The 72,089-nt window shown below is 46.5% G+C and overlaps 1 protein-coding gene across 1 annotated transcript; it reads left to right on the plus strand.

The window, feature by feature from the left end:
* The first annotated feature begins 25,270 nt into the window (after positions 1–25,270).
* On the plus strand, positions 25,271–54,434 carry LOC127056480 (uncharacterized). Its single transcript, XM_050964365.1, has 11 exons — positions 25,271–25,366; positions 27,680–27,734; positions 35,974–36,318; positions 38,396–38,665; positions 39,343–39,459; positions 40,721–40,822; positions 42,089–42,211; positions 42,939–43,034; positions 49,648–49,740; positions 51,325–51,389; positions 53,346–54,434. The coding sequence occupies exons 2-11, from the start codon at positions 27,680–27,682 to the stop codon at positions 53,385–53,387; spliced, it is 1,308 nt and encodes a 435-aa protein (XP_050820322.1). The 5' UTR covers positions 25,271–25,366; the 3' UTR covers positions 53,388–54,434.
* The last annotated feature ends 17,655 nt before the right edge of the window (positions 54,435–72,089 follow it).

Below are 72,089 nucleotides of genomic sequence, written 5' to 3' on the forward strand. Positions count from 1 at the left end.
TGATGAGATCCCAAGGGTGCATGATTGGTTGCTGACGCATAGCTGTGCCATCACCATCAAGGCCCAGCTGACTAATTAGAATGTGCCTTTGGACAAGAGGTGTCCACAGCCAGACTAAATGTGTGGTCACATTACGAACAGAGCCTGTCATCTCTGAGGACTATGAACTCTTTCAGTAAAGAGCTGGGAATAAATAGGACTTAGTCTAGAAGAGAACCCAAAGCTCCAGCATCTCCCAGTCCTGCCAGGCTGCCCCAGCTTGACTGTCAAGAGGTGGTGAGGTCTTTTTTTATTGAGTTTCTTCAGCTTTCCCATTACCTTTGGATTCATTCTTTAGGTATCTCACCTGCATTGCAAGATAGTCTGAGAATTTCTGCGGTTGCATTGGTGTTTGCTGCTGTCTCAGCAGGGGGCTTAATTGGCCCATTTTGTCAACCAGAGAAACTAAGAATTAGTAAGTATTCGATCTCTTTGCCTGTCGATTTCAGACTGTATGTCCAGAGAAAGCAAAGTCAAGTCTGGTGCTTATTCTGTGCATCAGCATCATTTTATTATTTATTATTGTTTGAAAATATGCCATTTAAAATTTGGAAAAAAATCTGCTTTTCTTAAAAAAAATAAGTCTCCAAAAAATGAAAAATGTTTACAGCAGAAAATCAAAATTGTTTCAATTCTCAAGTTTGCAGTATTTTGATTTTTTTCAATGAAAATCCAAAGAATTTCCAAACATTTTTAAGGAAATACTTTTTTTTTTCTTTGAAACTTTTTTGTGGGAAAATAATTATTTCCCAGCCAGCTATTTTAATTATATTCTTATTTAGTTGCAGTAATAGTACTGTGGGGTTCACTGTATATAAAAACACATTAAGAGGCAGTCCCTTCCCGAAAGATCGTGTATAGTAGAAGAGGTGGTTCAGCTAATACCTGGCTGTTGGCCTTACTCTGTAACAAATCTTTCCAAACTCTCTCTAATAGAAATGATGCATCAAAATGATAAATACGTTATTGAATTTAAAAAAAAACAGATAGCACATATTTAACTCAAAGAGAAGATTTGTTACATTTCAACTTTTAATTTAGAATCTTTTGTGAAAGTCCCTGTGATTATCTGTAGGAATAAGTAGCTCCCGAGTCTTCCAAATCCTCCTTTCTAGTTGGAAAATCTGGAGCCATCTCAGGCAGCGACAAGAGTAATACAGCCTAGAGCCATCTCTGTTTGGTAGGAGTCACAAAGCAACAAGACATCCACTAAAATCCCCTTTCTCAGAGCCAGTTCTCAGCTCACACCCACACAGGTCTGGAGACTCCGTCTGCCAGACAGTTATTCCTCCTCCCGCTGCCATGAGAGGTTGGCTTTCACTCCACAGAACATGTTCATTCCCCTGGGCAATCTCCCTCTAATGTGAGCTGCTCGATGCCTGCCAGGTTTCTTCCCATACAGCTTAGCAGAGGGTGGGATGGTGAGGGTAACAAGTGCACAGTAAATAGCCTAGACACAGAGAGGGGGTGTTATCCCCACTTACCAATGGGGAACAGAGCCCATTTCCCAGTCAGTCTCCAGCACAGGGGTTCAGATGGAGCAGCAGCCAGAATTGTTCTGTCTAAGGTACTTCTCTGGCCCCAAGCACACCGCTATACACAGACCTCTTTGACCGCCCAAAAGCACGCTTCTCATTGCAGGGCCCACTTGTCCTGCCCAGATTTCTCTGTGTCATCAAAAACTGTCTGCAGCTGACATCAGAAACCAGTGTCTTATAACTGACCTGACCACCTGCGGGCCTGGCTTTGATTTGCCACGCTGCTCATGGGCCCTTCTGAACAGACCAGGGTTAATGTGGAGCCAGGCTTCACACCTGGGGTCAACGAGAGGACCCCACCTGTGGCTATGGCCAAAGACAGACAATCTCACATCACTGACGACTGCCCTCTGGCCAGAGTTGATGATGGTCTGAGGGCTCTGCACTTGACTGATGAGGCTGCTGTAAACTGGCTTAGCAAGCTCCGCTTCCCATAAGAAGAGCTGCAGGGAGTTGAACGCAGGTCTCCTAAGTCTGCCCACATCCATCTTGTTCTCTGCCCATCTTCCTCCCACTGCCTGTTCTGTCCCAGGATGAATTCACCCTGTAGGGCACAGGTGCTCCTGCAGGGCTGTGCTGTGCTGTTTGCACCACTCCGAGCCTGTGTGAGTAAATCTGATCACTCTTATGCTCCTGCAGTAGGATACAATACCATGGTCATGAGACTGTAGTTGAATGGGACACTTAACAAGATAAAAGTCATGTAGTTAAATAAATGCCCTTACTCGTGTTGTTAGTAGCCCCTTAGATGATTAATGTCTGATGGGATACATCTGATAGTAGAAGATTTAGTTGCTTAGTCTGAATGTGTCAGTAGTGACTCCACCAAGCTTCCTACAGTTCTGAGCACTGCTAACTCTGGTGGATTTGCTATTCTCCTAGGGGGAGAGCTATGGAGATGGCTCAGTGCCTACACTCATGGGCTGGTGTGTGTCTCTTCTATCCTGGCATATGCAGCTGCTCTGCTCTGGATGCAAGAAGAAGGTGGAAATTATTATTTATTTTTGTATATTATATGTGTATGTATAGGGACCCTGTTGTGCTAGGTGCTGTACAAACACAGAACAAAAAGACAGCCCCTGCCCCAAAGAGGTTGTAATCTATGTAAATTATACTGGCTCTGAGAGGAACTAGGGATTTTCAGGTTTCAGAGTATAAGGAAATGAATGAAGTGGAATGAATGAGTCTTAAGAGGGGAAAGAAACCCACAGCCAAACAAAGGAGCAAGTTCAACACTGACCAGTACAGAGGGAGATCATCCTATGAATGCCAGACCAGGCAGGCTGGGGAGGTGTAGGTGTGATTGTGATGTGTAACTCCCACCAGGAGAGTGTGCTTCTCTGTGCCTATCTAGAGGCTTGTCCATAAGTGCAGTTTATGAGCATGATATTTCTTCCCACCAGAGGACCGGGTCCTTAAGCTCAAGTTGTAAAGGCTCATGCTCAGACCTCGATTAAAACATCACTGATGAGCCAAGCAGGGTCAGTTATAGGTGACCACAAAGGCCATGTTCAGCCTTCTTATCCATCCAGTTCTGGGCTTTTCTGATGGTCAAACACTAGATGGGTGAGGTCATATCTTTCATTGGACCAACTTCTGTTGGTGAGAAGTTGGTCCAATGAGAGATATGACCTCACCCACTTTGTATTTCTAATATTGTGGGACCGACATGGCTACAGCTACACTGCATATGGTCAAACACACGTCAATTGACTGTGACAGGTTATTTTAGACCTAATGTGCCCTTAGCTGATCAATGGCTTTTGTTGGTAAAATCTACTGGCCAACAAGAAGAAGCAGGGATATAAATTCCCCACCACACTAGAAGGCCCAAGCAGAGCAGGTGCCTCATTCGGTGCTCCTCTGGCTTTCTGTGCCTTTAACACCTATCCCTGAACGGTATCAGAGGGGTAGCCATGTTATTCTGGATCTGTAAAAGCAGCAAAGAATCCTGTGGCACCTTATAGACTAACAGACATTTTGGAGCATGAGCTTTCATGGGTGAATACCCACTTCCTCAGATGCATGTAGTGGAAATTTCCAGGGGCAGGTATATATATGCAGGCAAGCTAGAGATAATGAGGTAGTTCAATCAGGGAGGATGAGGCCCTGTTCTAGCAGTTGAGGTGTGAAAACCAAGGGAGGAGAAACTGGTTTTGTAATTGGCAAGCCATTCACAGTCTTTGTTTAATTCTGAGCTGATGGTGTCAAATTTGCAGATGAACTGAAACTCAGCAGTTTCTCTTTGAAGTCTGGTCCTGAAGTTTTCAACCTCCCTGGCCACACTATAGCAGACCTTAAGGTGGCCATCCTGCAGCAAAAAAAACTTCAGGACCAGACTTCAAAGAGAAACTGCTGAGCTTCAGTTCATCTGCAAATTTGACACCATCAGCTCAGAATTAAACAAGGACTGTGAATGGCTTGCCAATTACAAAACTAGTTTCTCCTCCCTTGGTTTTCACACCTCAACTGCTAGAACAGGGCCTCATCCTCCCTGATTGAACTACCTCATTATCTCTAGTTTGCCTGCATATATATACCTGCTCCTGGAAATTTCCACTACATGCATCTGAGGAAGTGGGTATTCACCCACGAAAGCTCATGCCCCAAAACGTCTGTTAGTCTATAAGGTGCCACAGGATTCTTTGCTAGCCCTGAATGATGATCTCTATTAGACATTCTACATTACTAAGCCAGAGGAACCACTTCTAACACTTTTCATTCTGGTTCAATTCACTCTTTCTCCTAGGCCCCTCTGCTGCCTTTGTATTTCCTGAAATTCTCCTTACATATGTAATACTGGTGACATGCCTGCTAACAGCTGTAATGACAGTCCGACCTCAAAAGCTCAATGGGTTTACAAGCAAAGCATGTAAGTCATTTTATTTGAGTAAACTTTCAGAGGACTTTTGGTGAGATTATTATGTTGCCAGACGGAACTGCAGCCAAACTCTTCCCTGTACCTTATTAAACAGGTGCTGGGGTTCCATACAGAGGTCCTTAGTTACATCAGACACCTGTTGTTCTAGGTACAGTGCAGAGACACAGGGAGATTATTGCTGGGTTAGGATGCTCTTCTGGAATCCTCAGGCTTTGCGCTGCCTCACTGATTCTTACATGCCCCCCTAGGCCCTGTTCCTCCCTCCTGGCATGCTGGATGCAGGAGTCCAATAGGAAAAATAAGTGGCAGTACTCTACCCTGTTCCACCCTTAAACCAAGAGCTACCCAGTCATGACAGCAAAATGAGAGATCACTCCTAGAAGCTGATGGAGCTCCTCACAACAGGATCGTCCTCCTTTCTTCTGTGCTTTAATCAGCACTAAAATTGTGATCAATCTGACATTTAAACCACTAGCATCCAGTTTCTAGGTTAGCAACCCATTTAGCTGAATGAGGGAAGGGTTTTCTTTCAGGTTGTCCACAGACATCTAGATCAGGCACCTATAGGGCCCCTAAGTTATAGCATCTGAGCACCTCTCAGACTTTTAGATCTTTATCCTTGCACCAACTCTCACAGGCAGGGACGTACCATTATCCCCATTTTACAAAGGGGAAACAGAGGCACAGAGGTTCAGAACATAACAACAACCATACTGGGTCAGACCAAAGGTCCATAGAGCCCAGTATTCTGTCTTCTAACAGTGGCCAATGCCAAGTGCTTCAGAGGGAATAAGAACAGGCAACCATCAAGTGATCCATCCCCTGTCACCCATTCCCAGCATCTTGCAATCAGAGGCTAGTAGCCATTGATGGACCCATCCTCATGAATTTATCTAGTTCTTTTTTGAATCCTATTATAGTCTTGGCCTTCACATCATCCTCTAGCAAAGAGTTCCACAGATTACTGTGCATAGTGTGAAGAAATACTTCCTTTGGTTTGCTTTAAACCTGCTGCCTATTAATTTCATTTGGTGACCCCTCGGTCTTATGTTATGAGAAGGAGTAAATAACACTTCCTTATTTACCTTCTCCACACACATCATGATTTTATAGCCCCAAAAGAATTTAGGTGCCTAACTCCCACTGAAATCAGTGAGCATTAGCCTGAGACACTAAAGCCTGGTCTACACTACGGTGGTAGATCAACATATGTCGCGTTAAGTTGAATTTATAATGTGCATGTCTACACTACTGAGCCCTTTCCACCGGTTGATTCACAGCAGTCCCCACAGTAGATTTATCCACTCCAAACTGGTTCTCGTCTTACCAGTAGCAAGTTTCCACAGGGCTATCACCATTTGCTTCTCAACTGTCAGAGCAGGTCTCATTTTGGTATTTCTGCACTTCAAGATTGGGGAAAGCAATTAGCAAAGTTCAATGAAAGTGGCCCTATGCATTCGACAGTTATGTGGCCACTGCTCCTTATCTCATATCCGCATAACTCTGCGATCCCACCAGTCTGTGCTTGTTTCCTGGACCCAGAAGCGGCATTCCACTGTGTCAACAAGCCTGGCTGCTGCTGCCAGCATGTGTGAATTGTTCCATTCCATGGTTTCCAGCACAGCATGGCATCACATTCTTCCATGTGGCAGCTCCTGGCCAGGTTCTGCAAATACCGCAGCATGATGCATGAGCTGTTTGCGATGCTCACAATAACAGTGTACAGCTGAGCAGGGTCCATGCTTGCCATGCTATGGCATCTACAAGAGTAACCCAGGCTTAGGCGTGAAAATGATTGTTTTCTGTTGCTTTCAGGGGCAGAGGGAGGGAGGGAGGAGGCAAGTGCATCATGAGAGGCTGACGATATGTACCCAAAACAACTCGAAAAAATGTTTTTATCCCATGAGGCATCGGGAGCCTAATCCAGAATCCAATCGGCAGCAGGAACTGTGGGATAGCTGCCCATAGTGCATCGCTCCGTGAGTTGATACTAGCCATGGTAGTGAGGATGCGCTCCGCCGATGAAATGTGCATAGTGTAAAATCGAAGGCTAAATGTCGACCTAATTTCGTAGTGTACACATACCCTAAAGCCTAGATCTTCAGTGGTATTTAAGGTGCCTGAGGCTTGGTCCACACGAGAAAGCTAGGTTGAAGGAAGCCACCTTAAGTCAACCTGTTAATGTTAGTGTCTACACTACTGGGTCTTTTACGCCGACCTAAGTCACCTCTAATATTGACTTCTGTAATCCACCTCTGTGAGAGGCATAACATTTCATTCAATTTTCATGGGTCGACTGTGAGGTAGTGTAGATGCAGCGTTGTGTAATTTGACTTAATTGGCCTCCACAAGGTGTCCCACAATGCTCATCTGTGACCACTCTGGAGATCATTCTCAACTCTGTCAGGGCCACTGAGAGGATTCAGGGGGCCTGGGGCAAAGCAATTTTGGGGGCCCCTTTCATAAAAAAAGTTGCAATACTATAGAATACTATATTCTCATGGGAGCCCCTGCAGGGCCCAGGGCCTGGGACAAATTGCCCCACTTGCCCCTCACTCTGGGCGGCCCTGAACTCTGCTGTACTGCAGCCAGGTACACAGGAAACAGCCCCTGCCCTGCTAAAGCCCTGGGAATGTTTGATTTCCCATTTCCTGGTTGATCGGCATTGGGAGCATGCCCGTTTGAGCACAGCTGATCATGGAGACTATACGCCCCCAACGTACTCCAGCCTGGTCTGCACAGGAGGTGTTTGATCTCATCACTGTGTGGGAAGAACAGTCTGTGCAGGCAGAGCTCTGATCCAGCAGAAAAAACTCTGACATCTATGCAAAGATCGTGCGTGGAATGGGAGAGAAGGGCTACACGAGGGACACACAGCAGTGCTGTGTGAAAACGGAAGAACTTCACCAAGTGTACCAGAAGGCAAAGGAGGTGAACAGTCGTGCTGAACTCCATACATGCCGGTTCTACAATGAGCTGCATGTGATTCTCAGGGTGACCTACCAGCACTACTACAAACAACGTGGACACCTCACAGGTGTGTGAGTCTAGGGACAACAAGGAGGACGATATGGTGGATGAGGAAAAGGAGGAGGAGAATGGGAGACAGGCGAATGTCGAATCCATTCTCCCTGAGAGCCAGGAAATATTTTTAATCCTGGAGCCCTGTACATCACAATGGCCGACCATGATGCCAGGGAAGGCACCTCTGGTGAGTATATAGTTACAATCCAGTTAAACTTTAGCAGGCACACACATTCGATGGTATTGCATGTTTACTGTGAAGAAAAAGCGAGGAGCTGTGGTTCTCTGCTTACAAGAGACTGCTCCAGCTACGCAGAGGGCGGCCCCCAGAAAAGACTGCTTATGTGTACTGGGATAGCCCAGGAATCCTCCATGGATATCTCTAGGAAACTTTCACGGAAGAACTCTGCAATCCTTTGCAGAAGGTTTCTGGGCAGGGCAGTCTTATTTCTTCCACCATGGTAGGACACTTTCCCACACAACTCCTGAATTTTCTGCTGGCATCATTGCAGTACACAGCATAGCAGCATAAAGGCCAGGTCGGTACCCAGACGCTTGCAGCATCTCCTTCCTTTCCACCTCTGATACCCTCAGGAAACTGATATAACATAGTGTCACCTACGGGAAATGGGGGAAGTTCTTACTAAAAATGCTCTTACAAGGAAAAAAAAGGGCATGTAGACACTCCCCACCTCCCACATTCTGGATCACCAAATCACAGTTGCTAATGTCCCTTTACTATGCTCGGCATGGGTCAGCAAGTAGTTTAAAGTGGCTGATAGGGGACTGCGGGCCCACATGAGAGATTCGACAATTTGGGAGTGAAAATGTTCCCCCTCAAGCTCTGCCCCGTTTGTAAACAGCTTCCCGTGGTGCTGCGGGGAAGAACCATTGTTCAACTAGCTACCTCTGCTCCCGACATGGATCTGCCATAAACTTCATTAAAAGTGCAGTCACCCATGAACCGGGGAGGCCTACTGACCATGGCTGGAGCAGCCAAGCAGCACGGTGACAGTTATGGATTCTGATTATGTTATGGCTTGCACCTAGTGTAATAAGGGTGTGGGTTTTTTTTGTTATGAAAACGGCCTTGCTATGGAAACATTTTATTCCTGTACAATGGCTCCTTTTTATTTTTTCCCAGACTGACAGCTGGAATTGTATCCTTTAGCATGTCATCAACACCTGGAAGCAGACTTTTGCTGATTAGAAGGAGGAGAAAGAGAATGCGGGAGGACATGTTCACTGAGACAATGAACGCCTCTGGGGCAGCCGACACAGAGCTGAGAGCATGGAGGATTTCACTGTCCGAGAATTTAGACATGGATATGGAGAGCACAAAAGCTTCCAATGAGCAAGAGTGTGTGGTGCAGGATGAGATGCTTCAGATTATGAGGGACCAAGCAGACATGTTGAGGCATATGGTTGAACTGCAGGAAGAGAAGCAGGAAGGTAGAGTCCCTCTGCAGACCCTGGTGGACAGACAGCCAGCATCGCATGGCACAGAATCACCCTTCCTCACATGTTCCATGGGCGAAAAGTGCATTATCCCTTTCACTTTCCTCAGAAGGAGGGTACAAGGAACAGAAGGCGCCCATTCACAGACCTTTGATGGTCTGGAATATGATGTTATGTTACATAGCTGAAAATGTCCTCCTGTTTCAACTTTACAACCCCTTTTCCCTAAGGTTACCTTTTTTTTTTTTCCTGTTCTCCCTTTTTACTAATGTTTGTTAAATAAAGTAAATGGATTCAAGAAATAAATGTTCTCTATTGAGTAGAAGCAGTGGGCTCGGGCCGGGGATTGGCTTCACAGGGACTGTGATACAAACCCCAGGTCATCGGTGAAGGTTTGGTAAAGCACAGTGCAGACAAGCAGCTCATAGTACTGTGACTCATTATTGAAACAGCTTTTCAAAGCCTTGCGGATACACAGCACCCCTTCCTGTGCTCTTCTTATTGCCCTGATGTCTGGTTGCTCAAAAATGGCTGTCACACGATCTGTCTCAACTGCTCACCTTGCAGAAAATTTTCCCCCTTTTTTCACAGATATTATGGAGCACACAGCAGGCAGCTATAACCATGGGGATGTTCTCCTCACTAAGGTCCACCCTTGTTAGTAGACTTCTCCAGTGCCCTTTCAAATGACCCAAGGCACATTCAACCACCATTCTGTACTTGCTGAGCCTACAGTTCAACCATCTGGATAGCAGTAAGGAACAGTTTGTGTATGGCTTCATGAGCCATGGGAGCAAGAGATAGGATGGGTCCCCCAAGATAACTGTAGGCATCTCAACATCGTCAATGTTCATTTTGTGGTCTGGAAAGAAAGTCCTGGATTGCAGCTTTTTTTAACAGATCTGAGTTGCTAAAGGTGCGTACGTCATGAACCTTTCCCAGCCTTCCTATTTTAATGTAAGTGAAATGTCCCCATGTCATCCACTAGCACTTGTAACACCATTGAAAAGTATCCCTTTCAAGTCATGTGCTCTTTGGCAAAGTGGTCTGGTACCAAGATGGGGATATACATGTCATCTATCATGCCATCTATTGCCCCACCGCAATTAGGGAACCCCATCGCGGCAAAACCATCCTCTGTGCCCTGCACATTTCCCAGACTCACTACCCTTTGTAGTAGAAGTTGATTAATGGTCCTGCACACTTGGAGCACAGCAGCTCCCACGGTTGATTTACCTACTCCAAATTGATTCCCCACTTATGGGTGACTGTCTGCTGTTGCAAGCTTCCAAATAGTGATCATCACTTGCTTCTCCACTGTCAGATCAGCTCTCATGTTTGTGTTGCTGAACTGCAGGGCCGAGGAAAACTTTGCATAAAGTTCCTGGAAGGTGGCCTTCTGCATTTGAAAGTTCTGCAGCCACTGCTCATCATCCCATACCTGCAAAATGATGTGGTCTCAAGTCTGTGCATATTTCACGGCACCAGAAATGGTGCTCAACAGAGTGCAGCTGCTCTGTGACTGCCGGCAGCAACTTTCAATTGTTTTTTTTTCAATGGCTTGCCGCTGGGCTGCTTGCAGGACATTGCTATGTTTTGCGCAGTGGACCCTACTTCAGCTCTGGAAATACTGCAGGAGAAGGCAAGAGTGTTTGAGATGCTCACAGCAAGAGTGCACAAGTGAGCAGGCTACATGCTTCTGGAGTTATGGTGTATGTGTGGTAGCTTTAAGGCATGAAAACTGCTGGTTTGTTTGCCATTGATTTGGGGGGGGGGAGCACAGTGCATCATGGGATACTGATGCAATGTTCCCATTCTCCCCTGTGACAATGTTTTGGCCCCATGAGGCATTGCACAAACTTCCCAAAACACACTGCAGCAAGTTGCACTTTGGGATAGCTACCCATGATGCACTGCTTTGTGAATCAGTGCATGGTATGGCCACGCACAATTGACTTAGTTAATTTAGAGGCTTGAGGTCAAATTAGATAAAGTCGACTTAATTTTGTAGTGTAGACAAGCCCTTAGTGTTCAAACACAGCATTGAAATCAATAGGAGATAGGTGGCTAAATACCTTTGAGGAGCTGGGACTATGTAATTTGGCCAAGGGCCCACAGGGAATCTGTGGAAGAGCAGGGAATTGAAACAAGGTCTCCCAAACTCGTGCCCCAACCACTGGACCCTCTTTCTTTTCATTAGTACACCAGCTTGCATCAGTTCACATCTCGAAGGTCATCTGCACTAAAAAGACTAGAAGCCTTAATATACATCTATACTGCACACTCCTTACAGCAGTGTGTAGAGCACATATGTTACACAAACACACGCACGCACGAATCCAGCACAGGTGTAAAGAGCAAGGGTAGATGGTGATGCGCTGCTTAGGCAAGGAAAGAAATGCCTGAACTCTGTGGGTATGTACATGGCACAACTCTCTACATGCCCAAGAAGTGTTTCCCCCATCTACACTGCTATTTGCAGCAAAGTAGTGTACCACTGCCTCCACCCTGCCAGAGCTTTTCATTGACATGTGTAGCTACACACCCCAGCGTGGATGCCAGCCTGTTTTCACTGCAGCGAGTAGCTACACCTCCTCTGCCAGTGATGTGCAGTGTAGACAAAACATTAGATCCAGATTCACTGATATGCTTTGGCTGCTGTATCTTGCTCGAGTGATGTGAGGCAGCCATAAACCCTGCTCAAGAGTTAAGCCAGATTTATGGCTGCTTTGCATCACCAGAGCTACCCAAAGCAGCTAGACCCTATCCGTAAATCTGGACCTTAATTTTTTTTTTAAATGAGCAGTTTTGACTGTGGACCACAAGGTGGCAGCTTCCAGGAAAAGGGACAGGCTCGCCAAACTGCCATGAGCCATTCCGATTCCCTTTATGACTGAGGCCTGGTCTACACTACGCATTTAAATCGATTTTAGCAGTGTTAAACCGATTTAATGCTGCACCCGTCCACACTACGAGGCCCTTTATATCAATATAAAGGGCTCTTTAAATCGGTTTCTGTACTCCTCCCCGATGAGAAGAGTAGCGCTAAAATCGGTATTACCATATCAGATTAGGGTTAGTGTGGCAGCACATCGACGGTATTGGCCTCCAGGGGGTATCCCACAGTGCACCACTGTGACCGCTCTGGACAGCAATCTGAACTCGGATGCACTGGCCAGGTAAACAGGAAAAGCCCAGCGAACTTTTGAATTTCATTTCCTGTTTGGCCAGCGTGGAGCTCTGATCAGCACAGGTGACCATGCAGAGTGCATCAGCACAGGTAGCAATGCAGTCTCCTGAGAATAGAAAAAGAGCTCCAGCATGGACCGCACGGGAGGTACTGGATCTGATCGCTATATGGGGAGAGGATTCAGTGCTAACAGAACTCCGTTCCAAAAGACGAAATGAAAAAATATTGGAAAAAATTTCCAAGGCTATGATGGACAAAGGCCACACCAGGGACTCAGTGCAGTGCAGAGTGAAAGTTAAGGAGCTCAGACAAGCCTACCAGAAAACCAAAGAAGCAAACGGAAGATCCGGGTCTGGGCCAAAAACATGCTGCTTCTACGCTGAGCTGCATGCAATTTTAGGGGGCTGCGCCACCACTACCCCCCCCTTGTCCGTGGATTCCGAGGTGTGGGTTGTAATCTCAACCATGGCTGAGGATTCTGCGGAGGGGGAAGATGACCTTGCAGAGAGCACACAGCACTCCGTTAGCCTCAACAGCCAGGAGCTTTTTCTGACCCAGACGGAATTACCCTCTCAGCACTCCCAAGCCACTAGCCCAGACAGTGAAGCCATGGAAGCGACTTCTGGTGAGTGTACCTTTGTAAATATAAAACATGGTTTAAAAGCAAGCATTTTTTAATGATTGATTTGTCCTGAGGGCTTGGGATGCATTCGCGGCTAGTAAAGTTACTGGAAAAGTTTGTTAACATGTCTGGGGATGGAGCGGAAATCCTCCAGGGACAGCTCCATGAAGCTCTCCTGGAGGTACTCCAAAAGCCTTTGCAGAAGGTTTCTGGGCAAGGCAGCCTTGTTCCGTCCGCCATGGTAGGACACTTTACCACACCATGCATGTAGCAAGTAATCGGGTATCACTGCATGACAAAGCATAGCGGCGTATGGTCCCAGTGATTGCTGGCATTCAAGAAACATCCGTTCTTTATCTCGCTCTGTTATCCTCAGCAGAATGATATCGTTCATGGTAACCTGGTTGAAATTCAGGAATTTAATTAAGGGGACAGAGATGGCCATTTCTACTGGGCTGTTTGCCTGCTGCTTAAAAGAAATCCTTCCTTGCACATAGCCAAGCGGGGGGAGGGGAGGAAGGATAGCGCTGAGCTTTTTCGCGTTTGTCTAGCAGGAATATTCCCAGCTACCAGCCACGTGGGGGAGGAGGCAGGGGGGTGATTAGCACTGATCTTCCATGATACCAGCCATGCAGTTGGGGGAGGGGTAAAGCAATCATCCTAGAGAATGGGATGAGGAGGGTTGGCTTCTGCTGCTGCATTTTAACTGGAAAGAAGCATCAGTGAATGGGATTTGTTTGGTATTTGAGAAAGGAGGGCACTGTGTATATGAAGGCTGGAGAAGCCGAAAGACAACGGCTTACCATGGCCACATGCAAGCTGAATTCTGATGCCCGCACCAGCGTCTGTGAGATCTGTAACACCAGAGCCGCAGGCACTCAATATTAAGATGCAAAATGCGACCTTGTAGTGAAATCACATGTGCTACGTAAGGTGAATAGTGTTGTTCACTGTGAAAGAGTATAACCATTGTTCTGTAAAATGTATCTTTTTAAATACTTCTCTCCCTTTTTTCCCTCCCTCATGCAGCTGCAAATTTTTCAAGCCTCCCTACTCCATCCCGAAGGCTAGCTCAGATAAGGCGGACGAAAAAGAAGACGTGAGACGAAATGTTCTCAGAAATCATGGAAGTAACCTGCAATGAAAGAGCTCATCTGAATGAGTGGAAGGACGTGCCAGTAAAGTACAGGAAAGATGCCAGTGAACGTGAGGATAGGAGAGACGCTCGAGATGAGAAGTGGCGGCAGGAAGATCAGAGGTGTAGGCCGGAAGATCAGCGGTGGCGGGATGCAATGCTGGGGCTGCTGCGTGATCAAACTGATATCCTCCGACGGCTGGTGGAGCATCAGGAAGAGCAGCAAGGTCACAGAGTGCCGCTGCAGCCCCTGTGTAACCACCTCCATCACTCACCATGTTCCATATCTTCCTCACCCAGACGTGTAAGAACGCGTGGGGGAAGGCTTCGTGCACCCGCCCACTCCACCCCCGTGGACAGTCCAACCAAAAGGCTCTCATTACATTGAAATGTTTTTAGTGGCCTTTTCCTTCCCTCCTATCCTCCTCCCAAACCACACCCGGGATACCTTGTCAGTTCTCTCCCTCTTTTTATAATGACTTTTTAATAAAGAATACATGATTTTTAAATGATAGTGACTTTATTTCCTTAAGCAAGCTATAATTGAAGGGGGAGGGTGGGTTGCTTACAGGGAATGAGTCAATCAAGGGGGTGGTTCATGAACGGGAAACAAACACAGCAGTCACACCGTATTCTGGCCCTTGATGAAACTCATTTTCAAAGCTTCTCTGATGCGCACCACTTCCTGGTGTGCTCTTCTAGTTGCCCTGGTGTCTGGCTGTGCGTAATCAGCGGCTAGGTGATTTGCCTCAGCCTCCCACCCCGCCATAAAGGTCTCCCCCTTACTCTCACAGAGACTGTGAAGCACACAGCAAGCAGCAATAACGAAGGGGACATTGGTTTGGCTGAGGTCTGAGCGAGTGAGTAACGTTCTCCAGCGAGCCTTTAAACGGCCAAATGCACATTCTACCACCATTCTGCACTTGCTCAGCCTGTAGTTGAACAGCTCCTGACCACTGTCCAGGCTGCCTGTGTATGGCTTCATGAGCCATGGCATCAAGGGGTAGGCTGGGTCACCCAGGATAACTATAGGCATTTCAACATCCCCAACTGTTATTTTCTGGTCTGGGAAGTAATTCCCTTGCTGCAGCCGTTTAAACAGAGCAGTGCTTCTGAAGACGCGAGCATCATGAACCCTTCCTGGCCATCCCATGTGGATGCTGGTGAAACGTCCCTTGTGATCCACCAGTGCTTGCAGCACCATTGAAAAGTACCCCTTGCGGTTTACATACTGGGTGCCCTGATGCTCCAGTGCCAAGATAGGGATATAAGTTCCATCTATCGCCCCCCCCCCCACAGTTAGGGAATCCCATTGCAGCAAATCCATCCACTATGACCTGCACGTTTCCCAGAGTCACAACCTTTCATAGCAGCAGCTTAATAATTGCTTTGGCTACTTGCATCACAGCAGCCCCCACAGTAGATTTGCCCACTCCAAATTGATTCCCGACTGACTGGTAGCTGTCTGGCATTGCAAGCTTCCAGAGGGCTATTGCCACTCGCTTCTCCACTGTGAGGGCTTATCTCATCTTGGTATTCTGGCATTTCATGGCAGGGGAAAGCAAGTCACAAAGTTCCATGAAAGTGCCCTTACGCATGCGAAAGTTTCGCAGCCACTGCGAATCGTCCGACACCTGCAAAACTATGTGGTCCCACCAGTCTGTGCTTGTTTCCCAGGCCCAAAATCGGCGTTCAATGGCTAGAACCTGTCCCATTACCAGCAGGATCTCCAAAGCGCAGGGGCCCGAGGTTTGAGAGAATTCTGTGTCCATGTCCTCATCACTCTCGTCGCCGCGCTGCCCTAGTTGCCTCCTCCTCGCCTGGCTTTGCAGGTCCCGGTTCAGCACAGACTGCACGAGAATGCGCGAGGTGTTTACAGCGTCCATGATTGCAGTATTGATCTGAGCAGGGTCCATGCTTGCTGTGCTATGGCGTTTGCACAGTTCACCCAGGAAAAAAGGCACGAAATGCTTGTCTGCTGCTTTCACGGAGGGAGGGGTGAGGCTGTACCCAGAACCACCCGCAACAATGATTTTTGCCCCATCAGCCACTGGGATCTCAACCCAGAATTCCAAGGGGCAGGGAAGACTGCAGGAACTATGGGATAGCTACGGAATAGCTACCCACAGTGCAACACTCCGGAAGTCGACGCTAGCCTCAGACCATGGACGCACACTGCCAAATTAATGTGCTTAGTGTGGGCGCGTGCACTCGACTTCATACAATCTGTTTTACAAAACCGGTTTATGTAAAATCGGAATAATCCCGTAGTGTAGACGTACCCTGAGGTGTCTCAGGTAGGCAAACACTTTCTTGTTTTCTTTCCCTTTCCCAGCACACCGCACGCTGGACTTTGCTGCCCCTGGCGTGGTGATTTTAGTTGTGCTGATTGCTGTTCTCCTAATAAAGAAGATCCACCAACTCCAAAGTGAGATTAAATCCTTTGGAGACCTGTGTTTAAATACTGCATGTTTGACAATCCCTGATTTTGGGAAATGGCATCACAGATGTTGTGCTGAGGCCGAATCTCATGCCTCACATCAAATACAAGTGTCCCTGTTCTCCCTTTACACAGATACACCTTCCACCATAACTCAGAACTAGAGCTGGACAGGGAACCTCAGATCCACAAAAGTTACTCCTAACTTTTGCTGAAATCAAAATGTCTATAAAAAATAGGGAGGGGGGAAATTCAAGGGCAAATTGTGGGGGGGGGAGGGGAACATGACGACAATTTTTGACCAGTTTTTTTTTTTAGCTCATTGGAACTCTGGAAAATTGAACATTTGTAAATTTCCTTTGTAAAAGTTTTCAGCATTTCTTTTTCCCATTTTTCAGCCAGTTGTGCTCCAAAAAAATCACTGAGGCTTGGCTTAAATAAAGATTTATTAAACAGGCTGACACTCTAATTTTCTCTTGGTTTGTTTTCTAATCCACAGAAAAAGGCTGCACCGAGTCTGTTGATTTAACCATCACAGTTAGCATGGCCGTAGCATCCCTTCTTCCTCTCCTAGCAATCTTTGCGTGCTGTAAGTATCCCAGCCGTTTCACTCCACAAGCAACATGACATCCCTTGCACTAGGTTTGTCTTGTGTATGAAACATCAGCCAAGAACTAACTCATCGCTGCTTTACAGATCATATTAACCAAACATGGCAGAGAGAAGGACAGGAACCCAGAGGGCAAATCTTGCAGGTGGTAAATCTCTGTTAATTGTCTATTTCAATATCAATTGATACTGTCTAGAAACCACCCTAAAGCACAAGAAAGAATGTAAAGTGCTGAGCCTTGTTTCAAACCACAAAAATCAGAAAACACAGGGCCCAATCCATCCCTTACGCTCCTTAATTTACATTAGTGTAACTCTAATGAGTTCAGTGGAGTTGCTCCTGACTTGGGCCCCTGTCATAAACAGATAGCTAAGGGTTAATGTCTCTTTCACCTGAAGCACCTGACCAGAGGACCAATCAGGAAACCAGAATTTTTCAACTTTGGGTGGAGGGAATTTTGTGTCTGAGGTCTTTGTTTTCTGTCTGCCTGCTTTCTCTGAGCTTTGGAGAAGTAGTTCTGCTTTCTAATCTTCTGTTTCTAAGTGTAAGGACAAAGAGATCAGATAGTAAGTTATATGGTTTCTTTTCTTTGGTATTTGCATGAATATAAGTGCTGGAGTGCTTTGATTTGTATTCTTTTTGAATAAGGCTGTTTATTCATATTTCTTCTAAGCAATTGACCCTGTATTTTGTCACCTTAATACAGAGAGACCATTTGTATGTATTTTTCTTTCTTTTTTATATAAAGCTTTCTTTTTAAAACCTGTTAAAGTTTTCTTTACTGGGAAATTTCAGGGAAATTGAGTCTGTACTCACCAGGGAATTGGTGGGAGGAAGAAATCAGGGGGAGATCTGTGTGTGTTGGATTTGCTAGCCTGATTTTGCATTTCCTCTGGGTGAAGAGGAAAGTGCTTTTGTTTCCAGGACTGGAAACGGAGAGGGGGAGTCACTCTGTTTGGATTCACAGAGCTTGTGTCTGTGTATCTCTCCAGGAGCACCTGGAGGGGGGAAGGGAAAAAGGATTATTTCCCTTTGTTGTGAGACTCAAGGGATTTGGGTCTTGGGGTCCCCAGGGAAGGTTTTTCAGGGGGACCAGAGTGCCCCAAAACACTCTATATTTTTGGGTGGTGGCAGCAAGTACCAGGTCCAAGCTGGTAACTAAGCTTGGAGGTTTTCATGCTAACCCCCATATTTTGGACGCTAAGGTCCAAATCTGGGACTACAGTTATGATAGCCCCAGTTCAGCAAAGCATTATGCACATGCTTAACTTTAAGCCCGCGAGTAGTCCCATCAATTTACTTTAAGCACATGAGTGAGTCTCATTGAGGTTGATAGAATTACTCATCAGCACTCTGCACCTTATAGAACTGAGTCATTAGCCTGCCCAGTGCAGGAATTTGTCAAGCCCAATGGATTACTGAGACATTCCTAATTCAGCAATTAGCCTCCAAAATATACAGCCCCAAAACTCACATATAAAACTGGTCCTGTTTCAAAAACATTTCCAGTGTCAAGGCCAAACCATTCCTGAGTTACATATGGCAAAAAAGCATGTATCCAATTCTCATCTATCAGAAATGGCATGTCCAAATCAACTAGTGTTGGAGCACAGACTCAAAAGTCCCAGATGGCTCACAATCATTTCTGCTCCACACACTATGCTCAGTTCTGAATGCCAGATACCCCCTCACCACCCAAATCCACTGTGCCTTTTCCCATTGGACAGTGAAGCATGGCATTACTTCTTTATCTGCACTGATCCTGCTGTATGTTGACGCCGTGAACATTTCAATGAGAATTACACATAAACATCAGTGGGCACAGTTAGGATCTGGCTTAGTTAATAGAATTTCTTCATCTTTCACCTTGAAAGTGGGTGTGAGCACTAACACAAGCACTTTCTGATGGGCACATGCAGTAAGATCCAAGAGCCGTCTGTTTCTCCGGGCTCTTGATTACGGCAGACTGGAAGGGAAAGTGTGCTATAATGTAAGGAACAGACTGGGAACCTTGTTTTGTGCTTTTTATGCAGCGATATTGTAACAAGTCAGAAGTCTTTGGGGAGTTGGTTTTGGATGAAATCAACTGTTGGCAGTATGTTGTAACACTTGATTTTAATTACCTCCTTAATTACATAAATTATCATAGAGAAATAAGCTTTCTGTTCACTATTTACTTTACAAATCTAAGCACAATATAATAAAGGGGTACCAAAATCACCAGAATCACACTCTGTTCACATTGGATCTGATCTAAATGCCTCTTGGAGTCAACTGGAGTCTTTCCATTGACTTCAGTTGGTGTTGGATCAGGCCCATACAAAAGTACTGTTGGTTTCCATGTTTAGAGTGGTTTCAGAGAAGTACAACACTGTCTTCCTTTTTTCCTTTACAGAGTCTTGAACATACTTCTGCTTGCCCTCTTCAGTAGGAGTCCATTCACTTCTTTCATGAGTCCCGTGTGTCTGCTTTGTTTTCCTGTCTCATTAGACCACTCCAGTCTTACCTTACAGGCTAATAGTCCAAATGTTTCTTAATTGTTTTGGTTTCATTGTGAGGCACATAGTATCACTACTGAATAAATTACCTCAAAATAGTTAAATGTCTTTTTTTTTTTTGGCCTTCTTTTTTGGCGCGTTGATTTCGTTTTCTATTACTTTCCCTTCCTATTTTTTTTCCAACTCAAACTTGTAAGGTAGGAGAGCTCATTTTTAAAAACAAAGTAACAATATTTTAAACTATCCCTTAGATATTATTTATTGAGATTTTATGATGCCAATGCTTATACGCTTGGTGGTTTATAAAGTGTAAGGAACTCTAATCAGTACACAAATTCTAACAGAAGAGGAATCAAATTACCAGATAAGAGCCTGATCAAATTCTCATACAGTGGGGAGTGGATGGGGATGGATGAGTAGATGGGTGGGTGGATAAATGGGGGAGGACATTGAATCAGGATCTATACCCACCTCTATATGTGGCCTATTCATCTATCAAGTTATCCCAGTAAAAATGCCCATACAAGGTGGGTTAAGCAGCATGTTCCAAGTTCTGGCTGACCAAGCGGGAGATGGGTATTTCAACTTCATAGGGCGCTTCACAGAGCTTGTCCTGCATGACCTCTCCCATATAATCCCAGTGGCTCCGTTCCAGGTGATTTATCAGTCACACATGGGACAGCAAGGCAGTGGGAGAGAGACGCAGTGTCTGAGAACAGCACAGAATGGAGATCAATGGTGCCAACATCATCTTTGCCAGCTCTTTTAGTTGCTTACCACAGCCTACTAATTATCTCACTCTTATCTTGGCTCTTCTCTTTCCTGCAGTAGATGGTGAAAAACTACAAACAAATGAACTAGTTCATGCCCCCAGTGTGTTCCTTCTTGAGGCTACAATAAATCCCTATACCAGCAAACTACCGGGGTGGGAGGAATATTAGAATATGTCATTTAGAAGAAATAAGACAATTGATTCAAAATGTGTAATTTATGTAAACACAACAGCTTCCAAAATGGTACCATAGACCAGGGCCATCGGTACCCATTTGCAAAGTATGTGTGCTGCTCCAGCCCCTGTTCCGGCTCTTCCCCAGGGGCCCTGTCCCTGCTCCACCCTGCCCCACTCCTTCTCCATCTCAACCCCACCCCCACTCCCCTGAGGACTCCAGAAGCAGTTGGGCCTGCACTCACCAGTAAGTAGAGTGACCTGGCCCCAGCCTGCTCTGCTCCCCTGGCTCCCAGCCACGCCGCTTGCGAGTGCTGGGGGGCGGTTCTCCCCTCCCGCCAAGCCTGGGAGCCAGAGGAGCAGAGCAGGCTGGGGCTGGGTCATTCCACTTCCAGCAAGAAGTGGCCAGCCTCCCTCCCCCCTAACCCCCATGGAGGCCTGAGACCAGCCCCCACCCCTGAACTCCTGGAGTGGGGCCCCACACAGCCCCGCCACAGATGCTTGAGGCCAGGAGGGGCTGGGTAGGGCATCAAAATAGCTAGGGACGGCACTGCCATAGGCCTATGTGAAAAGAATTAAATGATACAGCTACACATGAGGGTGGCATATGTCATTAGGCTCTGTTTCAAATGGAGGTCAGAAAGCACTCCAATATCCTTCCATGCACACATGCTTTTCCTCCAGCAGGCTCTCCAGGGCTGGGGGAGATATGCACAGGGATTCCTTCTGCTCAAGAGGTAGGACTGTGACATTCTATACCTTGGGGGAATGTACTGTAACCCCCATAGTCCTCATTTTCATATAATTGTGATCTTACATATAAAGCATGCCTTGTAAGGTATCAGGGGAAAGATTATGATCTGCTGAAAGTCATTTATCTATCCATATATGTGTATCATTAATGCATATGAAGTTATGAGAATTGTGTTCTATGGTTGTCACTAAAACATACTGTAAATTGGGGAATCAACCAGATATTAGCTCCCCAGAGGCAACAGCAAGGAAAGTAGCCAACACCCAGGTGGGGTGTCAAACAACCCAACAGCCATTGTCCAGCAAGGGAGCCACAATGCAAAGACTCACTTGCATGAGGCCACTCCAGGGGAATTGCTCAACCTTGCTTGGAGAGATTCAGCAATACCTCCCAGACATGCCTGCACTTGTGCTCCCCAAGCACATGGACTGATGGTATAAAACAGACAGAGTGGCCACATACTGGGCCCATCTCCTTTCCCTGCCTTCGCTGCAAGCAACTAAGACACTGAGAAGAAGACAAGACTCCAACGCAGGAGACTGACCCAGGTTTAAGGAACAAACCTGTATATTAAGGATTGCAATATCCAGTGGAGTGAGAAAAACTGCTTAATCTAGATGTTGCCCGGTCTAATAGGGTTGAGAGCTTAGACTGCTTGCTTATTTCTTTTGGTAACTAACTATGACTTTTTGCCTATCACTTAATATCATATAAAATCTATCTTTGTAGTTAATAAATTTGTTTGTTTATTCTACCTGAAGCAGTGTGTTTAGTTTGAAGTGTGTCAGAGCCGCCCCTTGGGATAACAAGCCTGGTACATATCAATTTCTTTGTTAAATTGACAAACTCATATAAGCTTGCAGTGTCCAGTGGGCATAACTGGACACTGCAAGACAGAGGTTCCTAGGGTTGTGTCTGGGACTGGAGATATTGGCTAGTGTCATTCAGTTTCCCAATCCAAGGAGCAGTTTACATGCCAGAGGCTGTGCATGAACAGCCCAGGCGTGGGGGTTCTCACAGCAGAGCAGGGTAAGGCTGGCTCCCAGAGTCAAGGACTGGAGTAACCTAGCAGATCACTGGTACGGATAACACCAGGGGAACGTTACAAGGTCATTTGACAAATGGTGGCCCAATTCCCTGCTTCAGCAGAAAAAAGGATTCTGAGGTGGAAACCACCATTTGCCAAATCTGCTATAGATGATCGTTGGTGGCCTGTGCTAAAAATCCCCTGTGCTGGTGGCCCAACCTCCAGGCAAATGGTCACTGATGACCCCGTGTACTGATTTGGTGGCATATTAATTCCAACATTTTTGGTGGTGGGGTTTATTTAGGAGGGGATCAGCTAACTGGGATGAAAAGGGAAGAGGTTCAGAGGGACAGGGCAGAAGAGAAGAGGATTAAGTGTAGGTGTGGACTGAAGAGACTGTAGGGAGAGGGAAGATTGGAGCAAACAGCCCATCAGCACAGGGTAGAGAAGTTAGTTGCATGGTTTATATGAGCTAATGGTTTGCACAAGGCTACCAGGAAATAATTCACTTGAATTAAAACAATAGCTCCTCTACTGAAATATGGCATTTATTCAGAAGGTTAAAGTATGAGATGGAGAGAAAAATGCTTCCAGATAATATATCACAGGTCAACATTTAAAATGCTGTAGCACAGTGGTCCCCAACCTTTTCTGTCTGGCAGGCGCCAGACGACGAGCCACGGAGGACCACGACCGCAGACGAACGTCCGCCGAAATGCCGCCAACAAGTGGCAACGTCAATAGGCGTCGCCGCCAAAATGCCACTGACAAGCAGCATCATCCAGAGGCGGCGACGCCTCTGGATGATGCTGCTTGTCGGCGGCATTTTGGTGGATGCTTGTCCACCGGCCAGTACGCGGGCTGTCATAACATTTTTCCCAGATCTGGACCTTAGCGTCCAAAATATGGGTGTTAGCATGAAAACCTCCAAGCTTAGTTACCAGCTTGGACCTGGTAAAGCTGCCACCAGCCAGGAATCTATACAGTGCCTGGCGCACTGTGGTCTCCCCAAAACCTTCCCTGGGGGACCCCCAGACTCAGATTTCTTGAGTCTCACAACAAAGGGGAATAAACCATTTCCCTTCCCCCCTCCGGGTGTTCCCTCCCTGGGTTCCTGGAGAGATATACAGAAGCAAGCTCCGTGAATCTAAACAGAGGGACTTCACCCTCCCTATTTTCAGTCCTGGAAAACACAAGTACCGAGAGAGAGCTAATCTCTCCTCTTCCTCCCTCACCCAGAGGGTATGCAAAGTCAGGTTAGTAAATCTAACACAAAGAGATTTTCCCCCCTGACTTCTTCCTCCCACCAATTCCCTGGTGAGCTGCAGACTCAGTTCCCTGGAGTCCCCACTAAAGAAAAACTCCAAAAGGTCTTAAAAATAAAGCTTTATATAAAAAAGAAAGAAAAGGACATAAAAATGGTCTCTCTGTATTAAGGTGACAAATACAGGGTCATTTGCTTAAAAGAAAAAAATGAATAAACAGCCTTATCCAAAAAGAATACAATTTAACACATTCCAGCAACTACACACATGTAAATACAAAAGAAAACAATATAAACCTATGGTCTTCCTATCTTTGTACTTACAACTTGGAAACAGAAGATTAGAAAGCTGGAGATAGAAAAATCACTCTCATAGCCGAGAGGGCACAGACACAAGACAAAGGACAAAAAACTCACACCCAAAACTTCCCTCTACCCAGATTTGAAAAAGTCTTGTTTCCTGATTGGTCCTCTGGTCAGGTGTTTCAGGTTACTCCTTTCCAGGTGAAAGAGACATTAACCCTTAGCTATCTGTTTATGACACGGGCGCACTTAGATGCCCTGGCGGGCACCATGGCGCCTGCAGGCATCGCGTTAGGGACCCCTGCTGTAGCGCTTCAATGAAGACACTACTATGCTGATGGGAGAGCTTCTCCCATCAGCCTAATTAATCCACCTCCACAAGAGGTGGTAGCTGTGTTGATGGGAGAAGACCTCCTGCAGATACAGTCATGTCTACACGAGTCCTGTACAGATACATAACTTGTATACACATCCAATCTGCAATCCACCAATGTATCTCTAAAATGGGTGTCTGAAGATTTGTAGAGCTTTAGATGTGAAATTTGGATCCACATACATCCATGATCTGCAAATATGGTCCACAAATATCTGCATCCGTGGATATCAGCAGATATCTGCAGATTCGCAGGGCTCTAGGTATAACTAAGTTGTTCTGGGGCATGGATTTTTCACACGCCTGAGCGAGGTGGTTCTCCCAATGTATGTCTATAGTGCAGAGCTGGCTACAAATATATGCCAGTATAGGTACATCGCTTAGGGGCATGGACACCAGTAAGCCATGCAGTTACTGCCAAACTCCCAGGCCAGGTCTACACTATAAACTTAGGGCAGGGCTACACTACAAACTTGCATCAGAGCTGCTGCACCAATGCAGCTGTGTCACTGTAGTGCCTCTGGTCAAGCCGCTCTAAGCCAATGGGAGAGAGCTCTCGTTGGGTTAGTTACCCTTCCTTGGCGAGAGGCGGTAATTATTTCCACACATGAGTTAAGGTCGGTATAACTACATGACAGGGTCAGGGCTGGATTTTTCACACCTTTGAGTGATGTAGTTATACCAAAGTATGCAGTGTACCACTCGCCTTACATGGATTTAATGGCCTCGCTCGGGGTGTGAAAATCCCCCCCCCCCCCCGCCAGTGCTGAAGATATACTGGCCTGATAGGAACAATGAGGAGTCTGGTGGCTGTGGTCCACTCCCAATAACTGATGACCCTCTCTTGGTATTGACACCTCCTCATCAGTTATTGGGAGTGGACCACATCCACCCTGACTGAATTGACCTTGTCATCGCTGGTTCTCCATTTGTACCGTAACTCCTTTCTCTTCATGTGCTAGTATATCTATGCCTGTATGTGTAATTTTCACTCCACGCCTCTGAAGAAGTGGGGTTTTTACCCACCAAAGCTTATGCCCAAATAAATCTGTTAATCTTTCAGGTGCCCCCGGGCTCCTCGTTTTGATGGCTACAAAGAGAGCTACCCTTCTGAAACCCGATCTGACAGGCTGGGCTTAGAGCCCTGCCCTGGGGAGGAGCCCGACTACTCAGCAAGGCGCTGTCGGAGAGAGTAGGCTGCGGAAATGATTCACTAGTGTTTTTAGCAGCCCTGGGCCCCGCCCTAGAGCTGCTGTTAGCCGAGGTAAGTGTCCGTTGCTCTATTTACACTTTAGATTAGGATCCGCTGTTGGCGGTTTGGCACCTTCCTGCCCCGGCTGCCAACTGTTTGCTGGGCGTGTCTTTAACTTTCGGTTTCACTCTTAGTCCCGCCACCCTGTCCTGAGCTGGGACTTCGCACGCCTGATAGGATCTTTTATGCCCAGCCCCGCCGCTGGCATAGGGCCGGCGCTGGGAAGAGGGTTATTAGGAAGGTTTCTTTGGTGCTTTTCTTCTCCTGCCCCCAGCCGTGCAGGAGACCCGCGCTTCCCTCTGCAGGGCCGAGCCTCCGGCCCTTTCACACAATGATCTATCTGCCCCCGCGACCCTTCGGCGGGTTCCCGCTCACGGCACGGGGTGCACCCGATCCTTGGCAGGCGCAGGCGGCTTACGGGGGTGGCCAGCACCGGGCAGTCAGACGCAAAAATCACAGCTTCCCTTCTCCCCGCAACACAGCCAGCCGCGCAGCCTGCCAGAGCCCCCATGTTAGGGTGTGCGCAGCTTCCTGGACTCTCCGGTTGACGCGGCTCGGAGTGAGAGCCAGGCTTGGAGCAGAGGGGTGCACCAGGGAGAGTGGCTAGAAGAAGCCTTTAGCTGCAGAAGGCGCGCCAGGGGAAGGGAAATGTTTTCAGTTAAACCGGGGACAGGCCATGGAGACGTGTCTGCAAAGCATTCTCTTCCCCTGGGAGCCCGCACCTGGTTCTCTCAAGCCTCTTGGGGAATACACCGGGAAGTTATTGCTTTATATTCCTCTTTTCTCTCCCAATACTGAATGGCAACACCCTTTGCTGCCCTGCCCTCCCCCCCTCCGCCAGGAGTCACAGACTGCTATGAAGCTGGACCGGCATAAAGCATGTTCAGAAGGGTACTGAAATGTGACACTCACTACCTACTGACTGGCATCACAAGTTATAACCGAAGAACCAAAGCTGTCTTGGCATCGTTTTCATTGTTAACAGGATTCCACTGCACGTCTGAATCCAGGAGTGCAGTAGGGAATACTGTGACTAACAATGAATGTGTATTGAGTTGTGATCACAAATATTATGGTAGCCCCCAAAGGCTTTGATTGGGGCTGGACCCCATTGTGCTAGGCACCATGCAGTTATCATAGTCTCTTACCTTGAAGAGTCTACATTCTGCAAAGGTCTGTGTGAGTAACTTTACTCACATGAGCAGCCCAACTGGAAGTTAATAGCACTAAATGAGTAAGGTTAGTGAGGTGCATGTGTCTGCAGGATTCAGCCTTGAGACAAAATGTAACAAGTGAGTATATCAACAAAGAATGAGGGAAGTGGGGGAGAGTAATGATAACATGGTTCCTGAGGTTCAGTTGGGCATGTCGACACATGAAAATTATTCTAGGATAAGGTAAGTTTTAAACTTAAAGCATTCCAGTGTAGCTCCATGTGTAGATGAGCCGTTATTAGTGATGTGCTGCTGCCTCATTCCTTAAAAAACAAAAGCCAAAATACCACTTCTGCCATTTCTAAATACTTGAAAACACTAAAAATAGGCTGGATGAAGCACTAGAAAACTTCCTGCGGTGGCCCCTAGGGAACAAACTATAGGTAACCTAGCAGGTGTCTTTCATGTGCTGATACATAAGTTAAAGAACATTTGTAAACAAGAACAAAAACATTGGGTGTCCAGTACAAACATGTTAAGTACCTCTGGTTAATTGATTTCCAGACAGGAGTCGGTGCTTCCGAATTTTCATCCTGCAGGTAAACTTAGTTCCGGAGGTGTTGTGTCTTCCCCATTGGTCTGCATACTGATCTTCAGCTAAGTACTTAGCTGAAGTAAACTAGTGTTGCTTCAATGGAGCTGCAACAGTTTTACCCAAGCTAAGGATCTGGCTTCATGTCACAATTGCTGCTACTTTTTGTGTGTCATTATACTTTGGTTTCTTGTGTAATATGATTTTCTTGGAGACTTGCCTTTACTTTGGTAAAATGAGCTTAAGAAACCAAAGCAGACAGTAGCCTCTAGATCAGAATATTCAAACAATAAGTAGGAGAGAAGGACTTTTCAGCAATTGAGTTAGATCTCTTGTAGTGTCCCTGCCCTAGTCTAGCCTTTTACTGATGTGGATGAGTATTTAAGGCACAGATCCTCAAAGATATCAATCAATGACAGTTCAACACCTTAAAATCTTTGAGGATGAGGATGTAAACCATCTCCTGTATATTACGGAAGAATAGAATTGTGTTGCTTTCTTGGAAGTTACTGTGCTTTCTTTAATGTTTGGGTTCCAGTTTTAAAGTCTCTAGATCGTTAAACAGTTTTCCTTTCACAGATGCTGATCTGTTTCTTCTTGGACACCCTGGGTAAAGGCTGTGCATTCATTGCAGGTAATGTGCCTTTGAGCTAGGCTCAGTCTGGAAGCAGCTCCAGTGAGCTTTGAACAATATTTTATAAAAAGAACAGGAGTACTTGTGGCACCTTAGAGACTAACAAATTTATTTCAGCATAAGCTTTCGTGGGCTACAGCTCACTTCTTCGGAGGCATAGAGTGGAGCACACAGACTGGAGATATTTATACATACAGAGAACATGAAAAGGTGGAAGTACCCATACCAACTGTAAGAGTCCAATAAATTGAGATGAGCTATGTCATGGTATAATTCCCCACTCTGAACTTTAGCGTCCAAAAGATGGCGTACCAGCATGAATTCCTCTAAGCTCAATTACCAGCTTAGTACTTGTAGCGCTGCCACCAACCAGGAATTCCAGTGCCTGGTACATTCTGGTCCCCCGAAAACCTTGCCTGGGGACCCCCAAGACCCAGACCCTCTGGATCTTAACACAAGGAAAGTAAACCCTTTCCCTCACTGTTGCCTTTCCCAGGCTGCCCCTCCCTGGGTTACCCTGGAAGATTACCGTGATTCAAACTCCTTGAATCTTTAAACAGAGAGGAAAATTCACCTTCCCCCCTCCTTCACTCTCCCCCTCCCAGACTCTCCCTGAGAGAGAAAGTAATCCTAACACACAGAGAAATTAACTTTTCTCGCCCCCTTCCCTCCTTTCTCCCCACCAAGTCCCTGGTGAATCCAGACCCTGTCCCCTGGGGTCTCACCAGAGTAAAAAAACAATCAGGTTCTTAAACAAGAAAAGCTTTTAATTAAAGAAAGAAAAAACAGTAAAAGTTATCTTTGTACATTTAAGATGGAATATGTTACAGGATCTTTCAGATATAGACACTGGGAATACCCTCCTAGCCTAAGTAAACAAGTACAAATTAAAATCCTTATAGCAAAATACAGATTTGAAATCCTTCCAGCCAAATACACATTTGAACTCCTCCCAACCAAATACACATTTGCAAATAAAGAAAACAAACATAAGCCTAACTCACCTTATTTACCTAGTACTCACTATTCCGACCTTATAAGAGCCTGTATCGGAGAGATCGGAGAGAAACCTGGTTGCACGTCTGGTCCCTCTGAGCCCGTAGAGTGAACAACCAAAAAACTAACAGCACACACACAAACTTCCCTCCCTCAAGATTTGAAAGTATCCTGTCCCCTGATTGGTCCTCTGATCAGGTGACAGCCAGGCTCACTGAACTTGTTAACCCATTACAGTCAAAAGAGATATAAAGTACTTCTGTTCTATTAACTCCTACTGTCTGTTTATGGCAAGCTATCATCAGCAGGAGAAAAAAAAACCTTTGAAGTGATAATAGAGATGACCCATAGAAGGTGTGAGGAGAACTTAGCATAGGGAAATAGGTTCAATTAGTGTAATGACCCAACCATTCCCAGTCTCTGTTTAAACCTAAGTTAATTGTATCTAATTTGCATATTAATTCAAGTTCAGCAGTCTCTCTTTGGAGTCTGTTTTTGAAGTTTTTTTGTTGCAAAATTGCCACCTTCAAGTCTGTCACTGAGTGGTTAGAGAGGTTGAAGTGTTCTCCCACAGTTTTTTGAATGTTATGATTCCTGATGTCAGATTTGTGTCCATTTATTCTTTTGCGTAGAGACTGTCCCATTTGGCCAATGTACATGGCAGAGGGGCATTGCTGGCACATGATGGCATATATCATGTTGGTAGATGTGCAGGTGATTAGGACCTAATCACATCAGCCACGCCATCAGGGGCTTGTTCACCTGTACATCAACCACTGTGGGGAGTTTCTGTACTAAACGTTTTTATTATTATAATTAATTTTTACATAAGAATGGTCATACTGGGTCAGACCACTGGTCCATATAGCCCAGTATCCTGTCATCCGACAGTGGTCAAGGCCAGGTGCTTCAGAGGGAATGAACAGAACAGGAGTCATCAAATGATCCATCCCCTGTTGCCCATTCCCAGCTTCTGGCAAACAGACTAGGGACACTCAGAGCATGGTGTTGCATCCCTCCCAATCCTGGCTAATAGCCACTGATTGACCTATTCCCCAGGAATTTATCTAGTTCTTTTTTTAATCCTGTTATAGTTTTCGTCTTCACAGCATCCCCTGACAAAGAGTTCCACGGATTGACTTTAGGTGGTGTGAAGAAGTACTTCCTTTTGTTTTTTTAAACTTGCTGCCTATTAATTTCATTGACTGACTGCTAGTTCTTGTGTTATGTGAAGGATTAAATAACATTTCCTTATTCATTTTCTTCATGCCAGTCAAGATTTTATAGACCTCTATCATATCCCCCCTTAGTCCTCTCTTTTCTAAGCAGAAAATTCCCAGTCATTTTAATTTCTCCTCCTGTTTCATACCCCTAATCATTTTAGTTGCCCATCTCTGTACCTTTTTCATTTCCAATATATCTCTTTTGGGATGGGGTGCATACAATATTCAAGGTGTACACATACTATGGATTTATATAGAGGCAGTGTGATATTTTCTGTCTTATTATCTGTCCCTTAATGATTCCCAATATTGTTTGCTTTTGTGACTGCTGCTGCACATTGAGCGGATGTTTTCAGAGAACTATCCACAATGACTCCAAGATCTCTTTCTTGAGTGTTAACAGCTAATTCAGACTCCTTCATTTTGTATGTATAATTGAGATTGTTTTCCAATGTGCATTATTTTGCATTTATCAACACTGAATTTCATCTGCCATTTTGTTGCCCAGTCACCCAGTTTTGTGAGATCCCTTTGTAACTCTTTGCAGTTTGCCTGGGGCTTAACTATCTTGAATAGTTTTGTATCATCCAAAAATTTTGCCACCTCAATGTTTACCCATTTTCCCAGATCATTTATGAATATATTGAACAGAACTGGTCCCAGTACAGACCCCTCAGGAATACCACTATTTATCTCTCTCCATTCTGAAAACTGATAATTTATTCCTACCCTTTGTTTCCTATCTTTTAACCAGTTACTGATCCATGAGAGGACTTCTCTTTTATTCCATGATGGTTTACTTTTCAAAAGTCAATTTAAATTAAATATATTTTTTAAAAAAAATTATATGTTTTTAGAAATCTAGACCTGTTATGTGTTTTGGTGTAACTTGCATTATCCTTATATTAAATTTGCATTATCCTAACAAAACATTTACTTTATTCATATCTCTTTTATATATCTCATCGACCCTGACACCCCCCCCCGGTAAATTCGAACACACCCACTAATTTCAGTTCCTGGGGAAACTACTGGATGTGGCTGCTCAGATGCCTCCCCATGCTCCTGGCCACCTCCCTGCTGGGGGGATGCCAAATGCCAGGCTCCCGCTTCCCTGCAACACACATTACCATATCCTCTTCTCTTCTCCATCCCATTCTCCTTCTCCTCCCCAATGCACGCACCCTGTCCTCAACCCCCCACTCCACCATTCCGTTCTCTTCCCCCTGCCCTGTCTTACCCCCTCTTCCCCACTGTCTCTTCCACCCTTGCCCTGCCCTTGGGCTCTCACAGTTGTACAGAACAGGCAGGCACTAGGACCCAGGAGGCGGTGTCCAGCTGCAGAGGTAGTGACCCAGAACAGCTGCTCCATCCCACTCCCTGCAGGACCTGGCTGCCTGGGACAGGAGCCCAACGAGTGTGGGCATGCAGAGTGGGAAGGATATAACCCTCCCCTCCCCCAGCAGGCCGATGAGCAGAGCAAGCCCTGCTGGGCAATTCAGTACTCGCAGATATCGGGGGGGAGTCGCACGTTCCTCCCTGTACCCCTCTTTGAGGGAGCATTGCTCCCCTTGCCGCACCCCAAACTACGCCCATGGTCAAAAGGTACAAAATGCAGAACTCATGGAAGTGGTTTTGAAGTGGTGGAAAGGGTTACGATGTTCCCTACAATGTGCAGAGACCCCCCATCTGGATTACACCTCAGACTATGTGTGCAAACAGGTGAAAAGCATATCACAATGTGGAACCAATGTACCCGCGATATGCTGTGCAGAGGACTGTAAGGCAGCCCCTCGGAGTGATCTAATGACTGAATGCCATAGTGACGCCCCACTAAAGAGCACATGCTCCACAGCAGGCACAGATGCAGGTTCCATATGCGAACTGCAGGTGGAAGCGAGGTGCCCTGCAGACCCCCAAGAAGCATCATGATCATCCTTACTGCTTAGGAATACGGCACTTATTTTTCCTGTTAGAATTTGCCTGACTTTAACTTCCAGCCGTCAGTTCTTGTTCTCCCTTTCTCCACTGAATTAAAGAACTCGTTAGTACACAGTGTTTTCTCACCACGAAGGTACATAGAGACTGTAATCAAGTGTCATCTCAGTCTTATTTGGTTAAGCTAACCAAAGTCTCTCATTGTAAGATACTTATTCCAACCCTCAGATCATTTTTCTGGCTCTTCTCTGCACCTTCTCCAGTTTTTCAACCGTCCTTTTTAAAGAATAGCACTGCAGTATACTGAGTCACTCTGTGAAGTCCTTTGCAGTATATTGTGAGAGACTTTGTCCTTTCTGAGCCTATGTGTGGAAGTTAAAGTAAACCAATTCCAGTTTTGCACACTCCAGATTTCTATCTGTGGCCTTCATTGCAACTTGTGGCAAGGCGTGGGTTCAGCTTGCAGCAATGACCAGTACCAAATGTTGACAAAAGGAAGAAGATCCAGATCACTAGATGTGGGGAAGGACAGTTTGGCAACTGAGGAGAGCACACAGGCTACATGTAGAGCTGCCAGACTGGAGATGGCTGATGCAATTTTTTATTGTATTTTATTTTGTTAACAGATCCTTTATTTTAGGCTGATGAATGCTGACCAGTGATCCTGAACCAGGACCACAATCACAGAATGGTGTGACTACATCTTCACACAGACCTCAGCTCAGAACTTCTGCATGAGGATGGCTACATGTCTGGATCTGTGTGTAGTGCAAGCCAGTCCGTTAGCACCAGGATGTGCAGGTGACGGGCAGTTCCAGCCCAAAAGTGGGTTGCTATTGTCCTCTAGAAGCTGGTTACTGCAGGTGGTTACAGAGCTGTGGATAATCAGTTCAGCACTGGTAAGTCAGCTGTTGATTTTGTAGTGATGGATATTTGCCAGGCAACAGTTGCTTTGATTTCACCCCTGCTTGGTGAGGATAGGAAATGTGCCTGAAGTAATAGTTGTCTTTCAGTGAATAGACGACCAGCCATCCATGGTGCAGGTGTACCTCTTATCATGCTCTTGACCAAGATGACAATGTTTATATAAACAGGAATGGATGCTACTTGCTCATTATGGAGGCCTTGATAGACCATACAGGGAGGTTCATAGACACCTACATGGGATGCAGCGGCAAAGTGCATGATGCCAGTGTATTCTGGAGATCCAGTGTATTCAAATATGGCCAAGCTGGGACCTTATCCACAGTTTTAGGGTGGGAGATCAATGAGGTGTCTGTGCTCACTGTTATTATGGGGGACCTAGCCTATCCTCTACTGCCCTGGCTCATTAAGGCCTACCCTGGTGTGGGAACGCGTGGCAGAAGACAGTCTGACTTTGCCCTGAGCAGGCGGTGGAATGTGCGTTTGGCCAGCTGAAGACAGGAGGGTGTTGCCTACAAGCCATTTGGACTACAGTATATAAAATGCCATTCATGTGATTGCGGCGTGCTGTGTACTGCACAAGGATGTGAGGATAAGTGGGAGTACTTTGGCCAGGAATGGATCACTCATGCTGTTTTATGGCCCTCAGCCAGCCAACCAGAAAGTGCACCTCTGGAAACTGAGACTGGGTTCAGGAGAGCATGAGAAATACCTCTGTGCATCATAAGGAGACAGAAATTGCAACTTTATCTCCCTTTGCATCCCATCCCATCCATCCCTACACTTCTCTGCTTATTGCCGGCATGTCCCAGGTTCCTTCTTCCTAACAAAAACATGGCATTGCTTTCTGTTTATTGCCAGAAATGTTTTGGTATCTGTATGTGGCTTTGGGACATTAGCTTGATGTGCCAAAGGGTGGAGGGCTGTGAGAGGAAGGCCAGGGAGGTAGATGGTCTTACAATTTTTTTAGGCTGTGGTAGCATTGGCTGATGAGAGCTTGCTGGAGATCCCTGGCTGGAAAAGAGAACAGTTCTTCCAGGTCTGTCATAGCAAATCATCCCTGTGTGCCATGGAACTGTTTCATTGTCTGGTGACAGATGGGAAGATTATTTATTAGAGACACCTAGTGAGCTACAAGCTGTGGGACATGGGGAGTTTGTCTTACCCCAAAATCTGTCTCTCGGGAGTTCCTGTAGAATGAAAAATTCTTCTGCATCATTCCTCAAGTGGACCAAAATTTGTAACATCATGAACAGAATGTTGATTTAGGATGCAGCAGCATAGAACCACCATGAATGTACCTGTGCAACCTTCCCCTACACCCCTGCTTTTGCCTTACTACCACTGAAAAGCTCAGTTCGAGCAGTCCTGTAATGTCATATGAGGATCCAAGGGACCCTAGTTTTTTTGTTTTGTTCCTGTAACTCTGTGCAAAAAAGTTATAAAACACTGATACTTTTCAAAAGCAGGCCAATTTATTGGAAGCGGTCAGTATTTCAGGAGCGTCTTGACCAAATGACCTCAGATTTGCTTCAGTCTGCTCAACCCTTCTTATGGCATAATTATCCAAGACAATCTCCCCATGCGGGTGAATTTTGGAATTTAAAAGTAGCTCATCTGTGGTTTGAGGAGGGGAGAGGCGTGTGGCTGGGGAACCACTGGGCCAGATGACTCCATACTTTCACCACTAATGCTACCTCTGGTCCTGGTGAGGCAGCATAATCTTAAAGAAACTTTGAAAAATTGGCTCTGAAACAGAAAGCTTTGCTCAGCGTTAACTACGGAGTCATTAGTGCTCCATAATATTTCAAATCACTCTTCAGACAGAACTAGTGAACACTAACAGCAACTGTGTGGGGAAGGTAAGTCCTTTCATCCCCATTTTACAGAGGAGGAAAATGAAGCATTCTCGTAGGTCAAAATATTTAAGTACTTCAGTAAGTAGCCTCTTGGGTTTTTTTCTTCAGATCCTGAGCTCTGAATTGTGTAAAAGATAGAAATAAAATAGCCAACTATGATGTGTTGGAGAGAACTTCATAAAAAAATGTTCCACAGAGCTATTGTTTTGAGGCATTTTCAGACAATGTCCTTGAAAGATAGTGCAGCCCCAATCACCTGCACGGTGATGCTATCACTGTCAGTCTGTCCCCATACTCGGCATGTTTTCAGGAGCAAGTTCTACACATTTACCACAAAGTGCAGTTTCACAGAAATTTGTTTTCCAAGAAATGCTGCCTCCCTTCTTGGCTATGAGAGAGCATATTTGTTTCAATGGGCAAACACATCAGTATATTCCTTGACCTCACCCCAGGGCATAAAGTTTCATCACAAACGGTGGGATTTTCCTCTTGTTAAAATATAAGCAGCACAGCTCTGCTTACAGTATTATGTTATAGGCATAAAACCTCTATACTGGAGCTGTCCACTGCCAGAGTAAAACTTGCCTGTGCGGGAGATGGAGCATTCACAGGAGCAATCCAAGGCTGTAGAATGAACTCCAACAAGATCTAAGACTTGACTCTAATGTCCTCACCTTCCATTCCAAGTGCCAGGCATGATTCTTTGATCTTGCCTTCACTAACACACCTAGCACAACAGACATAATATTAAAAATAAACAACTATAAAATCCTCAGATAATTGTCTTCAAGAGGAAAAAGAAGTAAGGGGAAAAACCCTTGACAAATGCTAGTTCTCTTGTGTAATGCGCTTCTGGAAGGTGCTCTGGTGCTATAGTGATGAGGATGGTATAAACCACGTGTTGGCAACCTTTCAGAAGTGATGTGCTGAGTCTTCATTTATTCACTCTAATTTAAGGTTTCACGTGCCAGTAAAAATTTTAACATTTTTAGAAGGTCTCTTTCTATAAATCTATAATATATAACTAAACTGTTATTGTATATAAAGTAAATAAGGCTTTTAAAATGTTTAAGAAGCTTCATTTAAAATTAAATTAAAATGCAGAGCCCCTGGACTGGTGGCCAGGACCTGGGCAGTGTGAGTGCCACTGAAAATCAGCTTGCGTTCCGCCTTCGGCACCCGAGCCGTAGGTTGCCTACCCCTGGTATAAACCTTTGAATGACCTGGTACGGAAAATGCCCTTTGGACTTTGCTTTATGACTGAATCTTTTATTCTGCTTTTCTTCCCTGTCTGGCTAGTGCTGCTGGTGGTTTTCCAGTGGACTTCAGAAGCAGCAGGACTTCTAGAAAGAAAAGCTGCAGCCGTGGGATCCTCGGTGCTGCTATCTGCCCCAGACAACATAAAAGACATCAACTTCATCCAGTGGGAATATCAAAATGGCACCACATGGTACTTCATTGTGCAGTACTATGTCGGGTCACAAAAGCCAACACTCTATCCTCCCTATGAAAACAGAGTAGTTTTCTATTTGCTCAATGGCTCCCTCTTGCTGGAAAACCTACAAGAGACAGACAGCCGGGTCTACAAAGCCAGTATCAATCTGATCGAGAGCGAAGCCAGGACAACCCTTCTGAAAGTTCTCAGTAAGTGAGAGACACTGAGGAGATGGTCTTACTCTTCCAACATTTACAAATCAGTACATTAGAAGGATCCATTCAATCCAGGGTGTGAATGGGAATAGTCATAATGAAGGAGGATTTTCAGCAAGCCACAAAGGAATTGGGAAGGCCAAGACTATAACAAGGTTCAAAAACGAACTAGATAAGTTCATGGAGAATTGGTCCATCAGTGGCTATTAGCCAGGATGGGCAGGGATGGTGTCCCTAGCTTCTGTTTGACAGAAGCTGGGAATGGGCGACGGGATGGATCACTTGATGATTACCTGTTCTGTTTATTTCCTCTGAAGCACCTGGAATTGGCCATTGTTGGAAGACAGGCTACTGGGATAGATGGACCTTTGGTCTGACCCAGTATGGCCATTCTTATGTTCTTATGAGCCAGACAGGGGATGCTGATGGACACACTGGGAAATGTCAGGGAGATTTGCGAGCCCCGGAATGGGGAAAGCTGTATCTGACTTTGCACTGGGAAACGTGTGTATGTGGAAGGGGCTCTGAACCCCCAGAATGATGGAGACTTGATATGTCCATGAGGTGCTGTGTTCAGTCTGAATGTGCTCTGTGAAACTGCTCTCCACTCTGGTGGCACCGTGCCCCTTGCTGCCCATGCACAGAACAGCTTTGATGCCCCTTGTAGGGGTAATCTCTTGGGAGTGACCGTTCGGCATGCTACACAGGGAACATCTGAATGACACCTATTGTTAGTAATGCTCCAGGGTTGAATGCCTGTGCTCGCTCCTTAATGGCCAGCTCTCTAAGCACAGAGCATCAGTTTGAACAGAGCTGAGGGAGGGAAAAAATGTACTGGCAGAAAACCCTGGATAGATCTTACTGGAGGATACAATAGCTCAGCATATCGCCCTCTAAACAAAACAATTGCCCTCAACCTGGGCATTGTGCTTCCATCATTTATTTTTTGCTTTGTCAGTGTACAGTAGCTATTCATGACGGGGGTCAATAGGACAGCGAGATTGCCTTTAAATTGGTCATAGATACTTATCATCTATAGTGTTAGTGCATTTGTGGCCCATAAATCTGTATATATTATATACAGATTTGTTTTTATTTTTGTAAACATATTACAAGCATCAGATTCTCTATGGGCAATTTGTTTAAAAAACAGAGCAGTATAAATCAGTTAAAATAAATAACTAAGAATTCTAACATCTGGGTATATTAAAAGTCCATCTCAGGGAGTCTTCTTTCAGGACTATTCTCTCTCCAGATATGTTGTACAAGAGAAATAGCATAGCAATAATATTGGGAACATAGGAATCCCCATACCAGGTCAGACCAGAAACCCATCTAGTCTGGTATCCTGTCTCTGACAGGCCAGTACCAGTTCTTTCAGAGGAAGGTGCAAGAAACTCCTTAGTGAACAGTTATGGAATGCCCTGCCCATAGAGGAATTTTCTTTCTAACCTCCTCAGTTAGTGGCTGTCAATCTGAAGCCATGAAGGTATATATTCCTTCTTTTAAAAAAATGTTTGTTTAAGCCTATCTTATGTCACCATGAATGTTCTCATTATTAATGTAAATGTCTAATCCTTTTGTGAATCTTACTAAGCTCTTGGCCTAAGTGATACCTGGTGGCAGTGAGTCCTACAGGCTAGCCGTGTTTTGGACATTCAGTGCACTGTGCAGCCACCCTGATTCATCCGCTGCTGGTCTTCTCCTTCCATGGATAATTTGGCAGTTGCTCCGAATGGAAATTAGCTGGCCTGTGGTTCAATCTGTAAATTGGAAGCTAAACCCTTATAGATTATATTTAAATTGAATAGCTAGTTCTTTATTCATTTACTTCATTACTATTTTATTATGAACAATGACGAGAGATTTTATTTGACTTTAGCCCACTAACATGTAACCCCTTCTCCTGATTGCTGAACTTCCACCCAGTCCAAACTCCACAGTGCTCACTCTGGCAGGGACCTGTCCCTGCTCAGCTTATCTCAGGTGTGGTTCTGAACCCCTCTAACTCCAGGAAAGAAGCACACATATTGTTAAGGCTGATGCTACACCAGTGTTGTATATTTTTCAGGGCCTGTGTCCCAGCCTCAGATATGGAGCAATTCTAGCCTGGCAGGTTCACCGACTGAGTTATTCTGCAACGTGCCGGAGGGAACAGTGGAAAACATTGACTGGGAGAAAGAAGGAGGCCCTCTCCTCCAGGAAAGATGTTACCTTCTTTCTGAAAATGACAGTGTGTTGCACATTGGGAAAGTGGGCAAATTAGACTGTGGCTCCTATTCCTGCAATGTCAGCAATGAGATCAGCTGGCAGGAATCCTCGCTGAACTTGACCATTGTCGGTAAGTGTTGCATTACTCCTGGTCTTCAGTTTATCATGGGCAATTCTGTGGCCGCTAGAACCAAAGGCCACGGTTCGGTGTTCCTGGCCAAAGGGAGCTGTGGGAAGCAGCGGCCAGCCATGGGCACTGGGAGCTGCAGGGGACCATGCCTGTGGATGGTCATCATCAGCAAAATGTCTCACAGCCCGCAATCAGATTACCCTAATGGGCCGCAGGTTGCCCACCACTGATATGGAGCCTGTTTGAATACATTTCTACTTTGGCCACTAGACAGCAGTTTATGAACCGAGTTTGTAGTTTCCCAGTGGTTGGTAGATGTGTTGAATCAGGTCAAAGGTGAGGCAGTGTAACACCCAGAACTCTCCTACCTATTGATGTGCTATTTGAGTTAATTTACTTGAATGAACACAGTAATGATCTCACTTCATCCTGCTATTGGTGCAGCTCTGCCAAAGAGGTTCGATCCCAGCTGGAAGGGTTTGTCTTTGGGACCAGGTGCCATCGCTGGCAGGGGGTAGCAATCCTCTCATGCACATCCTCAAGCAGAAAACATCCTGGCTCCCAACAGCTTTCTCAGCAGCTCCCAATCTCCCACAGCCTCTCTGTTCTGTTCTGTTGGTTGATTATTTCTCTTCTGCTTCCCCATATGACTGGGATTTATTTTCTCCACGTACCAGGTATCTCGCCTCCGCTAGAACATGCTTTGAAAATGTCTGCTATTGCTGTGGTGTTTGCTCTGGTCTCTGGGATGGGCTTCTTTGTCTTGTGCTGCCAGTCAGAAAAGCAAAGAATCAGTAAGTATTTTATGTGCCTGTGGCTCTTGGATAGTGTCTGTTGTACACAAAATTAAACCCTCTTCTCTTCTTTGCTTGAGATTAAATCAGATAATGGCAGGCAGCATTGGCCGATTGCTTTCCCCTTAGCCTCCCAGGATGTGTCTACACTGCAATACAAAGCCTGCAGCATGGCTGTGGCTGGCCCAGGTCAGCTGCCTTGGGTTCGGGCTGCAGGGCTATAACATTGCAGTGTAGACGTTCGGTTGTGGGCCTGATTCAAAGGCCACGGAAATCAGTAAGAGCCTTTCCACCAACTTCAATAGGCTTTGGGTCAGGCCCAAGATGAAGGTCTCACCAGTGTAGCAAGATCAGTCTATTGGTCCACCCTGTGTGGAAATCCTGGGGAGCATTACCCAGCTCTAAACAGCAGCTGCAGATCCCAGCTCCACTTCTGGTACTCAGCATAACAAACAGGATTGAACTCTTCAGAGCCTGTTCTGTCTTGATTCCTAAACATTCCTGCAATTTGAGGGCCAGATTCTTCCACCCTTACTCCTGGAGAGTAGTATTTGGCTCTGCACATCAGCACTCACTGACAACGATGCTTAACGGATTATTGTTCACTGTATCAATGGCACAGCCTCTGTTTGCTCTGATACAAAAGGTGTCATGTCCCAGGCTTTAGGAGCATCAAAAATTATAAATTAATTAATAAATAACTTACCCCTACCCATCCAGATTCCACCCCCATATCCCAACCAACACATACTCTAACCAGGCTCCGCCCAGATGATTCAGCGGGCCTGGGGCAAAGCAATTTCGGGGGCCCCTTCCATAAAAAAAGTTGCACTACTATAGAATACTGTATTCTTGTGGGGGCCTCTGCGAGTTCCGGGGCATAGGGCACATTGCCCCACTTGTCCCCCCCATCGCCCCGGACGGCCCTGACTCTAAACCACCTGCACTGTCCTTATCCCATCTGTAAAAGCAATGGAGAATAGCTATGCCTTGCAATCTGCCTGTTTAGTCAACAGACTCAAGCTCTGGACGAAGGACGAAGTTGGCAGTCCTGTACTGAAAACAGCCTGGCACCAGTCCTGCCCTTTTAAGCCAAGAAGCTGCCAGCTGCTGAATTTTGGGGGTTGGTTTGAAGCTCAGAGGGAATAAACCTCAGGCAAACAGAAGCTGAGAAAGTTTGTTGCCCCGTGAAAACAATCACGGACCCTGAGGTCTTGTGCAGGTCTGGGCACTCACTGTTGGTTGTCTATTGTTTTTCTAGAGGGGGAGAACTGGAGATGGATGGTAATATTCATTCAGGTTCTGGTGTGTGTCTCTTCCATCTTGCTGTTCGCTGCAACTGTTCTCTGGATGCATGAGGAAGGTAGAGTCTCCCTGGCTCTAATACTAACAAATGGGTCTGCTTCAGATTGTAAGGAGATAAATGAGGTGAATTGAATGAGTCTATGAAGAGAGAAGAAACCTACAGTTAATCAACGGGGAGGGTGATCAGATTCAGAGTCACATCTGGAGCTTGTGTAAATAAACATAGTTCCAGTGAAGCCAGTGGAACTGCACGGATTTACTCCAGCTCAGGATCTGACCCTCAGTAAAAAAACAGGACAGCTGTTGCATGCAGGGGGAAGGAAAGGTAGCACCAGCAGTGATGTTGGTGGGTTTCAAAGAGGAATGTGCTAGGCTTTGGGCATTTGGGGATGGTGGAGGACTGATACAAGGGGGTGGGGGTGGTATGGTGGCTCATTTCAGGGCAAGGAGAGTAGTTCAGCTACATATGGCAGGATTGGCTGGGGTGGACCTTCAGGTGCATGTGTACTCAGTCACCCTGTTGTGAGTTTCACTGGCTGACCTAGGTAGTAGCCTCATCAGGTGGCCGGGGTCAGCAGGGTGACAAAAGCTAGGATATTACACCGTATTTCAGAAACCTTCCAGAGACATGCATGAATGCCAGAACTGGGCAACTGAGAAATAGGTTGTGTGAAAAATGAAGGAAAGCTTTAATCTTCCTATGCAATGAGAACTGGGCATCAAAATGGCCCCACGCAATCCAGTCCGCTGAGACAAGGTCATGGAAGTAACACTCTTTTAGCAGCAAGGTCTTGGGAACTGGTATGTATCCGACATCGTAGATACTGGTTGCCACAGTTGATCAGGAAATGGGCACATCTTGTAGATGTTTCAGAGTAGCTTAGGATGGGAGAAGAGGGAGCAGCAGGGGTAGTTGATATATAATACGGGTGTGATCTATATGTTGACTGAAGGTTTTGGTTTATAGTGAATTCTACCCAGTGTTGCCTCTTGGGATGAAACTGAAACCTCCTTTAAGCTGTAATGCCACTGCCTGCAGCACTAAGCACTATCCCTTTTCCAGTCACTTTTCCAGTCCACAGGTGCAATTGTTTCCCCACTATAAACTTCATCTCCATCCCGGGAGCCAAACTCTTCCATCTGCTATGCCCCTGTACCCCACTGACTTCACCGACCTCACTGTGATGTCACTGGTGTAATTGAGGCCAGACTGTAGCCCCATCTGTATAGTGCCCACACCCAATAATGATCTCTCGCAGACATTCACCTTCACTAAGCCAGATTAACCATATCAGTCTCTCTAATTCTGGTTTAATTCTCCCAGGTCCCTCTGCTGCCTTCATACTGCTTGAGATTTTGCTTGTGTATGTGATAAAAGTAACGGCCCTGATATCAGCAACGTTGGTGTATCAGCCTGCAAAGCTCAGTGGATTTAAGACCAAACCATGTGAGTCATTCTATGTATGATTCAGCTACTGGGGGACAGGTGGTGAACTGATTTATTTCCTAAATGGGATTGAGGAAAGACCCTGACAGGCCTCACTAAGTTAGAGGAAAGGGCTGTATAGGGGGCTTTTACTGGTACTAATATTGACATACACTCACTCTGCAGCCCATTCCCTTCACATTCACTGCAAGGCCTATCCAACATCTAACTCTTAACCTGCCCTGCCCCAAACACATGACTTGAAAAGGTGGAAATATGGGCTGAGGAGAGGGCAGCATTAAAAGACGTGGAATTCGCTTCTGAAACCTCTGGGTCATGAATCAGCATATTGGATGTATCGGTCACTTTACTGCAGTGAGGGGTGAGATAGCACTAGCTATGCGGAAGGGATGAGTGAGAGACTGAAGTTATAATCAGGTGGAGCTCAGCAGCTCGATGATGACCAGCAGAGCTGTAGGATGGCTTGTCTGTCTGCGTAGCTGTTGAATTTGCACTGCCTTTTTAAAATATCAGCTGCCACTAGATGAGATTTGATTCCCAAACTTCCTGTCCATTTGTTTCATTAACTCTGATTTGTAATAGAACACAAAGCCCCATGATTTGACCCGCTTACTGCATGAGACACTCCTTGGAATCATGCTCTTGTACATAGCAGAAATGTCCTCATACAGGAACTTTTATAATGCATTTGTCTGTCTGCCATCACATGTTTCCCTCCCTATCACAGGGCAGCGTGTCATCCTGGACTCAGCAGCCCCTGGAGCAGTGATATTAGTGGTCCTGTTTGCCAGCCTCCTACTCCAGAAAATCTCTCAGCTCCAAGGTGAGAACAGACCCTCTAGTGACCTATGTTTACACTGCATGTTTCCCTGAGAACAAACCCTCACCTCTGAGAGCCGGAGGCTCTGCATGGGTGGTTCTTGCTGTAGAGCCTGGTGTAGTGACCCCTCATCGCTGGGAGCCACTTCTATCAAGACATGAGGACAGTGCACATGAACGCTGAATGTGTCTGTGCTGCATAAGTATCCACACACAGCACGGCGGCGAACAGCAGAGGCTAACAGAGGGAGTTTGCCTGGGATCTGTCTGAGAGGAGGTACGCTAAGTGCTGCATTGGGGGGCTGTGTTGATGATTATCTGAGTGTCTGTTGCAGGGGACAATTTGTCAGTTTGTCAGTTGGACTGTGTGCTTGATTGTTTGATTGTTTGTACAGTGTGAATTGGGAGAGCTTTGTTCCAGGTGGGCCTTGAGTGGGCCTGACTGCTATAAAAAGGCAGTCAGCAGCGAACCAGCTGAGCGGCGACAGCAGAGGCTAACAGAGGGTGTTTGCCTGGGAGTTCGCCTGGGGAGAGCCCACTGAGGCTTTCATCTCGCGGACTTCCGTGAGTTGCTGCAACAGCTGAGGAAGCTCTTAGAAGGAAGAAATAATGGAAGGTGAGCATTCAGCTGTTGTAACCTGGACAGGTTGTGCCATGTTTGTCTATCTTCCACAGGACAGAAGCGATTTTGTCTGTACAAAGTGCAAGCAGGTTTCCATATGGAAGAGAAGGTTTGAGATCTGGAGCAACAAGTATCAATCCTGCGTTGCATAAGAGAAAATGAAGATTTCCTGGACAGACATCAGGATATGCTTCTATGGGCACAACGTCTTGAAGAATCGGAGCAGGCTGTGCAGAGGGGAGAGAGGGACGGTGAAGAAATTTGGCAGCATGTGACCTCCAGAAGAAGAAAGAGGAGCATCCATGTACCAGCAGTGGAGATATAATGAGCAACTGTTTTCATTTCCTTTCCACAGGTACTAATGCGGAGAGTGGAGTAGATGGTACATCTGAGAGAAAGGAGCAGAAGGAGACTCCACTGATTGGAAGGCACGAGATGCACTGTCCTAGGGATGGGGGTTCCACAACCACCACTCCCAAGAGAAGGAGGAGGGTGGGGTGGTTGAGGACTCCCTCCTCAGGGGGACTGAGTCATCTATCTGCCGCCCCGACTGAGAAAACCGAGAGGTCTGCTGCTTGCCAGGAGCTAGGATTCACAATGTGACAGAGAGACTGCTGAGACTCATCAAGTCCTCAGATCGCTACCCCTGCCTGCTTCTCCACGTGGGCACCAATGATACTGCCAAGAATGACCTTGAGCGGATCACTGCAGACTACGTTGCTCTGGGAAGAAGGATAAAGGAGTTTGAGGCACAAGTGGTGTTCTCATCCATCCTCCCTTTGCAGGGAAAAGGCCTGGGTAGGCAGCGTCAAATTGTGGAAGTCAACGAATGGCTACGCAGGTGGTGTTGGAGAGAAGGCTTTGGATTCTTCGACCATGGTATGGTGTTCCAAGAAGGAGGAGTGCTAGGCAGAGACGGGTTCCACCTAACGAAGAGAGGGAAGAGCATCTTCACAAGCAGGCTGGCTAACCTAGTGAGGAGGGCTTTAAACTAGGTTCACCGGGGGAAGGAGACCAAATCCCTGAGGTAAGTGGGGAAATGGGATACCAGGAGGAAGCACGAGCAGGAGAGTGCAAGAGGGGAGGACTCCTGTCTCAGACCGAGAAAGCAGGACAATCAGCAAGTTATCTTAAGTGCCTATACACAAATGCAAGAAGCCTGGGAAACAAGCAGGGAGAACTGGAAGTCCTGGCACAGTCAAGGAACTATGATGTGATTGGAATAACAGAGACTTGGTGGGATAACTCACATGACTGGAGTACTGTCATGGATGGATATAAACTGTTCAGGAAGGACAGGCAGGGCAGAAAAGGTGGGGGAGTTGCATTGTATGTAAGAGAGCAGTATGACTGCTCAGAGCTCTGGTATGAAACTGCAGAAAAACCTGAGAGTCTCTGGATTAAGTTTACAAGGGTGATGTTGTGGTGGGAGTCTGCTATAGACCACCAGACCAGGGGGATGAGTTGGATGAGGTTTTCTTCTGGCAACTAGCAGAAGTTACTAGATCGCAGGCCCTGGTTCTCATGGGAGACTTCAGTCACCCTGATATCTGCTGGGAGAGCAATACAGCGGTGCACAGACAATCCAGGAAGTTTTTGGAAAGTGTAGGGGACAATTTCCTGGTCCAAGTGCTGGAGGAACCAACTAGGGACAGAGCTCTCCTTGACCTGCTGCTCACAAACAGAGAAGAGTTAGTAGGGGAAGCTAAAGTGGATGGGAACCTGGGAGGCAGTGACCATGAGATGATCGAGTTAGGATCCTGACACAAGGAAAAAAGGAGAGCAGCAGAATACGGACCCTGGATTTCAGAAAAGCAAACTTTGACTCCCTCAGGGAGCTGATGGGCAGGATCTCCTGGAAAATAACATGAGAGGGAAAGGAGTCCAGGAGAGCCGGCTGTATTTTAAAGAATCCTTATTGAGGTTGCAGGAAAAAAACATCCTGATGTGTAGGAAGAATAGCAAATATGGCAGGCTACCAGCTTGGCTTAACAGTGAAATCCTTGCTGATCTTAAATGCAAAAAAGAAGCTTACAAGAAGTGGAAGATTGGACAAATGACCAGGGAGGAGTATAAAAATATTGCTCAGGCATACAGGAGTGAAATCAGGAAGGCCAAATCACACTTGGAGTTGCAGCTAGCAAGAGATGTTAAGAGTAATGTTACCGAAATATCGGGTCTGCCTAGCTGAGAGCCTGACAGGGAAAAGGAAATAACAGCCTGACAGGGAATAGGAAAAGATGCTTTATTCTACAGAAGAAAGGAGAGTCTTGTACCTTGGTACAAAAGACTCTGTTCCATACAAATTTCACAAGCCTTTTATACACTTTTAGACAAAGACCCTTGTGTGTTAACACTTGATTGGTAGGTGTCAAACCCCGCACTCTGTTATCTGGTTAGTAAAAACTGGTTTGAAGCAAGTTTTCTCTGCTTTGAGGCAGAAGAGAAAAAAACAGTTCAAAAGTTCAGGGTACTGTGTATGTGAGGCTTCTGCTTCCCCCTAATGGCCAAACCGTTAGTTGTTAGGAGGGTTACCAGTAACTTTCACAGTAACAAGAAGGGTTTCTTCAGGTATGTTAGCAACAAGAAGAAAGTCGAGGAAAGTGTGGGCCCCTTACTGAATGAGGGAGGCAACCTAGTGACAGAGGATGTGGAAAAAGCTAATGTACTCAATTGGTTTTTTTGCCTCTGTCTTCACAAACAAGGTCAGCTCCCAGACTGCTGCACTGGGCAGCACAGTATGGGGAGAAGATGACCAGCCCTCTGTGAAGAAAGAAGCGGTTCGGGACTATTTAGAAAAACTTGATGAGCACAAGTCCATGGGGCCGGATGCACTGCATCCGAGGGTGCTAAAGGAGTTGGCGGATGTGATTGCAGAGCCATTGGCCATTATCTTTGAAAACTCATGGCGATCAGGGGAGATCCCGGATGACTGGAAAAAGGCTACTGTAGTGCCCATCTTTAAAAAAGGGAAGAAGGTGAATCCAGGGAACTACAGGCCAGTCAGCCTCACCTCAGTCCCTGGAAAAATCATGGAGCAGGTCCTCAAGGAATCAATTCTGAAGCACTTAGAGGAGAGGAAAGTAATCAGGAACAGTCAGCATGGATTCACCAAGAGCAAGTCATGCCTGACTAACCTAATTGCCTTCTATGAGGAGATAACTGGGTCTGTGGATGAGGGGAATGCAGTGGACATGTTATTCCTTGACTTTAGCAAAGCTTTTGATACAGTCTCCCACAGTATTCTTGCCATCAAGTTAAAGAAGTATGGGCTGGATGATTGCACTATAAGGTGGATAGAAAGCTAGCTAGATCGTCGGGCTCAACAGGTAGTGATCAATGGCTCCGTGTCTAGTTGGCAGCCGGTTTCAAGTGGAGTGCCCCAAGGGTCAGTCCTGGGGCCAGTTTTGTTCAATATCTTCATTAATGATGTGGAGGATGGCATGGACTGCACTCTCAGCAAGTTTGCAGATGACACTAAACTGGGAAGAGTGGTAGATACTCTAGAGGGTAGGGATAGGATACAGAGGGGCCTAGACAAATTAGAGGACTGGGCCAAAAGAAACCTGATGAGGTTCAACAAGGACAAGTGCAGAGTCCTGCACTTAGGACTGAAGAATCCCATTGCCTGTTACAGACGAGGGACCGAATGGCTAGGAAGCAGTTCTGTAGAAAAGGACTTACGGGTTACAGTGGATGAGAAGCTGGATATGAGTCAGCAATGTGCCCTTGTTGCGAAGAAGGGTAACGGCATTTTGGGCTGTATAAGTAGGGGCATTGCCAGCAGATCGAGGGATGTGATCATTCCCCTCTATTCGACATTGGTGCTACTTCATCTGGAGTACTGTGTCCAGTTTTGGGTCCCACACTACAAGAAGGATGTGGAAAAATTGGAAAGAGTCCAGCGGAGGGCAACAAAAATGATTAGGGGGCTGGAGCACATGACTTATGAGGAGAGGCTGAGGGAACTTGGATTGTTTAGTCTGCAGAAGAGAAGAATGAGGGGGGATTTGATAGCTGCTTTCAGCTACCTGAAAAGGGGTTCCAAAGAGGATGGATCTAGACTGTTCTCAGTGGTACCTGATAACAGAACAAGGAGTAATGGTCTCAAGTTGCAGTGGGGGAGGTTTAGGTTGGATATTAGGAAAAACTTTGTCACTCAGAGAGTGATGATATACTGGAATGGGTTGCCTAGGGAAGTGGTGGAATCCCCTTCCTTAGAAGTTTTTAAGGTCAGGTTTGACAAAGCCCTGGCTGGGATGATTTGGTTGGGAATTGGTCCTGCTTTGAGAAGGGGGTTAGACTAGTTCAGGCCTGCACAACTCGTAAAGCCGGAAGGGCCACATTACTCCAAAGAAAACAGCTGAGGGCCGAACCCCCCCCCCGGCCCCGCGGAAACACCCCCCCAGCACCTCCCGGCCCCATGAAAATACCCCGCCCCAGCACCGCCCAGCCCTGTAGAAACAAACCCTCCTTCCCCAGCTCTGCCCCACCAAAAGAGGAAGGTTGAGGGTGGGCAGGTGATACTTGATTTTAAATCAACCAGGGGCTCCCAGCTGAAGAGGTGGCTGGGAGCCCTCAGGGGCAAATTAAAGGGCCCAGGGCTCTGGCGGCTGGGGGAACCCAGAGCTTTGCGGGGCTGGGGCAGGGATTTAAAGGGCCCAGAGCTCCTGCTGCTGAGGGGAGCCCGAGCCCTTTAAATCCCAGCCCCAGCCCATCTGCTGGAGCCGCGGCCGGGATTCAAAGGGCTCTGGACTGCCCGCAGCGGCGGGGAGCCCTGAGCCCTTTAAATCTCAGCCGCACCCGGGAATCTCTGCAGGCAGCCCAGAGCCCTTTGAATCCTGGCTGTGGCTGGCATTTAAAGGGCACTGGGCTCCCCACGGCTGCAGGCAGCCCAGAGCCCTTTGAATCCCAGCCGTGGCTGAGATTTAAAGAGCTCAGGGATTCTTGCCGCTGCGGGCAGCCCAGAGCCTTTTGAATCCTGGCCGTGGCTGGGATTTAAAGGGCTCTGGGCTCCCCATCGCTGCGGGCAGCCCAGAGCCCTTTGATTCCCGGTTGCAGCTGAGATTTAAAGGCGTCTGGGCTGCCAGCCACTGCCAGCAGGCCAGAGCCCTTTGATTCCCAGCTGCGGCTGAGATTTAAAGGGCTCTGGGCTCCCAGCCTTTGCCGGCCGCCCAGAGCCCTTTGAATCCCGGCCATGGCTGAGATTTAAAGGGCTCTGGGCTCCCCGCCGCTGCGGGCAGCCCAGAGCCCTTTGAATCTCGGCTGCGGCTGGGATTTAAAGGGCTCTGGGCTCCCCATGGCTGCGGGCAGCCCAGAGCTCTTTTATTCCCAGCCACGGCTGGGATTTAAAGGGCTCTGGGCTCCCCGTGGCTGTGGGCAGCCGAGAGCCCTTTGATTCCTGGCCACGGCTGGGATTTAAAGGGCTCTGGGCTCCCCGTGGCTGCGGGCAGCCGAGAGCCCTTTGATTCCTGGCCGCGGCAGGGATTCAAAGGGCTCTGGGCTGCCCACAGAGCGCTGTGTGCACAGGATTTAGAATCCCCCCGTGGGCAGCACAGTGAGCCTCCGCGGGCCGCATGCGGCCCGCAGGCCGTATGTTGTGCAGGCCTGGACTAGATGACCTCCTGAGGTCCCTTCCAACCCTGATATTCTATGATTCTGTCCTGACCCCCAAAGTCCCATCCCGCTGTGCCCTTGGCTCAGCAGAAAACCTAGGAAGGATTTTCAGGAGGTCTGTCTCACCTTTGTTCACTCAAAAGTCCTGGTCAGGGATCTGGAGTGGACGTCCCCAGGGCAGCACACTTGACTCTTGTGTATTATTATAAAATATAGATATTCCGGTTCTCTCCTCCCACAGACATGTCTTAGCCCTACAGAGGTCTGGCTTAAATGCAAGTTTATGTCTTACATTTTAGCTCCCCAGTGATTTCTTTGAATAAATGTGCAAGCTACTGACAAGCTGTAACTTGCTCTTTTTTTAAAAAAACACATACAGACAGAGGCTGCTCACAGACTGTAGATCTGACAGGCTACGCAGTCACCTCAGCTGTAATCTCTCTCTTTGGCCTGATAACCCTCTTCATTTGGTGTGAGTATCCTTCTGGTTTCATTCCAGGCTCTGTATGGTCATAATTTCCTGCCTCTCTCTTTCCTTGGTAACTTTGTGTATGGCTCTCTCACTTCCCCATGCTCCAACTGACCTGGCTACAGTCAATGCCCTGGGAGATGTCTTTGACTAGGGGACAGGTTTTTAAAGGTATTTAGGCACCTAACAGTTCAGATAGGTGCCTCATGGGGTTTTCAGCGCCCAGGACACCTAGCTCTGTTGTTGTGCACCTAAATATCTTTAACAAGATGGCCCTAAATGAAGTGCTCAAGCGGGTACCTCTGTCCCTGTGGAGACTGAATGTACACTGCAGGCAGGAAGCAGTGGTAATTGGAAGACTGCAGGGATACCTATGCTAATCTTACCAGTTTGGGCACAAATAGTGAAGCTGCAGCAGCACAGGCTACAGCACCGGCTGTACAAGCCAGCCCGGAACCTAGAGTCTATGCTCAGTCACTGTTGCTGCAGTATCAGTGTTATGGGAATCCAAGCTAGCTCAGGCGTGTCTACACATACTGCAGTCACACCTCCAAAACCTATGTCCACATTGCAGTTGATCTCCTTCCCTCGAGATTGTCTCTCCAGGGATTGTCCCTACCAACAGTTACCCATCCAGTTGCCTTGAAATAAAAGCAAGGTTTTATTTGGCATAGAAATTGCAAGAGTAAAATTGGACTAAATGTTAAACAGAACAAAATTAGTGTAAGGACTGAATAACTGCCTAGCTCACTGTGGCAAATTGTTCAGCTGTCCTGTATTGAGTGTTAAAGTCTTTCATCTTAACTGCCATTTGTCTGTCCCCCACTGCTCAGATGCCCAGTTAGTTTGTATGTGTCTCTTACATTCCCCCGCAAGTCTGTGTATTTATAGTTCTTGGATTCTGTGGCCTTTTGATGTGAACCACTGTCTCTAGCTGTTGTTGTGTCACTTTAGATCTGTGAGCAGATAAAGGTATGTCTCAGTTACAATGCACTCGAGCAGTCTAGATTTCCTTCCTTTCCTACCCCATCTACCAACTCTCCTGGGATGCTGTTCTCAAGATATGCAACTTCTTGTGCATTTTTCTCATCATTCTCCTGGTTATCGCAGAGCACTTTGCAACACATGTATTAACATCTGGGAGTTCTTCCAAAAGCCATTGCTGCCCTGGGGAAGAGACTCTGAGAGTATGTTGTTTTCTTGAAGTTAATCTGTACCATATCAATAGCTCTTCCTCCCGCAGTGTCTGAAATACCAGCAAGAGCAAATGCCGCTGGAGATTCTAGTAAATCAGATTAGTACCAGGTAATTAAGAGAGGGTAAAGTGCAGGTGATGGGGAATATTAGACAGGAAATTTAATTTTCCCACTCACATTCCTGCCTTTGACTCTAAAATCCCAACATTTCCACCTTATGGTGGAAAGGGAGGATCTGACAACTCGTGTTCTCTAAAAGACTCTGATTTGCACTCCTCTCTACAGCTGGGCTCCCTTAAAATGCCATAGAAAGGTGCAGTCACCCTCTACACAAAGTGTGACTTATATAAAACACAACACACAGGCTAACCAGCCTCTCGCTGCTTTGCAGATCACAGGAGCCAAAGAGACCAAAGAGAAAATAAACGACATTCCAAAGAGGAAGCAGACCAGGAGGTAGCAGCCTTGTAACTCACTTTTTATTGTCTATATGTTGAGTTTCCTCTGCCCGTTCAGTTGTAAATTATTATGATAATTATTATTTAACTTACCACCTATACAATTGTGACGAACTGGGAAAGTTCTTAATGTTTGCTCTGAATACTGTGTTGGTGCCTCAGTGTCCCCATGGCAGTTCTTAAATATCTGGCAGAGCAAAGGGCCAGTGCACCTAAATGCCTGACACTCTGTCTCCTAGCAACTGATGGCCTGGGCCCCTCCTCTGCAAAGGTGCCAGCTGAAGGTGTTGGAGACAAAGGGATCAGGTGACCTCCTGGCCCGGGAAAGGGGCTGAGCAGAGAGGAGGGGCTGGGAGGGGTGGTTAGTCTGGAGCTGGCTGGGGTCAAGGGTGGAGGGCAGACCTGGGGGTCTGGCTCACTGCCCCCCAGAATGGACCCAGCCGAGGGGTCCGGTTCGCTGTATCTACAAGCTCTGTTTTAGACCCTGTTCCTGTCATCGAATAAACCTCTGTTTTACTGGCTGGCTGAGAGTCACGTCTGACTGCAAAGTGGGGGTGCAGGATCCGGAGGCTTCCCCAGGACACCGCTGGGGTGGGCTCGCTGTGGGAAGCGCACAGAGGGGCAGAGGATGCTGAATGCTCCAAGGAGAGACCCAGGAGGTGAAGCCGTGTGAGCTTCTTGCCCTGAACAAGTCTGCTCCAAGGGACAGGAGGCTCCCCAAAGTCCTGACTGGCTTGGTGGGGAGCAGTTCCAGAGCATCGCCCGGTGACTCCGTGACAACAATGCAGGGGAGGGGCCTGGCTTTAACCCACCAAAGTCAGGAAACTTGGAGCCAGAGCTGAAAAGCCTGGAAGTTGTGGTTCTGAATAATTATATAACCCGTATCAGGATTTTAGCTGGGCTTTCTTTCCCTCCCACCCAAGAACATGAAGAGTGCTGAACCTTAACTTATTGTCAGCTTTGAGTTGACCTCCATTGTCACCTGCAGCCACAGGGCTTCTCTACGCTCCAAAAACTAACAGAACTCGGGTATTTTAAACTTGGAATGTTATTTTCCCCCAGTTATATCGCCATGGTAACAGGGTGCAAGCCGAGCATTGTAACATCTGGTTTCCCTGGCTGTTCTGAAGCAGAATGTGTCCAGAAGCTAACTCCAGACCGTTGTCAACAAGCTGTAAGCTGAAATAGCCACCCATTCAACAGGGCTGCCACCCATTCAAGCACAATGTGGGGAAGTCTGATTTTAGGGAGTCTTTAGGCTGTCAAACTTATTTAAAAGTAATGATCACAATCCCATTATTTGCAGTGGTCGTGTAGCCATGCCAGTCCCAGGATATTAAAGAGACAAAGTAGGGCAGGTAACATCTTTCATTGGGCCAACTTCTGTTGGGGAGAGAGACAAGCTTTTGAATTTACTCAGAGCTCTTCTTCGGGTCACTGTAGCTTGAAAGCTCATCTTTTGCCAACAGAAGTTGGTCCAATAAAAGAGGTTTCCTCCCTCACCTTGTCTCTTGTACTCCTGTTAACATTCCTACTGCAGTGGCTACTGAAAGGCCTCAACCATGGTCAGTGTCCCACTGTGCTAGGCTTTGTATGTACACACAGCAAGACAGTCCTAGCCCTATAAAGTGAATGCAGAGCTACACTCTTCCCACAGGGTTTCCTTGCTGCTCTTGTTTTCCAGCAGAGATGACCATGGCCCAACAAGATCTCCAAAATTCCAGTTTTATTCACAAGTTCTCTTAGTGAGTTTTACCATTGCCCAGGAACTGCTGGCATGCAAGTAGCAATAAGGGGGTTTGAAATCCTTTCCCTGTCTGTGCAGGTCCCTACCACTGTTCTGAAAGATTTATGGAAGTTCTGAGTTCCCCAGTGCCCCATGATAAGGCTGGCACTGAGCCCCAGCAGTGGGAGGCGATAGGGCACACTTCATGAACATACATATGTTGTGCAGGTGCAGCAGGAGCTTCGGGAAGACATGCTGCAGCGGCCGTAAAGAGCATTCCCTAGTCTCATGCCACTAGGAATGATCCAGAAGAAGCTACAATCAAATTTGGAAACCTGTCGTCATTATGGCCAGCTCTCGGAAACACCCATACCTAAGTCTGGTTAAGGCTTCCTCTTGCAAGCCTGTGTGGTTGGTTGCTTATAAACGTTGCCAAAATTTAACCACCTGGGTTGAAATTTTCACTGTCAGGACTCTACTCAGGCTCAGTCCCCCCTCCCACCCCAGAATTTCACTAAAAAATGGCTCCGCTGTTGCTGTTTCCCTTAGGGGGAATAGGAACTTTTCTGCTAATGTTAACCAAGTATTTTTCCACACATTTCTTTGAAGTACTTTCGTTCCTCTGTGTTTTTTAAGCAGGGATTTGAAATTGGGCAAAGTGACAGGCTGGGGTCAGAGGTGCCTTTTAAGATTCTCATGAAAACACTTAAGGCTAGTCTAAACTATAAGCGCTATAGCAGTGCAGCTGCGCTGCAGCGTGTCTGGTGAAGATGCTCTATGCCGAAGAGAGAGAGCTGTCCTGTCAGTACAGTGCTGTTCCCAGGAGCACTTAGGTCAGTGTAAATTATGTCGATGAGAGTGGTGGCTTGTTCACTCTGCTTTTCCACTGCCTTGGGTTAACAATTCTCTGCACATCAGAGCTTTTATTAGCGGGAGAGGCCTCTTCCTGGGGGAGTATCAGTCTAACTCCCCACCCTGCCCCCCCACCGCCATTCATTTGCAGATGTCTGTAACTAAGAGGTAACACAGGATCACTCCTACCAGGACTGGTTGCAGAATACAGCCCTGTAGGGTAACAAAGTGACTGGGAGTTGGGTTTGCCATCTCAGTTTTGTTGAAGATGGACAAAGCACACAGAGGTAGCATGACTAACCATTAGCCCCAGGGACGGCCTTAGGGCCAGGCAAACAGGACCCATGCCCAGGACGCTGTAGCCAGGAGAGGCGACAAAAGGGGATCTGGCCTCCCTTGGCCTGCTGTGACTGGACTCCTCTCTTCTCCATCCCCTCCTTCGCACTGGAGCGTGGGCTTCTCCCTGCCCCCCTGGCCCCCTCCCTCATAGACTCATAGACTCTAGGACTGGAAGGGACCTCGAGAGGTCATCGAGTCCAGTCCCCTGCCCTCATGGCAGGACCAAATACTGTCTAGACCATCCCTAATAGACATTTATCTAACCTACTCTTAAATATCTCCAGAGATGGAGATTCCACAACTTCCCTAGGCAATCTATTCCAGTGTTTAACTACCCTGACAGGAACTTTTTCCTAATGTCCAACCTAAATCTCCCTTGCTGCAGTTTAAGCCCATTGCTTCTTGTTCTATCATTGGAGGCTAAGGTGAACAAGTTTTCTCCCTCCTCCTGATGACACCCTTTTAGATACCTGAAAACTGCTATCATGTCCCCTCTCAGTCTTCTCTTTTCCAAACTAAACAAACCCAATTCCTTCAGTCTTCCTTCATAGGTCATGTTCTCAAGACCTTTAATCATTCTTGTTGCTCTTCTCTGGACCCTCTCCAATTTCTCCACATCTTTCTTGAAATGCGGTGCCCAGAACTGGACACAATACTCCAGCTGAGGCCTGACCAGCACAGAGTAAAGCGGAAGAATGACTTCTCGTGTCTTGTTTACAACACACCTGTTACTGCATCCCAGAATCACGTTTGCTTTTTTTGCAACAGTATCACACTGTTGACTCATATTAAGCTTGTGGTCTACTATGACCCCTAGATCTCTTTCTGCCATACTCCTTCCTAGACAGTCTCTTCCCATTCTTTATGTGTGAAACTGATTGTTCCTTCCTAAGTGGAGCACTTTGCATTTATCTTTATTGAACTTCATCCTGTTTACCTCAGACCATTTCTCCAATTTGTCCAGATCATTTTGAATTTTGATCCTGTCCTCCAAAGCAGTTGCAATCCCTCCCAGTTTGGTATCGTCCGCAAACTTAATAAGCGTACTTTCTATGCCAACATCTAAATCGTTGATGAAGATATTGAACAGAACCGGTCCCAAAACAGACCCCTGCGGAACCCCACTTGTTATACCTTTCCAGCAGGATTGGGAGCCATTAACAACTACTCTCTGAGTACGGTTATCCAGCCAGTTATGCACCCACCTTATAGTAGCCCCATCTAAATTGTACTTTCCTAGTTTATCTATAAGAATATCATGCGAGACTGTATCAAATGCCTTACTAAAGTCTAGGTATATCACATCCACCGCTTCTCCCTTATCCACAAGGCTCGTTATCCTATCAAAGAACGCTATCAGATTAGTTTGACACGATTTGTTCTTTACAAATCCATGCTGGCTATTCCCTATCACCTTACCACCTTCCAAGTGTTTGCAGATGATTTCTTTGATTACCTGCTCCATTATCTTCCCTGGCACAGAAGTTAAACTAACTGGTCTGTAGTTTCTTGGGTTGTTTTTATTTCCCTTTTTATAGATGGGCACTATATTTGCCCCCTTCCAGTCTTCTGGAATCTCCCCCGTCTCCCATGATTTCCCAAAGATAATAGCTAGAGGCTCAGATACCTCTTCTATTTATTCTAGGATGCATTTCATCAGGCCCTGGTGACTTGCAGGCATCTAACTTTTCTAAGTGATTTTTTACTTGCTCTTTCCTTATTTTCTCTTCTAAACCTACCCTCTTCCCGTAAGCATTCACTATACTAGACATTCCTTCAGACTTCTCAGTGAAGACCGAAACAAAGAAGTCATTAAGCATCTCTGCCATTTCCAAGTCTCCCGTTACTGTTTCCCCCTCCTCATTGAGCAGTGGGCCTACCCTGTCCTTAGTCTTCCTCTTGCTTCTAATGTATTGATAAAAAGTCTTCTTGTTTCCCTTTATTCCCATAGCTAGTTTGAGTTCATTTTGTGCCTTTGCTTTTCTAATCTTGCCTCTGCATTCCTGTGTTATTTGCCTATACTCATCCTTCGTGATCTGACCTAGTTTCCATTTTTTATATGACGCCTTTTTATTTTGTAGGTCACGCAAGATCTCAAGGGTAAGCCAAGGTGGTCTTTTGCCACATTTTCTATCTTTCCTAACCATCAGAATAACTTGCTTTTGGGCCCTTAATAGCGTCCCTTTGAAAAACTGCCAACTTTCCTCAGTTGTTTTTCCCCTCAGTCTTAATTCCCATGGGACCTTGCCTATCAGCTCTCTGAGCTTACCAAAATCCGCCTTCCTGAAATCCATTGTCTCTATTCTGCTGTACTCCCTTCTACCCTTCCTTAGAATTGCAAATTCTATGATTTCATGATCACTTTCACCCAAGCTTCCTTCTACTTTCAAATTCTCAACAAGTTCCTCCCTATTTGTTAAAATCAAGTCTAGAACAGCTTCCCCCCTAGTAGCTTTTTCAACTTTCTGAAATAAAAAGTTGTCTGCAATGCAGTCCAGGAACTTATTGGATAGTCTGTGCCCCGCGGTGTTATTTTCCCAACATATATCTGGATAGTCGAAGTCCCCCATCACCACCAAATCTTGGGCTTTGGATGATTTTGTTAGTTGTTTGAAAAAAGCCTCATCCACCTCTTCTGCCTGATTAGGTGGCCTGTAGTAGACTCCCAGCATGACATCACCTGTGTTTTTTACCCCTTTTAGCCTAACCCAGAGACTCTCCACCCTTCCGTCTCCTATGTCCATCTCCACCTCAGTCCAAGTGTGTACATTTTTAATATATAAGGCAACACCTCCTCCCTTTTTCCCCTGTCTATCCTTCCTGAGCAAACTATACCCATCCACACCAACATTCCAGTCGTGTGTATTATTCCACCAAGTTTCAGTAATGCCAATAATGTCATAGTTGTATTTATTTATTAGCACTTCCAGTTCTTCCTGCTTATTACCCATACTTCTTGCATTTGTAAATAGGCATCTAAGATACTGGTTTGATCTTGCCTCCCAGCTTTGCCCTGACCCTCCTTCCTCTCTGCCATTATAGCTCATGCTCCCTCCTTTTTCCAACCCATCTCCCAGGTCTTGTTCCCCACTTACCTGTGGGCTTTGCTCACCTGTCCTCCGTCATTTGCTCCTCATCCAGCTGGCTGAGGGCTCCATCTCTGCCCCAGCCCCGGGGAGCACAGAGCAGCATGGCCAGGGCTGATCACTGGCAGAACACCCCACCACTCGCTGCCAGCCGAGTCCCTCCCTGCCTGCAGCCCTGCGCCATTCAGGTCTTCGGCAGAGGCCGGCCAGGCCAGGGCCAGGGGGAGCGAAACTTCAATGTGAGTGAGGAAGGCAGGGGGGACTTAAAGTGACAGTGGGCTCATTGTCTATCAGACTTCCCTAACATACACACACACACAGGCTCTCACACCCACATACACTCTGCCTCTCACAGTCCCCTAACACACATTGTCTCACACACACAGTCTCACACTCCCCAGCACAACTCTGTCTGTGAAAAGGTTATGATTTGCAGAATATGTTTACGCTATCTGTATGCATGTATCATTTTGTATTTGAAGTAATGAGTTTAAATGTTTGTTCCTAGGGTAATTCCCACAAGGTAGTTAGCCAGCACATCTTGAAGGGACTAGTCAAAGTAAGTGGCTCACCAACGGACTCTTAACTCACACTGGACCATGGGTGATGCCCATCTACATTGAATGGACATTCCTGTAGACATTCCATATGAAGTATAGATAATAGCCTGGAGGCAAGGGACTGGGGGGTGCGAGGGGAGTCCGTAGGAGCCAAGGGTGATGGAAGGAGCACCATCATACAAGTTCACTCAGGGCACCATTTTCATAAGGCCGGCCCTTATTAACCCTCAATGCACAAACCAGGAATAGTGCCTGATAGTATCCTGATTCCCACCATTCCTCTACTAGCTAGCAGATAGTCATGTAAGCCATTCCACTGTACTGCTGTTACTATTAAATAGCTTTATGTTGTACACATAATAGGTATTAGTTCAAACCCTTCCATTAGTTCACCTGGCTGTCAATATAGCTCAATAGGATGGCAGGATTGTGTTTGTTTTAGGCACTAGAAAATTACTCACAGAAAGCTACATTAGAAGAATATTAAGGTTGCAAAGTCAAGCACTCAAAACGTACTAGTAGAAAAGATTGCACATGTAATCACAAATCTGCACCTCAGGCATAGGTTTTTAATGATGTAGTTTTTAATTGCATCATCACCTACAATGTAGTCTAGGGGACCCCTGCCTCAGTCCATGCTCAGGGCAGACACTGCATGAGGTGATGAATGGCAAGAAAAATATTGTTGTCTTGTACTGAAGGCCTGAGGCTGAGACGAGACCGATTCTATTTCAGACTCTGTCACAGACTTCCTGTGGTTTACTGCATGTATACAGCAGTGTGTGTGTGGGAAGAGCAGGAGTGGACACTCTCTGTTTGGGCATTTCCTAACTTTTCAGTGCTGGATTCTGCAACTTTAATATCACTTCTATAGAGTATAACTCCAGTGTCATTAAGCTCTGGCATGTATCTGTCAGCTATGTTACTCGTGTATGTTTGTCACTGTTACATCAGCATTAAGATTTTCTTTTATAGCTTTTCTATGTCTGTGTTATGAGTAATACAAGTAAAATGATTGAGAGAAATATTACCTCATGCTGTCTCATTTCTAATCTGATCTCCCTCTCCCCGCACACTCTCAGCAGTGAGGTGAGGGCTCCTTACCTTACCCAAGTTGCACCCACCTAGCCAGTTTCTGGCTTCTCCACTCTCACATCCTTGCTGATTAGGGAAGACTCAAGCCCAGCTCTTTCAGACTGCCATCCAAACCCTTCTGAGCTCTGTTTCCTTTCCCTCCAGGGGTAAATGGCAACCAGTCTTTCTCACTCACGTTCTCTCCTGAAAAGTTGATTGACCAAAGACATAGACAAAAGGTAGATGATTTGGGTGCAAACCACAAAGGTACTTAGCTGCCTAAACCGCAGATTTTGGCATCTAAATGCCAGTTTTGGCTCCATAAAACTCCCACCGAACGCTGTAGGTGTCATAATTCACTGAGCACCCAAGTTCTCAGGGTAAAATTTTCCTCAAAGCCTGTTTTTTGTCACTGGGCCGCCTCCCTGTATGCAACGGGGGAGTTGGACCTGTCTACCATGTAAGCTCAAGAGTGATTCATGAACTGTGTGGAGAAAGATGGGGGCCTGATCCAGTAGGTAGCCTCTGAGCATGCCTACTTGATCAACGTCCATTTAGAATCTGTCAGCAAGGTGGTGGTGCCACCTACCTTATAATTTAACTTATAGCCCAAATGTTACAACACTCGCCTGGGACGTGGGACACTGCACCAGCTAGCAAGGTAGAATGATGCTGTAGCCCAGGAGTTTGGGCATCCATGGGGAATGTAGGAGTCCCAAAGTCCAGTCTTCCTGCTCTAATCACTTGCATTATTTCTCCAACCTGGAACAACTTCAGCAGGAAAGGAAGAGGGTGCCCTCACATCTGCATAGCCTGTAACTCAGTGATTAGAGCACTCTCCTGAGAGGTTTGACACCCCTGTTCAAATCAGTTTTCCTCCAGCAGAGGGAAGTGAAACCAGGTCTCCCACATTGCAGCTGAGTGCTCTAATCACTGGATTAAAATTTGTACAGGCAGACAGCACTACTCCCTCCTCAGGAGCTGGTGCCTGAGTGGCTGGTTCCCATTCATGCTTCACCAAGCAGAGCTAAGTCCCTAAATTTGGGTTGCAGAGAGGGCCTACCTTCAAGAGCGGGGCAAGGCGTAGGACACATTGTCAGCATTGCCCATTAACTAGGTTAAGCAGCTCCCCACTTCTGGCCTGCACTTGGACTCCAGCCACGGTACGGTGTTGCCATGTCTATGGACTGTGATCCTTGTTTTGATCCCGACCTGTCCAAAAATCTCGATTCCACAGCCCTCCCTTGGGCCCAGTCCCTACCCGACATCCAGCTTCAACCTCAGCTTCATCCACCATGCCTGACTCTTGGGAGGGAGCGCCTGACAGAAACTACTTTCTGAGTGTGGTCTTTCAACCAGTTTTGCACCCACCTGACTGTAATTTCATCTAAACCACCTTTCCTTAATTTGCCTTATTAAAAATTAAGATATATCATGTCTACTGCTCCCCCATCCGCTACCCACCCTGTCAAAGAAGGAACTGAGGTTGGTTTAGCCATGCTGGCTATTCCTTGTCATCCTCTGTCTTTTGCTGTATCTGTATTTATTGAGTACAATATAGAAATTAGACTCCACACGTAGCATACTGGCTTGTGTGATGCTCATTCTTGGGCTCCAGTCTCTACCCATGACATGTGCTGAGAGCAAAGACATCTACCATAGCCGTGTGGAGCACAGTGTGTTGCTGAGATTTTTCTAGATAGCTAGAGTTTTCTAAGTTGGGCAGTGTGCTGCTCAGCCTTGCGAGGCCTAAATCTCTTTGAGGATCTCACTCACTACACTAGTGGGCCCCAAACTTTTCAGGGTCACAGCCACCTTACACCAGTCTGCACCTCTCACCCCAGGAGGCAGGGTCAGGAGCAGGGCCAAGGCTTCTCCAAATGGAGTGGTAAACAGGGATAAAGAGACTGCAGCTGGGGTTGGATATGGGGCTGCAGTGGGGGGCCAAGGCTGGGGGTGGGACCAGATATGGGACTGGGAGCCAGGGCTGTGGCAGGGGATGGGGTCAGAGCAAAGCTGGGATTGGATGATATTCCCTCCCCACCCCCTGTGGGTCTGCCTGGGCCCTGCTGCCTCCCCAGATGTTCCTCTGCACCCCTTAGGGGGGGTGCATCCTGCAGTTTGGGGACCACTGCCTTACACAATGTGTCTTGGGTATTACTGTAAGTGGATTGTGAGCACCCTCTACTGGCTGGTTTCCCACAAGTTTGGGTTTGTTACTATTTCCCACTAGTGGATTTAGGGACAGATTTTTAATGGTAATCAGGTGCCCACAGATTAAAAAATCCCACTGTCAGCATTTGCAGGTACCTAAATGTCTCAACAAATTTCCACTTCATACGGCTAAATTCAGTGCCTTGCATGGTGTGAAGTATCAGAGGGAAGCCGTGTTAGTCTGTATCCACAAAAATGAGGAGTTTGGTGGCACCTTAAAGGCTAACAGATTTATTTGGGCATAAGCTTTCGTGGGTAAAAACCCATGTCTGAAAAGTGAATTTGAAGAAGTGGGTTTTTTACCCACGAAAGCTTATGCTCAAAAAAAATCTGTGAGTCTTTAAGATGCCCGTGGACTCTTCATTGTTTTTGAAGATACAGACTAACACAGCTATCCCTCTGATACTCTACAAATTTGGTTCTTTGTCTTTTCATTTAAGCAGCAGAGGCTTATGGTTTAGCTCTAGCATCCCACCTTTGTCATCTAAGAGTGACTGCTCCATTTTGGTACGACATTCTCAGGAAACTTACCTCAGTCTTTTTTCAAGCTCTTCAGAGCTGCCTTGACTTCCAATCACTCACTTTTCTTTCTTCTTTGCCCTTGTCACCTGTTTGCTTGCATTGACTTCTCCAGCCACACCTCTGGACCGCCAACCCTGCCTGTCAATCATTACTGCCCATCCCCTTTCTCTGGTGACACTAGTTTAATTTCTGGTGTAAAACCCCTTAAACATTGATGTTATTTTCTCATGCACCACAAGAGGGAGCATTGATCTGAATTTGGAATACCACAGGCAACTAGTTCACACAGTACATGACCCCAATCTGACAAATTACAATGATATGTAGTGTTAGCATGACATTTTATTTGAATATTGGTTAAAAAAAGTCTACATAGATTTGAAAAAACTAATGTGTTTAGATAGGAATCACATTGTCAATGCTAAAGTATAGAAGTGCTGAGTTCCACATTGTTTCCACCTTCAGTAAAACTGGACAGTGGTTGTATTTTTAAGTGATTTGGGGACATTTAGCATCTTGTATGAGCAAATGCTATAACACCATAGCTGCACTTATGCATTATTGTGACAATATTAAGTCCCAAGGAGAGCTATTGTACCACAATTATTAAAATTCAAATATTGTTATTTTCTTTGCGAATACAGCAATGGCCTGATTCTGTTCTTTCTTTGGTGTGAATAAGGAGTAACTCCAAAGTTACCAGAGCTGCACTGGTGTAACTTTGGGAAGATCGGAATCAGGGCTTTACATTTTGGAAAGGAAGAAAAGTACATCTACATTTCTTGCAACTGAATTTATTAAAAACAACTAATTCTGTGTGGATTTTTTATGAGCTTTTTAAAGTCTGATCTCTCTACAAATGACCCAGCTCCTACTGGATCAGTTTGCTAGGCCATACAGGAAGGACTGAACATATGAGATTTTTGAGCTGGGCAAGAGCCGCAATGCTGAGTTACTTTACTAGCTGCGCTAATTGTACAAGTGCTATTATTTCTACTTAGTGGTTATTCATGTATGAAGTGTGATTCTCAGTAACTGTCCAGGCACATAATGCTGTGCCTAGGCATTGTGTTGACCTTGATTGGCTGGAAAAACAACCAGCAGGGGTGGTAGAACTGTCTATCAGCCCTTGTGATCACCATCCTTATTTGTTACGCAAGTATAGAAATGGTGGGGAGGGGGACACATTGGTTGAGCAAATAGTTGTATTTAAATTATGAAGCACTGGCTGTAGTCAGGAAGAGCACAGTCTTTTCTTTCACATGTGGACATGGGTGGCAGGTGAACCCCTGCCTTCTGCCTGAGGCCCTGCCCACTGGCCCTGGCCCTTCTGCATGGGTCCTTGCCTCCAGCCCCCAGAATCTGCCCACCAGAGCCTCAAACCCGATCCCCCATGGCCAGAGGAGCCCCGGCCTTTCCGCCCCAGCCACATTGACCAACTTGAGTCCCAGGCTTTGACCAGCCCCAGCACTGCCCCAGGCCACTGGCCTGATCTCCCTGACCCAGGCCACTGGCCCAACCCCAGGGCCAGCCCTAGGGTGACCAGATAGCAAGTGTGAAAAATTGGGACAGGGAGTGTGGAGGAGAAATAGGCACTTACAAAGCCCCAAATATCAGGACTGTCCCTATAAAATCAGGACATCTGGCTCCCTAGCTGGCCTGAGCAGTCTCTGGCTGCCTAAGTTCCAGGTTGCTGGCTGGAGGTAAGTCCCTGCCAACATCAAGGGTGAGGGGCAGTAAGGACGGGGCCTCGGGGCAGAACATGGGCCTGCTTTAGGAGAGGCTTAGGCCATGACTACACTGGCGCTTTACAGCGCTGCAACTTTCTCGCTCAGGTGTGTGAAAAAAACACCTCCCTGAGCGCTGCAAGATACAGCACTGTAAAGCCTCAGTGTAAACAGTGCCGTAGCACTGGGGGCGCGGCTCCCAGCACTACAAGCTAAACCCCATGAGGATGTGGAGTAGGTGCAGCACTGGGAGCGCTCTCTCCCAGCGCTGGCGCTGCGACCACACTCACACTTCAAAGCGCTGCTGCGGGAGCGCTTTGATGTTTCAAGTGTAGCCATACCCTTAGCTTCCCAGGCCTTTGATACCACTGCCCTGAATGACAGGTTTCAGAGTCTAGGGACCTTAGAGACTAACAAATTTATTTCAGCATAAGCTTTCATGGGCTACAGCTCACTTCTTCAGATGCATAGAATGGAACACACAGACAGGAGATATTTATACATACAGAGAACATGAAAAGGTGAAAGTATGCATACCAACAGGAAGTGTCCAATCAATTGAGATGATCTGTCGTCAGCAGGAGAAAAAAAACCTTTGAAGTGGTAATTGAGATGACCCATAGAAGGTGTGAGGAGAACTTAACATAGGGAAATAGAATCAATTCGTGTAATGACCCAACCATTCCCAGTCTCTAAACCTAAGAGCTTGGCTACACTGGAGAGTTGCAGCGCTGTAAACCCACCACCAGCGCTGCAACTTACTTACTGTCCACACTTGCAAGGCACATACAGCACTGCATTTCCCTGGCTGCTGTGCTGGCCGTACTCCTGCTCTGCCTCGGGTATAAGGATTGCAGCGCTGGTGATGCAGCACTGCTCCACAAGTGTGGACACCAAAAGCGCTGTAATTGGCCTCCAAGGTATTCGGAGGCATCCCAGAATGCCTGCTCAGCCACTCTGCTCATCAGTTTGCACTCTACTGCCCTGGCCTCAGGTGACCCGCCCTTTAAATGCCCCAGGATTTTTAAAAATCCCCTTCCTGTTTGCTCAGCCAAGTGTGGAGTGCAATCAATCTTTCCAGGTGACCATGCCTCCATGCGCCAAACAAGCCCCAGCATGGAGCAATGGCGAGTTGATGGACCTCATCAGTGTTTGGGGGGAGGCAGCTGTGCAGTCACAGCTGCGCTCCAGCAGTAGGAATTACGATACCTATGGCCAGATATCAAAGGCAATGATGGAAAGGGGCCATGACTGGGACGTGGTGCAGTGCAGGGTTAAAGTAAAGGAGCTGCGGAGTGCCTATTGCAAAACACACGAGGGAAACCACCGCTCCGGCGCTGCCCCGATGACCTGAAGTTTTTATAAGGAGCTGGATGCGATCTGTGGGGTTGACCCCACCGCCAATCCGACTACCACAATGGACACTTCAGAGCGAGTGGGAGAGGGTGGGTGAGAGGAGGAGGAGGAAGAGGAGGACGACGGGGGGGAGGAAACCGAGAGTGAGGGTACTGTGGTGGGGGGAGACACTCCGGAGTCCCAGGAGGCATGCAGCCAGGAGCTCTTCTCAAGCCAGGAGGAAGGCAGCCAGTCGCAGCAGCTGGAACTTGGTGAAGGACAAGCAGAGCAGAGTGTTCCCGGTAAGCAGCTTTTATTTTCAGGATGGAAATGGTTCGGGAGAGGAGGGGGGTTTAGGGCTGCATGCATGCATGCATGCCTAGATGCAGAATAGCCCATTGATGTGGTCTATCATGTCGCGGTAATCGGCCTCGGTAATCTCTTCAAAAGTTTCCGCCAGAGTGAGGGCAATGCGCTTGAGCAAGTTTATAGGGAGAGCCACTGGGGTTCTTGTCCCAGTCAGGCTAACGCGTCTGCACCACTGTGCCGTGGGGGGTGGGGGGACCATTGCTGCACACAGGCAAGCTGTGGCCATAGGGGCCAGGGCGGAATCGACATTGCTGCAGAAGACCCTCCCGCTCTTCCCAGGTGACTCGCAGCAGCGAGATATCTTCCAGGATTAACTCTTGTGGAAAATGTTGGGAGACTGTTCAGCGTAGGTGCCCCCTGCAGCATTTTGCTTTCGCCAACACACAGAACCCCCTGCACTGCCCTGAACCAATCATTCCCACTTCCCAGGTGACCCGCATCAGTGAGATATCTTCCAGGATTAATTTTCTCCTGCAATCTTTGCCCCTTTTACTCACCATTTTTTCGCTCCTGTGCGGTCTGTTTGGTATAGGAAAAGCATGCTAAAGCGAAGAGTGTAAACTCCTTCACTGCGGGGGAGCAAAATAACTGTCTGTCTGTGTGAGATTATAAACAATGGTGCCTCTGTAAATTGTTACAATTTTTGTCTCTCTAATAACAGTGTCCTTGAATACTTGAGTGATTGTATCACAGACTGCTCAGAGGCTACAGAACCTGCAGAAGAAACCACGAAAAAGCAAAGAAGAAATGCTGAAAGCAGTAATGAATCAGTCTGCCAGAGAGAGTAAAAAAATGCAGGAATGGAGGGAAAACATGCAGGAATGGAGGCAAAAAATGCAGCACTGGAGGGAAAGAGAAAGCAAGAGAAAGGCAGTGGCTAAGAAGAAAAGCACGAATCAGCTGATAAGCTTCCTGGCGCGCCAAATGGACTCTATCCAGGCACTTGTAGCCATGCAGGCAGAGCACTACAGTGCCGCTCCCCCCCACCATCCCAAAGCTCTTTCCCTTGTGCCCCAATGTCAGCTCCAAATCCCCTTCCCCAGCATCCAGGTTCTTACCACCGCCAGCTGCCCCCAACACCTGTACGTTCACCTACCAGCCCTGAGAACTACGACCCTTACCCTCTGCACTCAACCCCCATCACCATGCAGTATTTTCATCCTGAAGTGCAGCAGTCATTGCACAGCACTCCAGACAGGACATATTCAAACCTCTGACTGTACAGTTCACCACCTCACCGCCCTGCCCTTTTAGATTCCCAAAATGTTGTGTGTCTGTCAATAAAGTTATTTTCTTTTCAATAAATGAATTCTTGGCATTGAAAACAGTCTTTATTATTGCAGAAAGTGAAAGATACCTTAGCCCAGGAAAGAAACAGGTACTGCAAATCATTTTAGGAAAAACAGATTCCTGCTAACAGTGTAACCACTGCACTTCACTCCCGTGCAAGGCACCAAACATTACTGTTGGCTTTCAGCCTCAAATTCATCCTTCAAGGCATCTCTGATCCTTGTAGCCCTGTGCTGGGCCTCTCTAGTAGCCCTGCTCTCTGGCTGTGCAAATTCAGCCTCCAGGCGTTGAACCTCGGAGGTCCATTCCTGACTGAATGTTTCACCCTTCCCTTCACAAATATTATGGAGGGTACAGCACGCAGATATAACCGCAGGGATGCTGCTTTGCCCCAAGTCTAGCTTCCCATAAAGAAATCTCCAGTGCCCTTTTAAACGGCCAAAAGCACACTCCACAGTCATTCGGCACTGGCTCAGCCTGTAGTTGAACCGGTCCTTGCTCCTGTCAAGCTTCCCTGTATACGGTTTCATGAGCCAAGGCATTAACGGGTAAGCAGGGTCTCCAAGGATCACAATGGGCATTTCGACGTCCCATACTGTGATCTTCCGGTCTGGGGAAAAAGTCCCGGCCTGCAGCTTCCTGAACAGGCCACTGTTCCGAAAGATGCTTGCATCATGCACCTTTCCAGGCCTGCCTGTGTAAATGTCAATGAAATGCCCATGGTGATCCACAAGCGCCTAGAGAACCATAGAGAAATACCCCTTCCGATTAATGTACTCGGATGCTAGGTGGGGTGGTGCCAGAATAGGAATATGTGTCCCATCTATCGCCCCTCCACAGTTAGGGAACCCCATTTGTGCAAAGCCATCCACAATGTCCTGCACGTTCCCCAGAGTCACGGTTCTTCTTAGCAGGATGCGATTAATGGCCCTGCAAACTTGCATCAATACGATTCCAACAGTCAACTTTCCCACTCCAAACTGGTTCGTGACCGATCGGTAGCTGTCTGGAGTTGCCAGCTTCCAGATTGCAATAGCCACCTGCTTCTCCACTGGGAGGGCAGCTCTCAGTCTCATGTCCTTGTGCCACAGTGTAGGGGAGAGCTCAGCACACAGTCCCATGAAAGTGGCTTTTCTCATCCGAAAGTTCTGCAGCCACTGCTCGTCATCCCAGACTTCCATGACGATGTGATCCCAGCACTCAGTGCTTGCTTCCCGAGCCCAAAAGCGGCGTTCCACAGTGCTGAGCATTTCCGTGAATGCCACAAGCAATTTAGTGTCATACGCGTCAGGCAACTAGATATCATCGTCGGAGTCCTCATCACTGTCACTTTGGATCATAAGGAATAGCTCAACTGCCAAACGTGATGTGCTGGCGACACTCATCAGCAAAGTCCTCAGCAGCTTGGGCTCCATTTCCCACAGAAATTGCGCTGCACAGAAACCATTGGGAGACTCACAATGGCGCCAGACGTGGATAGAAAAACAGTGACTGCTGGGATGTGAAGCGATGCACCACAGGGCATTGAGACAGGAAGCGGAATGACCCGCACCCTCCGTCTCCTTCCCACAACCCATGGTGCCAAAATGGGACGAGGTGCTCTGTGGGATAGCTGCCCACAATGCACCACTCCCAACAGCGCTGCAAATGCTGCAGATGTGGCCACACTACAGCGCTGGTAGCTGTTAGTATGGCCACACTCCAGCGCTTTCCCTACACAGCTGTACAAAGACAGCTGTAACTCCCAGCGCTGCACACCTGCAAGTGTAGCCAAGGTCTAAGTTAATTGCATCTAATTTGCAAATTAATTTGAGTTCAGCAGTCTCTCTTTGGAGTCTGTTTTTGAAGTTTTTTTATTGGAAAATTGCCACCGTCAAGTCTGTCACTGAGTGGTTAGAGAGGCTGAAGTGTTCTCCCGCTGGTTTTTGAATGTTATGATTCCTGATGTCAAATTTGTGTCCATTTATTCTTTTGCATAGAGACTATCCGCTTTGGCCAATGTACATGGCAGAGGGGCTCTTCTGGCACATGATGGCATATATCACACTGGTAGATGTGCAGGTGAACAAGCCCTTGATGGTGTGGCTTATGTGGTTAGGTCCTATGATGATGTCCCTTGAATAGATATGTGGACATAGTTGGCACTGGGGTTTGTAGTAGGGTTTGGTTCCTGGCTTGGTGTATTTGTTGTGTGGTATGTAGTTGCTGGTGAGTATTTGCTTCAGGTGAGGGGGCTGTCTGTAAGCGAGGAGTGGCCTGTCTCCCAAAGTCTGTGAGAGTGAGGGATTGTCCTTCAGGATAGGTTGTAGATCCTTGATGATGCCCTGGAGAGGTTTTATTTGGGGGCTGTAGGGGACGGCTAGTGGCATTGTGTTACTCTCTTTGTTGGGCTTGTCTTATAGTAGGTGACTTCTTGGTACCCTTCTGGCTCTGTCAATCTGTTTCTTCACTTAATCAGGTGGGTATTGCAGTTTTAAGAATTCTTGATAGAGATTCTGTACGTGTTTGTCTCTGAGGGATTGGAGCAAATGCGGTTGTATCTTAGAGCTTGGCTGTAGACAATGGATCATGTGATGTGGTCTGGATGAAAGCTGGAGGCATGTAGGTAAGTATAGCGGTCAGTAGGTTTCTGGTATAGGGTGGTGTTTATGTGACCATCACTTATTAGCACTGTAGTGTCTAGGAAGTGGACCTCTTGTGTGGACTGGTCCACGCTGAGGTTGATGGTAGGGTGAAAATTGTTGAAATCTTGGAGGAATTCCTCAAGGACCTCCTTCCCATAGGTCCAGATGATGAAGATGTCATCAATGTAGCACAAGTAAATTAGGGGCTTAAGGGGATGAGAACTGAGGAAGCGTTGTTCTAAGTCAGCCATAAAAATGTTGGTATACTGAGGGGCCATGCGGGAACCCATAGCAGTCCCATTGACTTGAAGAAATAAATTCTGAAATAGTTGTGGGTGAGGACAAAGTCACAAAGTTCAGCCACCACGTTTGCCGTGATGGTATCGGGGATGCTATTCCTGATGGCTTGTAGTCCATCTTTGTTTGGATTGTTGGTGTAGAGGGCTTCTACATCCATAGTGGCTAGAATCGTGTTTTCTGGAAGATCACCAAAGGACTGTTGTTTCCTCAGGAAGTTAGCTGTTAGCTTAGTCAGTCATAAGACTTCAGTACTGGAAAGCTGCTACACAAAGCTCAGACCCCTGAATCCATGCAAGCTCTAGAAAATTAGCTTAACCCAAACATCCATTCATATTTGGAATCCAATGGCTACCCAGCTCATTTACCAGCCTTTATATTACAGATCAAAATGGAGTTTTATAAAATATATTCTGTTGATATATTGGGTCATACTGCATCTTTGTCACTGGGTGTACAGGTATAGAACAGTCAATAAAGTATTTTAAATGTAAGCCAAAAAGATTATAACACAACAAAACATTTCCATATTACATAATCATAAACCAAGTTTATATTTACAATATACAAGCTGACATATCTGGCTACAGTTTCCACCAATAATCCAACTAAGACAGCAAGCAATTTATTAGTTTATTAGTTGATTTAAAACATTCTGGAACCTTTTGAGTTTGCTGGTAGCAACACAATGAACATGGCTTGTTTTATTGCGTTTGTTTACAACAAAGTTAAGTAGCTCCAGGAAGAGTGAGAGTTTGCTGCTCAGTGGAAAAGTTGAGCTTGTAACAGATGATAGGAAGACAGAGCTGCTCAATGCTTGCTTTCCTTCAGTCTTCACACAAAAAATAACGTGTGACCGGACAACTAGCAAAGTTACAACAGACAATGAAGGGAAGAGGGTGTAGACTGGGATAAATAAAGAACACATCAGAGATCTTCTGACCAATTTGAATGAATTGAAATCAGCAGGGTCAGATGCTATTCACCTGAGGGTACAGAAGGAATTAGCTGAAGAAATCTCAGAACCACTGTCAATAATATGAGCCAGCATGGCTTTATTAAGAACAAATCATGTCAAATCAGCTTGATTCCCTTCTTTGACAGGGTAACTGGTTTGGTGGATAGGGAGAATGATGTGGACATAATATTCCTGGACTTCAGCAAGGGTTTTGACACCATCCCACATGACATTCTGATAACTAAACTAGAGATATGCGGGTTTGGTGGAACTACCGTTAAGTGGATACATAATTGGTTAAACAACCGCAAACAAAGAGTAGCCATTAATTGAACTATATCAGATTGGAGGGAAGTCTCAAGTGGGGTCCACAGGAATCTGTTCTGGGGCTGGTGTTGTTTAACATCTTCATTAATTATTTGCTTGTAGGAATAGAGACCCTACTGATGGAGGTTGTGAATGACACAAAGACGGGGGGAGAGGTTGCAAACACTTTCGAGGCTAGAGCTAAAATTCAGAGGGATCTTGATAAATTGGAAAACTGGGCTATAGACAATAAAATGAAATTAACAAAGACAACTGTAAGGTGTTACACTTCCCTAGTGCACAGATACAGAATGTTGGAGAACTGGCTTGGCAGCAGCACTACTGAGAATGATCTGGGAGTTGTAGTGGATCCCAACATCAACATGAGTCAGCAAAGCCATGCTGTTGCAAAAAAAAGCAAATGCAATTTTAGGTTACATTAACAGAGACATTGAATGCAAGTCATTTGAGGTGGTAGTACCATTCTACTCAGGGCTGGTTAGGCCTCAGCTGGAGAACTGTGTCCATTTGGGGTCACCTCTGTATAGAAATGATGTAGAGAAACTGCAAAGGATCCCAGGACAAATAACAAAGATGAACAAAGGGATGAAATGCAAAGGCTGAAGAACCTGGGTATGTTTAGTTTGGAAATAAAGGAGATTAAGGAGGAAGGACATTATAATCCTCTTTATATACTTGAACGGCTGCGATAAAAAAGGTGGAGAGAAGTTCTTCTCTCTTGCCGCAGAGGGCAGGACAAAGGGCAATGGGTTCAAACTACAGCACTGCAGATTTAGATCAGATCTCAGGAAAAACTTCCTAAGTATAAGAACAGTAGGACAATGGAACAGACGTGTAGGGAGATTGTGGAAGCTTCTTCTCTGGAGGTTTTCAAAGGGAGGCTGGAGCCATCTGTCTTGGATGGTTTAGACACAACAAATCCTTCACCTTGGCAGGGGGTTAGGCTGGATGACCCTTGCAGTGCCTTCTAACTAGAGCTGTCAATTAATCGCAGTTAACTCACACAATTAATTCAAAAAAATTAATCATGATTACAAAAATTAATCACAATTAATCGCACTGTTAAACAATAGAATACTAATTGTAATGTATTAAATATTTTTGGACGTTTTTCTACATTTTCGAATATATTGATTTCTATTACAACACAAAATACAAAATGTACAGTGCTCATTTCATATTATTTTTTATTACAAATATTTGCACTGTAAAAGTGTGTTACCAGATTTGCCCGTTACTTTGAGGTACGCTCATTTATTAGGGTTATCCTTCCGGGGTGTGTGTGTGCTGTAATTCTATCAATGTACTGCTTGTGTCACTTGTGCTTTCATATGGAGCTCTACTTTTCCCTTCTGCAAGTCTCCTCCCAATGGATCTATCCTGCAGGACTTAGGTTCC

This window comes from Gopherus flavomarginatus, chromosome 8 (assembly GCF_025201925.1).
Source record: "Gopherus flavomarginatus isolate rGopFla2 chromosome 8, rGopFla2.mat.asm, whole genome shotgun sequence".
Taxonomy (NCBI): Eukaryota; Metazoa; Chordata; order Testudines; family Testudinidae; genus Gopherus; species Gopherus flavomarginatus.

Bases quoted from the DNA above. Each gene is read 5' to 3' on its own strand.
- LOC127056480 (XM_050964365.1), top strand. From the start codon at position 27,680: ATGCTGATCTGTTTCTTCTTGGACACCCTGGGTAAAGGCTGTGCATTC. The intron at 39,460-40,720 runs GTAAGTATTTTA...TTGTTTTTCTAG, and splicing joins GTCAGAAAAGCAAAGAATCA to AGGGGGAGAACTGGAGATGG. The intron at 49,741-51,324 runs GTGAGTATCCTT...GCTGCTTTGCAG, and splicing joins GATAACCCTCTTCATTTGGT to ATCACAGGAGCCAAAGAGAC.